This window comes from Ylistrum balloti, unplaced genomic scaffold (assembly GCF_031769215.1).
Source record: "Ylistrum balloti isolate Yb309-2 unplaced genomic scaffold, AGI_CSIRO_Ybal_v1 Utg371012, whole genome shotgun sequence".
In the NCBI taxonomy this organism is placed as follows: domain Eukaryota; kingdom Metazoa; phylum Mollusca; class Bivalvia; order Pectinida; family Pectinidae; genus Ylistrum; species Ylistrum balloti.
The window spans coordinates 340,963-413,051 of record NW_026782563.1 but is presented as its reverse complement, the minus strand read 5'-3'; the positions used below and the strand labels follow the sequence as shown (position 1 = coordinate 413,051).

General features: G+C 33.8%; 3 protein-coding genes across 4 annotated transcripts in view; 1 reads left to right on the top strand and 2 right to left on the bottom strand.

The window, feature by feature from the left end:
- Positions 1–13, bottom strand: part of LOC132560077 (doublesex- and mab-3-related transcription factor A2-like) — a 5,361-nt gene extending 5,348 nt beyond the window's left edge. Inside the window, exon 1 of the mRNA XM_060224732.1 lies at positions 1–13. This exon is cut by the window's left edge and continues 342 nt beyond it. Coding sequence (XP_060080715.1) covers positions 1–13 — 13 coding nt within the window.
- A 35,387-nt stretch (positions 14–35,400) lies between these two features.
- LOC132560066 (glucosidase 2 subunit beta-like) lies at positions 35,401–49,577 on the bottom strand. Of its 2 annotated transcripts, XM_060224720.1 has the most exons (16): positions 49,464–49,577; positions 47,861–47,983; positions 47,270–47,365; positions 46,698–46,755; positions 46,323–46,440; positions 46,080–46,143; positions 45,669–45,734; positions 45,159–45,243; positions 44,626–44,704; positions 43,997–44,173; positions 40,971–41,093; positions 38,699–38,762; positions 37,945–38,014; positions 37,284–37,448; positions 36,209–36,308; positions 35,401–35,866 (listed from the first exon to the last, which is right to left on the bottom strand). In XM_060224720.1, the coding sequence occupies exons 1-16, from the start codon at positions 49,546–49,548 to the stop codon at positions 35,723–35,725; spliced, it is 1,617 nt and encodes a 538-aa protein (XP_060080703.1). In that variant the 5' UTR covers positions 49,549–49,577; the 3' UTR covers positions 35,401–35,722. The 2 variants fall into 2 exon arrangements, with proteins under 2 accessions (XP_060080703.1, XP_060080704.1); XM_060224721.1 differs by lacking the exon at positions 40,971–41,093.
- Positions 49,578–50,786: 1,209 nt separating this feature from the next.
- Positions 50,787–70,971, top strand: LOC132560069 (cyclin-G-associated kinase-like). The gene is made up of 22 exons (XM_060224722.1): positions 50,787–50,919; positions 55,826–55,887; positions 56,875–56,934; positions 57,231–57,345; positions 57,618–57,757; positions 58,492–58,617; positions 59,521–59,746; positions 60,367–60,507; positions 61,251–61,437; positions 62,187–62,239; positions 62,611–62,759; positions 63,019–63,141; positions 63,475–63,608; positions 63,880–63,993; positions 65,009–65,207; positions 65,817–65,896; positions 66,066–66,262; positions 66,947–68,170; positions 68,524–68,790; positions 69,046–69,191; positions 69,348–69,524; positions 70,055–70,971. Exons 1-22 carry the CDS (start codon positions 50,787–50,789, stop codon positions 70,154–70,156), a joined length of 4,155 nt encoding a protein of 1,384 aa, XP_060080705.1. The 3' UTR covers positions 70,157–70,971.
- The last annotated feature ends 1,118 nt before the right edge of the window (positions 70,972–72,089 follow it).

The window sequence follows — 72,089 nt, the reverse complement described above, 5'->3', positions numbered from 1 at the left end:
TGACTGGGTTCATTGTTAAATTGTCTTTTATATTTCACCACTTTAAAATGTAGCAGTCTTCGTAAACTTAATAGCAATCCAGATTAAATGATACGTCCAAGTTTAAATTGTTACATCAATCCAAATGTAACAACGTTTTGTCTGTAAAAATGTCTCATTCAGTTTTTGTCCGAGTTTCGTCTATACCCGTTTCAACTTCCTAATAGTTATTGCGACCTCTTCTTGTCTGATTGTCTCCGCTCAAGTGATTTATTCGTCCATGTCATACCCCTATTTGTAAATTGACGGAACATCTTGAAAGCCCCGCCCTCATTCGGCCAGAACAGTAGAACTTACCAGTGGCGCAACTTCCGATAGGTATTGGCTAAACGGTGTTAGATAAATATTGGCTTAGAATCGGCTTTCTCATTGGTCGCTTTGTTTACTTTCGGTTTATCGACAAACCCTACAAACGAGGTCGTTACCATAAGGCGAAGTTGATGGACAGACCGTCAAAGAAGTGGAAAGTATTAATCTTTTTAAGTTACATTAACGTTCACCTTTTTAAATTTACCATCGAGAATATTCACATTTCATCTGGTACTCAGTACTTAAATTGATGACAACTTAGCCATTTTGATAGAAAGGCCATAATACGTATTCAATAAAAATGTAACAAGGTTTATTGACAATTAGGTTTGACAACCTTTTATAGTTTTAATTCATTTCATTTTTATTAAATGATAATTATACGTTACTCGCTAGCCTAAAGAGTACATGTCAATGGGGGAGAGGAAGGTATTCAGGAGGGGGCGTGACAGTTCTGACTGGGCAAATTAGAAAAGGTATTGAAACGTTGAACTTGTTACTTTTGTCGTTGTGTAACTGAATTTACGACTGTAGAATTGTATTATTCTCGTCAATAAAGCGATGAATTGCACATTTTAAATACATTCTTTTTATGGGGTATTACCTATAATTTCCCTTAAACTTTTTTTAAATCCTTGTTTTGTATCGAATATTTATCTTATTTGCTTAAGTGCGTGTGAAAAGACCATATCGTGTTTACTGGACATAAAATATAAATTTATCCCACGAAAAATAACAAAAAATTTAAAATAGCACGAATGCATATCATCATTTTTAAAAGCACATTTTTCAGATAAATAAAAATTAATATGTTTAACCAAACAAATGTAATTACAAAGCATCGTTCACGCGACAGTAGAAAATTGATAGTTTAAATAAAACCTTTCTATTTAACTTGTATTTCATACAGTGCTTTAGTAGTCGAAGTAAGATACACGAACGCACATTGTCCTTGTATTGTGTAAGAGAGAAACCAGAAAATTTGCAATAAATGGAATCCGCATCATAATGTTCTATTCTCTAGTTCCTGTTAAAAACTGACTTTTTTATTTCATTCATTTATGTGCAAAACGTACAGTATACCAAACAGTCTCTGTCTCTCACATACTCTATCTCTCTGTCTCTGTTTCTCTCTCTCTCTCTCTCTCTCTCTCTCTCTCTCTCTCTCTCTCTCTCTCTCTCTCTCTCTCTCTCTCTCTCTCTCTCTCTCTCTCTCTCTCTCTCTCTCTCTCTCTCTCTCTCTCTCTCTCTCTCTCTCTCTCTCTCTCTCTCTCTCTCTCTCTCTCTCTCTCTCTCTCTCTCTCTCTCTCTCTCTCTCTCTCTCTCTCTCTCTCTCTCTCTCTCTCTCTCTCTCTCTCTCTCTCTCCGTGTAATTTTATTTAAACATGTGTCGTTTTGTCTTGTCATTATGTATTTGTCACACTTTATAGGGAAAGAGCTTGATATAAGTTGGAAAATGTGTGCCCAATTCCTTTGAAATTGTTCAATAAAATATGTTTAAATCAAAATGCATTGGACTTGGAATAAACTTTTCATCCTGTATGTATACAACAGGAATCTGTTTCCAGCATAGACACATGAATTGTGTAAGACATGATTTGATTGTATCTATATTTGTAATATAAAAATCAGTCGAAAAGAAAGATGGAAAGACGGAGAGAGTGGATTTTATATTTTTAAAAAATCAGTTTTGATAGATAGATGGGAAAACGAAGAGAGAGGGTTTTTTTTAAATTAGTTAGATAGAAGAAAGAAAAATGGAGAGAGAGGATTAAATATATAAATCAGTCGGATAGAACGATGGAAAGACGGAAAAAGAGGATTATGTATAAAAAAATGAGTTGGATGGAAAGGTGGAAAAACGGAGAGTGAGAGAATGATATAAAAAAAATCAGTCGGATAGAAAGATAGATAGACGGAGAGAGGATTATATATACAAATCGGTTGAATAGAAAGATAGGAAGATGGAGAGTGAGGAATATGATATATATTTATATATATATATATGTAAATAGTTCGACAGAAAGACGGAGAGATGTAATTTCCTGGAATGCCACAGATACGATGAGATATTGATAGTAGTATTGTTGTCAACATTGACGTTTGACATAACGATCTTACTAATTCTCACCAAACATTGACGTTTGACAATACGATCTTACCAATTCTCACCAAACATTGACGTTTGACAATACGATCTTACCAATTCTCACCAAACATTGACGTTTGACAATACGATCTTACCAATTCTCACGAAATATTTACGTTTGACAATACGATCTTACCAATTCTCACGAAACATTGACGTTTGACAATACGATCTTACCAATTCTCACGAAATATTGACGTTTGACAATACGATCTTACCAATTCTCACGAAAATTGACGTTTGACAATACGATCTTTCCAATTCTCACGAAATATTTACGTTTGACAATACGATCTTACCAATTCTCACCAAACATTGACGTTTGACAATACGATCTTTCCAATTCTCACGAAATATTGAGGTTTGACAATACGATCTTTCCAATTCTCACGAAATATTGACGTTTGACAATACGATCTTTCCAATTCTCACGAAATATTTACGTTTGACAATACGATCTTTCCGATTCTCACGAAATATTGACGTTTGACAATACGATCTTACCAATTCTCACGAAATATTTACGTTTGACAATACGATCTTACCAATTCTCACGAAACATCGAACTAGCAATATATTATTCTTAGAATTTGTAATTAAAGGCGCGGTTTCTACCTATCTAATTACACTTTAGTTGTGAATTATGACAAAAACCGGATAGATCAAATCCAATTCTACAACAGGTCAATCTAAATATAGCAGACACGTCAATCAATCATTTCCTTATCGATTATTATAAGACGACTCCTCAGTTCATCCATTCACGTCGATGATGATCATATGTAAGGTAGTATAGAACGTTGTTTCAATCACAGATATTTGTAAAATTTGTAAAAGTTTTGTTATTGATATTAAATCAAAATATAAATAGACAATATGATACAATATAACCTAGGATAAGTATCTTTGTTAACACATATCGAATGTTTAAAAGATTTAAAATAAATGTTAGTTACAAAAATCCCCGACTCGTAGGGAGGTATCGTTCTGTAGAATTGGATTTCGGATGTATTTGATGTAGTGAAGTAAAACAAAAGAAACCCGAAATACAAAATACCTTTATCTAATTCATGTGGCATTGGAAATGGAATATTACCAAAGCTCCAACTTCGGAAAGTTGGATGAAAATCCAGTTTAATGAAAAAGGGGTTGAACTCTTTTCATCATATGTATATGTGTTAATGATTTAATAAAACTATTTGATGCATTTTTCCACAAGTAATTAAAACATCAAGGAACATTTCTTTTTTATCTTGAAATCATGACGTCACTTTTATACGTCACACATAACGTAAAGTATTTATTAAATACGTGTATTAAAGATGTATTAAACTATATGTGAAGACACATATGTAAATGTAAATGAACAAACATTATTAATAGCTAACAACTTCAGTATGAATTTGTCTAATTGAAAATATATATACGATAAAATGAATGTAACTGATTTGTATAATAGCCGGGGTACCACTGTTATAGATATAAGTAAAATATGTATATAGTGTGGTTAGTCTGGATCCTGCCAGTGTTGTAAATTATATACACGAGGTTCCAAGGGGAGGGGGAGAAGGGCAGGATGGTATTCGTGGTATTATTTCAGTAGCTTTGCATGTATACATGGTCAATCTGGAACCAATTTCTAACTTCAGCAAAATTTGACGTCACTATACCTCCCACAGTACTAGTGACGGTGCACGGATTGTCGTTCAAGCTGATGTTAAAAAGTTTTCAGAATCCCGAAATAAAGTTGAATGAACTCAGCTTAAACTTACTTAATTGATTTTAAAAAAAATATCTACTTTAAATTTTTTCAATTTTAGTTTCAATTTGTTTTGTTTTTTTTTACTGAAGAACTTAGTTCTTATCAAATATGAAATTAAGGTCGAAGTAGGAAATCAATGTTTCACGAATATTTTAATGTAAAACTACAAGTCAAATTTTCTTTCTAACATGAAATTTAGCGATTGTTATTCAAATGCACCTCTCAGGTTGTAATTTTATGTGCCTTTTGAATTAATGTACTTTCGGAAAATCACTGACGTTACTGATTTTTTAATTACATAGAGATTTTCCATGCGCATAAACAACCCTGATAAACATTTACATGTATATAATTAACTGGAAATTGCCAGGTACAGGTATATAAATTAGATATCATTTGTTATAGGCAGCTATTTACATACAATAATCATATCTTTTACAAATAAAATATTTTGTTGTGTATTGAAGTAAAGCGTACATGTACTCTCTGCCGCCGATGTACAGCCTTTTCCATTGAAGTAACTTAATAGTTTCCATCCTTAAAATGGATAATATCAAATTATCCAATTGCGTCATATTTTCTCATCAAACATTTTTTTTCAAGATATTTATCAAATCAAATACAAGTATTGCCATACAATAAGTTCAACTCATTTGATTCAAATATAATTTAGTAACGTAGTTTATGATATATTATTAAAACAGGTTAGAAAATTCAAGGTGGGCTAACCTTTTTATTAAACTTTAGATTGAATTTTTAACATCGGTAAAAAAAACTCAAACTTCAAATGCTTTGTAACAATTGATGAAATTTTGCTAATTCTCAATTATGTAATGCGTTAAAACACATTTAAAAGGTAGATCTAGTGTAATGATACCTTATAACGTAAAAGAAAATTGAAATTATCCATTGAGTAGAGATTTTCTAATCTAATTATATAGCTTTCAGAACAAATTAACAATTTGTTAATATTGAACATATTTTGTTATCAAACTGTTCAAATGCCATTCGATCTCGTTAGTGAGCTGGTCATTTGAGTATTTCGTCATTATTCACCAAAAAAAGGTAGGAGTGTCTTTTTTTGCCGATTTGAATATGGATATAGAATACATTATATTTTTGACAGGTAGATAAGAATATGGATTTTTACAGTTACAATATCAACACAAAAGGCTGTCTACTCCTCCCACCTGCAGGGGGAGGAAGGGGGGGGGCTCTAGGGGGAATATATGTCAATATTAACATTTCAAAAGGAAATGAGGTCTTCATTTGAGTGTTCTTTATAATTCGCGATAACACTAACAATTTTATACTTTACATCATTGTGTTTAATTTGTTAATCTAATCTACTTAAGTAAATATTCCACAAAAAATCAATTACATGTGTTTTGAGATGGTTTCTGTAGTTCAATGAGAATAGGGTTTGCATTACAAAGAAACACGAGATGGTCATTCGGAACGCCACTGTTTATATCTTGCTCAATATATCATGTAAGGGCCCGCCATGATGTGCAACGACGATGTGTAACGCATTCGGATATCCCTTTCCGTCATTCTCGGTGTTCTGTTTGCATGCAAAGGTTTCAGAAATAACCACTTTACACTTCCTTCGTTTGCTCAGAAAATAACGTTATGAAGGGTTTTGGCGATATAAAGAGGGAACGGCATTTTAATATTATCAAACTGCAAAGAAACATCGAAAAAGTATAAATCACATGGACAATAGATGGTTAGATGAATGGAAGCAAATTAAGGCATAGGTTTACTATGATATTTGTATCTTTCATACCTTTAACATGAATGCTAAAAATCCACGTCAAAACACATAAAAATGCTTGATTTCATTTCATTTTCACACCAGGACATATATTTATTACAAAGCTTAACACTAAGTGTATTGGAATTTTCACTATAATTGAATCAACTACATAGAAAATCAAAAACTGTATTCGGTTTATCAATTTTAAACTATTTTAGTGCCGACATTGACAAATAAGATGTTATTTCTCAACAACGGTTTTGTGTTATTTTTGTTTGTGAACGTAAGAAAGGGAAAGACTAGGTAATGAACATTAGGGGACATTATTTAATATAGATGACAAAAATCTGTAGTCACCAGACTGTGTAATTATTTAATACAGATGGCAAAAATCTGTAGTCACCAGGCTGTGTCAATATTAAATATAGATGACACAAATCTGTAGTCACCAGGCTGTGTCATTATTTAATATAGATGACACAAATCTATAATCACCAGGATGTGTCATTATTTAATACAGATGACACAAATCTGTAGTCACCAGGCTGTGTCATTATTTTATATAGATGGCACAAATCTGTAGTCACCAGGCTGTGTCATTATTTAATACAGATGACACAAATCTGTAGTCACCAGGCTGTGTCATTATTTAATATAGATGGCAAAAATCTGTAGTCACCAGGCTGTGTCATTATTAAATATAGATGACACAAATCTGTAGTCACCAGGCTGTGTCATTATTTAATACAGATGACACAAATCTGTAGTCACCAGGCTGTGTCATTATTTAATACAGATGACACAAATCTGTAGTCACCAGGCTGTGTCATTATTAAATATAGATGACACAAATCTGTAGTCACCAGGCTGTGTCATTATTTAATATAGATGACACAAATCTGTAGTCACCAGGCTGTGTCATTATTTAATACAGATGACACAAATCTGTAGTCACCAGGCTGTGTCATTATTTAATATGGATGACACAAATCTGTAGTCACCAGGCTGTGTCATTATTTAATATAGATGACAAAAGTCTGTAGTCACCAGGCTGTGCCATTATTTAATATAGATGACACAATTCTGTAGTCACCAGGCTGTGTCATTATTTAATATATGTCATCCAACTGTACTTTAGAAAACACATTATACATGGTATTTGTTTATACACTCTCTAAGTTCAAAGTCATGATTAAAAGATGTCTATCGTTATGGATAACAACTTCGAGTTGATGCAGAATATCAACACCTGTTTAGTAATAATATATATTGGTAAATGTATGTGTACATGTTTATATCTTTACTTATAAGGAATGAAAGCGATATAAATCATTTCACCGTTTCGAAATGCACAGGTGAATATTTCTATCAGAGTAACAGGTGTTTGTTTGTTTAATGTTTGTTGTTTTTTTTTTTTTTTTAGTTTATGTTTTTGTATGGTTTCCTCCTGAGCAGCAATAATAATTAATCATGAATATTTTCTTCCATCTCGGGAAAATCGTCTTTTCGTTACATTCGGTGGAGTAGTCTTTCACCAAACATCGCGGCGTTAACGACATTGAGATAATCGGAATTTCTATTACCGCAGAAAATTGTGCAAATTTATATACCTTGCACGTGTATGCAAATTAAGGAACATCGTATAAAAATTTGGTTTATTTTTTATTAAGATATTTAATGTTGAAAAAACATCAACATGAAATATCATTGTGTATGTATTTAATCTTATTATGTAAACATGTGACATGAAACTCATATATCGGTACGTACTCTGCAAATCCGACAGAGTAGCGATAATCCGACGATTTGTCTCGCCCAGTTAGGTGGTCCAAGAGCCACACCGGCAGTAAGAGGTTTGTTTGGTAATAATTGAACAAAATAGGATAAAATTGACAGTATCACCCATCGTGCTACTATTTGTAAAAACATTTCCAGCCATTTGACGCGAAACACATGTTACAGTAGGGGAAATATTGGCCCGGGGCGAGGAAACACTAATAAACAGTTGGGCTTCGGATACACACCATCGCCATCATCATGGCCGCCATGATACTTTGACATTTCCAGATCCCTTCGCCAGATAGAGTGAAAATCCGACTTTGTTTGGTCTCTAAGCTCAACAAAAGATGTCGGAAATGTGTTTTAGATTTGACTGAAGTCAAGGCTGGGGACCTCCAAGTCGAACACACGTAGTCTTATATTCCGCAGTATACTTCAATACAAATCTCTTTTTCTTTTACATTGTTATCTGGATAGCGTCATTTCAGATATGTCCATTAATTAATCTCCGTAACGTTTTAATACAAGAGTTAATAGAACAAAGTTCTGGTGGATATGGAATATTTGTCGTTTTACTGAAGTAATGTTTTGACCATATTTTCAATAAAACTGCCTTATTAAGGGTTATGTGTTATTTCTTCGTAAGCTGACAAGCCGCTATATTGGCACCAGAACTGTTCTGTGACGATGGCGCAAATATCTGGGATTTGTGTAACATATTGGTTTGAACACATGGAAAGTGGTGAGTTTAAATGGTAGAGGTTGTCTACTTAGAAATGTATATACATCACCAACACTTCTTATAAACTCCAAAGACCACGTATATACACGGACAAATAACTCGAGTAAACGTTTCTATGTAAACTTCATTTCCAGAAATCACAGTTGCATTAATCACATGCCGCTTCACCGCAGAATTTCAAACAACTCGATACTGCACCTAGTTTAGATTCTTAAAATGTTCAATTTTCTTTCCTGTTAATATTATTCTTATTTTTATTTCAGAAATGAAAAAAAAACTTTAATGATACCCCCTGCACTACAACTTGACCATTATATTAATCATTATATTACATGATGGTTTGCTTTAGTTACTGTATAGCTGGTCATTTTCATAGGTCAAATTTTTCCTTTTGAAACGAACGAATTACCCTTCAATGAATTTAAATTTCGCGACCTGGATGTAAAATGTTTCATGGATTATATTTTCGATATAACGTTAATGTATCACTACCTATTATCCACGCGAAAATAACCAGCTATATTGTAGTTTATTTTATCTGTGTATATTTTAATAAACTTTTTACGTTTTTCACTGTTTATAGGAAAATATGTTTATGAATATTTTTGATGTTGCTGTAATGCAAAAAAATGTGCCTGGCCGTTTTGTAAATTTGACAAAATACGATAGAATTAAAATATTTCATATAAATAAAAATAATATGTCACTTGTGGGTTGAATATTTCTCACTTGTGCTAGATATTCACCAAGCACATTTCCCTATATATTCATGAACATTACCAGTTGACGTGTCACTGTTTAGTTGTATAAGGCTCCCTGCTGGTACAAGTTTTGGTAGTTCAGCGGCTTTGCTTGGGTACACAAAATATCTGTCAAAATTAGTTTAATATAACTATTAGAAAATGCTAATAAGGCGATAAGGATAGAAAGCGGATTTTTAAAACTTGTCTTTTAATTGAAATATGGCATTGGCAACAATATTGAGTACGATTTATCTTTTCCGGACAAATAGTCCGTACACGACTTTGCCATTAGTATTGTGTGGTATCGCGGAGGGTAGATACCTGTGTGTTTATTTAGAGGTTGATAGGTGAAGTTTATGACCCCCTGTAAGAACTGTTAAATTAGCGCCCAATATCACCCTGGTGGCAGATATCAGATGGGAAGGGTCGATAATTAGCCTATGTTTTGTAGCGTTTTGTATTAAAGTGTCATAAGCTTATCCATTCTTTTGCTACATTAATGGACATTGCTAGTTGGACACTTTGAAACCCAGTAACTTCAGACATATGTACTGACCGAGCATGGACCAGATACGACCTGAAATCACCTTTCCGTAAAGGGTTGTATTATTTCAACATCGTTCTAGAATGGACCCACGAACGCACGCACGAACGCACGCGCGCGAGCTGATCCGAACTGATTTCGTTACGTCATCACACAGAGGCATACCAATGCCGCCATCAAAATGGACGCATATCATAAACAAAGACAATGAATTTGAAGCATGATTTTGTGAAATTGTAACCGATTGCGTTCGTCTTTCAATATCGAAGTGGTATTCATCATGCATATTGGTGACGAACAACACCGCTAGTCCTTGATGGTGGACATACGAAGATTACGGATTTCCTCACGAGTTTTCCACATTGGTCATAACAAATGTCTATTTCAATACACGATGTATTTTCCGATCCGAGGGGTTATCCTGAATTTGATAAAAAGGAGCAGCAATTCCTGCCGTCTGCATGAAACTAGATTAATTCACTCTTAGGTGATAATTGTAGAACACCAATACGACTTTTGTACTTTATGGTATCATCACAGCAAAGGTTGCAAACAGAGAGCTGATAATCTACTCAAACGGTGGTGTAATTATATAAACCTCACTCAGTCTGTGAAAGAATCATCGTGTTTAATCCATAATACCTTCTCTATGCAATATACGGTGCCGCTTTTTGGTAACATTCAACTTTCAAAGTAATTAGTATAATTTTGTGTCATATTATTTCATTCATTCCATCAGGCAAAATTCTAAAATATCCTGAAAGCCATTCTCGCCAGGAATACCACAATTACAGACTGTTTTAAGAATAAAATTATCTTAATCGAGAGAATTGGACTGGTGTCTAAGCTTTGCTTCCAACATGGCCATCTTATGTTCTCCGAGTTTCACCATCGTCAATAATCACTATGATCATAAAATGCCGTAGGGACATCTAGGGACAGGATATCTGAACTATGATGTTGTGGCAATATCTCATTTAAGACGCGTTGATATTCTAATTAATGTGATATGCTGCAGATTCATAATAAAATCACAATTACCAAATGAATTTTGGAGCGTTGTTGTTTAACCTGATGATATCAAACACGAGCAAACAGTACGATTTAAATTAGAAATATTCAGCAAAACAGTGCGAAATCCAAATAATGTTTAAATGGTCAAGCTAAGTGAAGGCAACCGTAAATTTGACGCGGTTAACAATGTAATGTCAAATGAGTTCAGAATTATAAAGAGCAAGAAAAACAACAAAAAATACATGTCAACAGAATCTTAATTTCACGAAACTTGGGAAAATATTAACATCATACACCATATCATGGAGAATCCAAAAAAAGTGCAAGGACTGAGAATAGTACAAGGCTTTTCGAAAGTTTGTCATTAATACTGGATACTGTATGTAAAATAATACAAACTAAAGATGGATTTTATATAAATATACAACACTTGTTTCCAAATCCAATTCGATTTCTTGTGAATGTTTATTGTATAATGAATATATTGTATATACGAATGAAATAAAGTTTATATTTAAAGAAAAAAGTTACACAGCTGTTTCATCCTTCCACAACGTGTCAGTTACCATTTAGACGTGAATTAAAGAAATACAGAAGATGAGTCGGAGAAATCACTTAAGAAATATTAATCTCAAGAAAAACAACAACGAAAATATTGAAATGTCTGTCTTCATCCAAACACATATTCTATGAAACTAAGCCAAAATACGAGCAAAAGACAAATTTACATGGAGACTCCAGAAAATGAACAAGGAGTAGATTCTGGTCAATGCTAGTAAATAATATCACGTTCCCAAAGGAGAACAAGGTATACAACAACGGGAAAACAAGTGCTAAATAATATCAAACACGTACAGCTTCATATCAACCAAGGAGATTTTTCTTAATGAAGTCACTAAAACGACCGTAAAACTTCCCCATAACCATCATCAGCCTGCATCTTTCGAAACACCCGGTGTCGATAATGTGTTTGTCGGTCAGTTGCCGGTTTCTTGCACGGAGATCGTGATGTCATGATTAAGCTCATGCATACCGAACAACTGCGTCATGTTAACACCACCTGCATTCAAGAATTTCTAGGTGACTTGTAAATTACTCTGGTCATTCACCTCCACAGTTCAGTCTAGGAAGCATTTCATGGTCTTTTAGTACTAGTATATATCCGATGGTCTACCTTCGTGTATACCTAGTTTATTCGATTTTCTATTTCAATAAAGGTGTGTGGTTGGAGGTAAAAGATGGGAGCTAGGGTTTGTTTTTATCTTTTATTAGTTAATTAATCTATCTTTGTAGTCTAGTGGTAGAGTGAGGATGTTTATTGTGCTTAATGGAATAAAATGTACACAAATCCAGTGTTTTTCGATGAGTATGTCCATTTTGATAAACAAGTTGAATTGATGACATTTTCAACAAATCATGAATTTAACCCAACAATTTCTTGATTTGTTTAGGTTCGAAGGGGCGTGTACGCTATAGTGAGGATGGTCTCGTATAGAGCTACACATGAATTGATTAAAAATTTCGGATAGAATATATATAAATCATTATGACACGAAACCAAGAGGATACAGCTAACTTCAATTAAAGTAACGGTTCAAGTCGATAATAGTAAATATATTGTATTCGAAGTAACAGGGTGGTCTCGTAATCAAGAAGTTCCACTTTTCAATTAAAGCTATACAATCTAGCCTACGAGTATCATCTTATACATTTCTCATTCGAATTTATTCAAAATGAAATTTAAAGAATATATCAATTATTTTTAATTGAGTGCAATTTGGGTATCAAATTTTTCGCAGAGCTGGAACAAAATAAATAAAGAAAGGTATTGAGATATATCACTTGAACCTATGATGACATTATTGAAGGAAGGGTGTTTAAATGAAGTATGAAGTAGGCCTATAGATATTACGATATATAAGTAGGTACTGTAATCTGCTTCCTTGTCATGTATAGTTAGTGGATTGTAGCTCTTTCGCGTTGTGGAAACAGGAACTTATCGGATATGTGTGAAGGTCCTGATCATGCATAATTCCAAAGCAATATTTGACCTATAAAGTCTTGAGATTAAACACAATATCCAATACAGATTCATTTCAACAGTTTACAAAGTTGTATATAATTTTCCCAATGGAAAGTTGGAACAAAATACAACTTTAGTTTCGTACAAATAGCAATTTTCTAAAGTAAACTATTTGAAACACCGTGGGAATATCCAAGTCAACAGCCTGTAATTATTTAATTGTTTCCTTCCATCAATCTTGTTTGTCATACCCACCTAGCTATTACCGAAACTATACCGAACGTGAAAGTCCACAAACTAACGAACAAGCTCTAAGTCGGGCACTTAAGTCAAAAGCACGCTCTTGGTGACCGGGGTGTATAAAGAAATAGACAGAACGTCTGGTGGATCTCTTAGAAGCCTCCCGTTCAAATTTACATATGACACAAAAATGGTTGGAACATGAAAACAAACTACAGATCAATTTCAAAAGAAAATGGATTATAACTTGTGATACCAGTAAATTACAATTTGTTTAACTCGACTTCTAAACAAACGTATGTGGTTGAGAGTCCGTGGCCACATGTCGCCGTTCTGAAGATGTCCTGCTGGCGATTCGTGTGACGCCATACTTAGGCAGCTTAATTTGTGCTTAATCAACAACAAGTATAGTGTCTTAACGTTTTCTAAACTATTTAGCATTCTGATGTCTTTTTCCACATTTCATGACTTTTCTTTAACACGCTTTCATATTTTTTGTACTTATGGAGAATATTGCACTAAGAAAGAATTTCATAATCACGACTGACAATTAAGCTGACAATGCGGTCATTATGATGTGTCGGCAAGTTACTGGTCAGAAGTCTTACCGTGTTTAGATACATGGTCGGGTATGATATTTGATACGTCTCTAGAGGATCCTGGCCGAGTTTACCCACCTGATGTGTGGCCAAGCCATTAGTTGTCGGAGCTTTTAGAGTGACACTTGAGCGTGACCAAAGCCTACTGGCTTGTCAATCAAAACAAATTTCGGTAATAATACCACAGGTAAGCTGTTTAAAATAGAACCTCAATGAAATCAACCAAAAAGCCACGTACAGCCAACTTAAAAATTCTTAAAACTTATAACCTGAAAATTGTTACAGGCGTTTTGAACTAACTTAATTTTTTATGGAAATGTACGATGGGAATGATTTTGTCAACAGCAGAAGTTGATAGAATATTCCCATTTAGCAATATCAATAGATATAACGAGCTGAATAGCCAAGAGAAATTAAAAGTAAGCTAACAGGTCTATGAATTATTGAGAAGAGATTAAAAGTTTGTTGTCAGGTACTGAACTCGAGTACTAAACATTGACTTTGCAGCAGTTTGACCATCTCCCTGAATCAAAGTGATGTAACATTGGCGATTATGTTTGAACAAACTGCTGTGTTTCCTATCTCATACACCATTGTAATATTACAGCCATTGTGTACATCCGGCAGCACATCCCTACACCATATTGTTTCGCGATGGGATTGATATTGACATCTGCTAAATAAGCTTAAATAAATCAATGTGGAACTAGAAAGTTTGTCCAATATTGAATGTTTCTCACTGCTTAGATTCTCGAATCTTGCACTCGGTTTTGTTGATAGTAGAATAAAGAATTTTTTATTCACGGTCAATCCTAAATAATTTTAGTTGATGATGTTTGCAAATTATTTCGTCTAAGACACTTGATGTCAATAGAGAATAATCAGGACAGTTACGATACTTAGTATGTTTCAATATTTCTGATTAAGATTTCGACTATGACACTTGATGCCAACATAGACTAATTGATACACGTTTTAATATTTCATTAAAGTCTATTTCGTATCACGAAGAGATAGATATGATCTTCCCTCTTCAGCTCAAGAGTATATCAACAAAGAACGTTTATATTTATGTCACCCATCATTGTTACAGTTTGTTCCTACTGCATGACTAAAGAAAATATTGAGAACCCCAAAGATCAGCTTTCATTTTCAATAACGAAAAATATTTTCAAATGAATCATAAAGATATATACAGTATTGGATCTACAGTCGTATATGTGTATTATTCTTCTCGGCATTCATATTGATTACATTCCTACCATAATATCTCTTTATTAATACACTTCATGCTTATCATCCCAATTATCACACACTCCGTATTTATCACTATGATATATATATTTATATTCGTTCCTAACATAGTATTTTTTATTAATACACTTCACATTTATCATCCTAAAACCATCATACACTCTGTATTTATAGCAATGTGTTATATATATATATATATATATATATTGGTTCCTACCATAGTATTTTTTATCAATACACTTCACATTTATCATCCTAATACCATCACACACTCCGTATTTATCACTATGATATATATATATATATATATTTTTTATCAATACACTTTACATTTATCATCCTAATACCATCACACACTCCGTATTTATCACTATGATATATATATATATTCGTTCCTAACATAGTATTTTTTATCAATACACTTCACATTTATCATCCTAATACCATCACACACTCCGTATTTATCACTATGATATATATATATATATATATATATATATTGGTTCCTACCATAGTATTTTTTATCAATACACTTCACATTTATCATCCTAATACCATCACACACTCCGTATTTATCACTATGATATATATATATATATATATATATATATATATATATGGTTCATAGTATTTTTTATCACACTTCACATTTATCATCCTAATACCATCACACACTCCGTATTTATCACTATGATATATATATTTATATTCGTTCCTAACATAGTATTTTTTATCGATACACTTTACATTTATCATCCTAATACCATCACACACTCCGTATTTACCACTTTGTTTTTATATTTCTGATACATATCACAATCCCTACAAAAATTTGTCACATTTTACTCTGATCATTTCTCGCTCAGATCGTTACTTATTGTTGCCATATCTCTGACCATTCTTTTTATTGCTATATCCATCACATCTACGACCACACTGTATGTGTTAGTTTTGTAACGTAATTCCATATATATTGTTCTCTGTTACAGTTGAATTCATCACATGTAAACCACTAACAAAAGCATTCCTATGTGCCAATGTCGCCAATTGGATGTTAGACTGTCTACTGACGACCTTGCTCTACCGAATTCATTTCTATCAGGAAACAATGTCAATCGATCGTTCTCCAGTCGCATTTCTTCTGAATGTTTGGGCTTTTCATTTACAAACTAATTAAAACAAGTGTAATTGTTATTTTTACCTTTTTACTGTATTTTATACGTTACACTTATGTCTGAACCTTGAATTTATTTTCAAAATCCATTGATCATTTTAGTCATTAAGTGTACTTATCCCTCAAACAACCACATAATGTGGACAGTGAGTTTTGCATGGACGTCAGATCGATTTAAATATAATAATGTTGTAAATTTTATTAGTATTTTAATCTATGTATTATTCTGAGGATTCACTTCCTTTATTTTTACACATTCTGTGTCATTATAAGGCATTCCTTCTGAATCAGCAAAAATATTTTTTTCTAAACGAAAAATTATCGTTAATTTTTTTTATGTTTTTATTAAATTACTCGTTAAATTACTAAAATGATATTTTTGTGTGAAATGTTATGCTAGTTTCTGTTCGTTTGTTTTCATTTTCGAAATTTCGCCTAAACCTGGCGATAATTAAATTTGTATCAAATATCAGGTAGAACGTCATTGTACGATTATCATAATAATTCCACCTTTTTATCTCTTTTTACTTATTTAATGTATACTTGTGCTATATTGTTTGCTATTTATCTGAAATTTAAAGATAAAAAACGCCTAGCTAAAGAAATCTCAACTATGAAATTCTCATTATAATTTGTAGTTTGTTTTTCACCCTGGTATAATGACTTTTTCTATTTTCTTACAGTCTTCAATAAATGAGATTGCTTTTAAATATGCACATTTCCACAATTTTTTGTTGTGTCATGTTCTATGTCGGAAATGTTATTCTTGGTCACTTATTTAAAAATTCGATTGTCATAATAATGAATTATAATACTATAACTTTTGGTCCGGCAGATCCGGAATGATTATAGGTTTTTATCAGAATTGTATTTCTATATAATGCCGAAGAAATGGTGCTGATAGATCCGCACCAAATCATTTTAATTTTGTCATAACTCTAGATCTGATGGATTATATGCAACCTATTCCGGACAGAGTTGTGTGTCACTATGGATTATTCCCTATAAAAACCGAAAACCGTTTGGTGTATGCCATAATTTTCGATAAACCAACAGCAGATATATTTTAATGTTGTTATTAGTAGCTTAGAGGTATAGCAGTATTCAAACACTTATTTTTTTTTACAATAATGACAATGAAGCATATTCACTGAGGAAATACGACAATTCACAGCTTCGTTTGCCTTTTGAACACACGTTGTATCATCATATTTTAATATCATTTCCATGAATTTAAAATAATTTATAGTTAATCCTAAAAGTAAAGATAATTTCACATAAACGTTAATTATTTTGACAGTTTCTGGTTTGTTACAAGAACCGTTCTGGAATACTATAATCAGAAGTGAACTTTGTAAACATTCGGATGACTGTATATGAAGTAATGCTTGATTATTCTCCTACAGATAATCTATTTCGTTTGTCACCTCATCTATATTACTATCCCACAATATAAATAATAATGTAATCAGCTAAATGCTTTCTAACATTTTGAGTTGGGAATGGTGTTTTGTTTTCGTTTCTTGTTGATTCCAATTACCTTAACTGTGGATATCTTTGAGGCGACAGAGGAAAATCCAAATCGGCCGAAAGAAAAGAGGAAATGGTCATTTTTCGATTTCAATGCTTGGCAATGTTCTCCTTCACTAAAATATCTTTGCTCGAAGGTTCCAATACGTGTTTAGGGAGATGGGGGTATTTGTTTCTAGGTTGCAAATATAAAATTTCTTTTCTTTTAATTCTCATTGACTAGTGTACCCGCTTACTGTAACACCTTTTATTTTAGGGGATAATATTTCTTTTGAATATGTCACATTCATAAAAAAATATAATGTTAGATAATTAGATTCCTTTTAATTTGAATAATCTTAACTTGATTCGATCAAAATCTTAAAATTTGGTATCGACGTATCCCCTTTTACGCTTCAAATAATATGATACGTTCTGCATATTTTTTAAAGTAATAGTAGCGATTGTGATGTTCAAGATATATTTCTTACTCCAACCAAGCAACAGCGATTTCAATTGGTTTTCTTAATCTTGATTAATTTTTTTTCTAGAAATTTTTTCTCTTGTGGTTATACTCATTTATGAACGATCTTTTTTATGTTTCTCCTATTACCAGTCGAGCAGAAATACTGAAATTTATGGACAAATTGTGCACATTTTAATGAAAGCATGAAACTTAGAACAAATAGAGTTTATCCAAACAAATGAACATTTTAGAAAGAGCATGTATTTTTGATATTATCGATTTTCACATTTATAAATATAGATTCCAATTGTTAGGATAATAGTTTGTCCATATACTCAATCAATATATTAAAACTTTAACGGAAAACATAAGAGAAAAAATGCGACTTTCCAAAAAGTGTCTCCTAAAGAAAAGAAAAAGAAAGCGATTCTACAGGGGACCATATTATTTGCATTTTTTCTCCTATATTTGTCAAAGAGCATTTCATGTTCGTTTAGTACTGGTGTTATAATTATAAATCGATGGTATATATGGAACAATAGCCAACGCAATTATAGTGTCTCTACTGGGATAACGAGATGAAACAACTCCTGTAAACGACAATGCGAAATAAGATTCGGGAAAAAAGATAGACTTATTTATATACTTTGACGGAAACATATGATAAACATGAACAAACAAATGCGTCACTTAATCCTAAACAAATCAACACATCATCATGTAGTGACGTCGGTGTGTGCGGGGTGAATCCGATAGATTATGATGTGCGATAATTGTCTATAAGTGATTTATCTATATATGTCTCTTTACTTTCCACTCTGATATCTACGATGTTATCCTTTCATCAGACGTTCGAAATATGTGAAATTATTTGTGTTGTAAATCTGAGATATATTGGATAGTCTACATAAACATCGTTATACTTACGATACTGTCACGCTACATTTCTTATTTTAAACATTTTGATTTATATAAGATTTTTATCAAAGGTGTCTAATATCCAATACCACGACCTAACTATGGTTCCGGACGGTAGTCATTGCATTTTTGGCAGGTTGATTGACAGCGAGTCAATAAACATGGGGCACGTGACTAAAACAAATGGAGAACGTGTTTGGAGCCGCTAGCTCTGCTACCCCTCCAGCAATCTAAGTGAGTTTTTCTGTTTCAAAACATTACCTTCACATTTATAAACTTTTCAATTGCTATCGTACGTTTGGAATGACACATGCGAGGTAAGTAGGCTAATAACTGGCGGTCTACCGCCACGATATGGTTAAGTACGGAAACTTATTGGAGTCAGCCATGATTTATTTATATATGGAGAGTTATATGGGCCACACATTATAGATGTGGACGATACCGGTATATGGACAAGTCGGACATCGGACATAGCTAGATTTGGAAACATAATAATAGTAGACCCTCAAACCAAAGTATGCTTATTAACGAAAACTTATCTGAACCAGACATAATATGATTAGTTGAGGAATACGATAAGGCTAGATTGGAATGCATCCCCCGATAAAGGACATCCCTGAAGACCTTGCTATGTGATTAAAGGAGTTACTTCATACATCTCCTGTAAATTAGGAACTTTCTTCCTTTCTCTGATGGATACACGAAAGACGCCAAGATTTGTCTATCAAATAAAATGTTCGGGAACTCAAGATTTTCTCCTTTTATTGGAAATCCTTCCAATGACGCCTCCCTCCTTTAGCATACCATGCCATGGTCTGAAATATCTGGCCAGACACGGTATCATTTACTGGTGTGTTAATGGTTAAAGGTTATCATTTACGACGGGCTTTATGTTCGGCTATTTTCGAGAAATCAATAAAATGGTAAAAAATATATATCTTGAACTTAAAACACTGTGAAGAAAACCACAGAAAATGCATCTTTTCTTTAAACTTGGACCATCGATAATAAGAGAATGGAATCCACGTCAGCAATACCGAACAAGGTGACATGGAATGAGCGCTGATTGCCTGCGAAGGCAGAATGAAGTCAGCCTCGGAGATGACAAGGTAGAGCAAACTAGAAGAAAACACCAAAATATCAATAGAAATTTCAACCAAACTCTATAAAACAATTGCAAAACATGAACAAAAGAAATATTTACAGGCAGACAGAAACATTAAAATTTAAGAGGTAAATGACAAATGATAACAAGATATACAATTTAACAAACAGACAAACTGACGAACACCACACACTTCTAGCTTCATATTGCACAAAGAAATAGAATATCACTTCATGAGATCACTATGACGACTGTAAAAAATCCCCGTAATTTTCATCAACCAGCATCTTGATGTCTTCTACAATTGTAATTTCATTATCAGTAGTGCAAACATCCCAGAAAGCTTTAGAGGTACCACATTATCTCAACCATCTCATAGAGGTTACACAATGGCATTTTTCAACCATAAAAAAAAACATAACACACAGAACTTGTCGAGATTTCTATCAGCATTATATTGTGCTGTTAGGAAGAAGAATAATATGATAAAGAAATAATTTGAAAATTAAATAATGTATTGCAAATTTTAAAACTATGTGATTTTTAATAATTTTTATTAAGTCCCAGTTTAACTGCCTATATTTCCTTAGACCCATCAACTATGGACTTACTTCCCGATGTCCAAGTACTTTTGCTCTTTACATAGTTGGGTGCGTGGATGTCCCTTGTAGATATTTGGTAGCTATGTATATAGATAAGTGATAATTTCTTCGTGATGGCATTGTGGACAACACCACATTCCTATTATAGCTGGCTTTATCAGACCGCATGCTGATACCACAATTAGTGCAGACCTTGTATCAGCTTCAGCTCACGCCGTCACACGAGAACTGGCGCCATAGACTCAACGACGTCTCGTTGTCGAAGCAACTAACACCCAACACAGTCTTTAATATTAAGTATATGATGATTTCAATAATGTTCTTATATCATTAGAAACCGTTTTATCCATCAGCATTAACAGTTTATTGAGGAGCGTTGAGTGTTCAGTGATATTTGATTTAAAGCATAATGTATTTGTAGATGTTGAAGTTGATCGAGTAACGATACTATGGCGAATATGTCACGTGACACGACCTATGACATCTGTCACACAAATTGACTCATCATTTTCAGTAATCCTATTCGACATGAAGCGTTTGTTTTAACCTCCGCGCTGTAGTTTATCAAAAAACACAGCACTTATTAGATAAACATTGTTGTCAATGAGAGCGCTTCTTGACAGTTTGATGACTCGCTAGATCTCGTGAAATCTCGCGTGCGGAATCTGCCTCTCACTTGAGTGTATCTGCGGTCACTCAACATGCCACTTTCTCCGTCATCACGGCCACTAGAGTGCGCTCTTCAAGTTCCGGTTATCAGCCGACAGGCACGACACTTCCCTGCCCGCCCGATACAATAATAGCCAAGGTATTTACAATGACGATATAAAGTGTTACATAGGTGTGCAAATAGAAGAGAATGGCGACCCCAAGGTTGACATGTCAATCACATTGAACGGTTGTATCTATCACGGTAAGTTTGTCACACGGTGTGAAATAAGCCCTAACAGTGAAGTGTATTAAGTTAAGACTGCAAGCAATTTGAAGAAGAAGAAAAATTAATATCACTTAAGACTGCCGATACTTTAGTCATTCTGTAAGCCAAATGTTCTCAGCTAAAACGCGGTAGATTTTTAAATACCAATTTGTCTCTCTAGACCTACTTTTTTTTTTTTTACCGAAATTTAAAATGGAGATAAATTAATCTACTTTGTAATGGCCTGTAACACATGGAGTCGTCAAAGGGCGGACCAATCAGCGTGTTTCGACTTAACTGGTTGTTATTTGGTGGAGTCTATATTATTTGTTTCGATATTTTCGTGAATGGAATAAATTGCTAGAGATAACTAATCTTTTTCATGAGTTTCGCGAAAATATTTCTGTTTTCGTGTTTACCTTTGGTAACACCGGGAGAAATATCATCCTTTAAAAAAATCTACACAACTGTTATATCATCACTCTTTTATATCAAGAATTAATATGTGTTTCGCAGGATTTCAAAAGAAGGTTGATGTAAATCATGGGGAAGTTTTACAATCCTCATGGTTATCTCATTGAGGTATATTGTATTTCTTTGTGGGACATGTAGCTGGACGTATTTGATGCTCGTTAGTTTGCCTGTTGGTTACGTTGCTGTATACCTTGTTCTCATTTGAGAACTTGACATGACTTTACTTGGATTGACCAAGGTTTACAAATCTGGTGTAATCGATGAAGCAGAAGACGCTTACTCTTGCGGAACACCTTATTTTCTTTGTACTTTTACAAGAGTCTCCCTGCAAATCTTTTTTTTGTTCATATTTTACCCTAGCTTTATTGAATATCGTTTTGGATTATGATTATGTTCACATGGTGGTATTTTCTTGCCATTTTTTGGTGGCATGAAACAATTTTGAATAACCTTTCAAATTTTAATAACACTTAAGTTATAATACCTCCTATAGTTTTACTGACAGCAGTTCTATAATATTTAGAATTATAATTTTGTTAATTTGGAATCAAGAAAAAATGAATAGTTTGTTATGCATCTACAACAAGCAGAACAACTTCTCAACTCCGAAGTAACAATTTTCCCCTTCCTCGTAGGTTTTTTGATTTGACAATTTGTTAATAATATTTAAACATCTGACTTTTAAAAAAAAGTGATTATTCTCGGCTCTTAAACGTCGATATGGCAACAATATGCTGTTAACTTAAGAGGACAGACAAAACCCTTCAGCTCTCAAAATCTACCGGATAGAAGAGAAAGGACATACAGAAACCGGAACAGATGCAATTCATGGTACCAAAACAATGGCTTGAATTCTTTGGAGTATTATCATCAAATTATATATTCAACCCAGTGCTTACATGAATACTGCCGACTTAGGGACTATGTAGTGCCATTTCACTGAAATATCAGGTTACGAACACTTTAGAATGACACCCTAATTCTTTTTAGTAACGTTCTTGAAGGTCATATATACAATATCCATTTTATTGTACTGATAATCAATCAAGGCTGTACAAAAGAGATATCAATCAATTGGAGTTTTAATACAAATTTAAGGTTAAATACAATAGAACCAAACAATGAATTAAACTGTACTATACAGCTGTTTTGTCCTTCTAGGACTCATCAGTGATACTAAGAGCCTAAATTTTGGAGCCTAGGAGGCGAATGAGAAAAATTCAAATTGATCGAAAGAAAATAAAACAAAATCAAGACGGGAAGGTTCACTAGACCCATAATTCGTAATTTTCGTATATCTGATGATTTTAGAACAATACCACGTACGTGTGTATATTCTAACCGTGACACTTCTAGTAAAAAGATATTTAAAGGTCGGTACAAATACTACAGTAATAATGATTTTGGTATCTCACGGCCGGGTAACAGAAGCTAAAGCCTAGTTTCTTCTACACAGTTACAATGACTTCGGTATCTCACGACCTGGTAACAGAAGCTGAAGCCTAGTTTCTTCTACACAGTTACAATGACTTCGGTATCTCACGACCTGGTAACAGAATCTAAAGCCTAGTTTCTTCTACACAGTTACAATGACTTCGGTATCTCACGACCTGGTAACAGAATCTAAAGCCTAGTTTCTTCTACACAGTTACAATGACTTCGGTATCTCACGACCTGGTAACAGAATCTAAAGCCTAGTTTCTTCTACACAGTTACAATGACTTCGGTATCTCACGACCTGGTAACAGAATCTAAAGCCTAGTTTCTTCTACACAGTTACAATGACTTCGGTATCTCACGACCTGGTAACAGAAGCTAAAGCCTAGTTTCATTACAAATGTAAATTCTCAACGTTAAGGCAAGAGACAATGACAATAGTAAGAATTAGTGTAAATATCACAAGAAGGTTTAGTCATATTTACCGAAAATGCATCGCGGAAGCAGGCACAATTCTTACACCTACACACCTACCTGCAACGTATAAAATTATATGTATTGAATAGCCATCAAGACTTCACGCAGATATTACCCATTGCCATGTTGATATTTTCTTCATGGTTTTTCCTGAACAGATTATATCATAACCGTAACCCAAATATTATCTAGTCAGCGGTATGGTAGATTCTAGGGCTCGTATTTTTATAACTTATTTTAAAGACTTTTCTTATCATATATTTTCTTTCCATACCATATTTTTAAAACAACCTACAGGTGTAGTATATTTGTTAATGTTGATTACCAAGGAAAAGGTTCTTAAGTTCCGGATTATGATTTGCCCTAATAATTCATTTTTCTAGACATCGTATAGTCGATTATTTTCATGAGTCAAAATTTCCGCGATTTTCATTGAATTAAAGGAATTGAAATTTCGCGATCAGGAAGTCAAAGGACAGACATCACTATAATTCAGAGTGATGGTTTATTCTTTTAAACGTAAGTATTATTTATCCTGTAACAAGTAGCCTGTAATCCGTTCTAAACGACTGTTATTGGAGAAATACCTTCAGACCGTTAGAGAAGGCCCAATCGGTTTGCAACTTTACCAATAACGTGAACATGAGCCCAGTTGTAGATATTATTTACACGTGTCCTATTATTCCATTGATAAAATTTTCGCGATCACTTTGATGCCAATCGGAATTGCGAAAACAGCATCCCCGCAAAAATAACCGGCAATAATGTATCTGTTATTCGCGATTTTATATCTAAGTTCTTGAAGACGGCGAAGAAATAACTCTTTACAGTCACTTTATATAATTTATTTCATTGATTTTTATTGTTAAACGATATTTATTTTTTATTTAGTTATGTCTTTTTGTCTCTTTTTTTATCTCTTGCTTTAGGGTGTTACTTATTTTTGCTTCGTTTTGTTTCGCATGTCCATCAGTCATGTTAAAATTAAATACGAAGTGACTGTGGTGTAATGGGAATGTCAATACAAAAACATATTGTCGTTATTGAGTGTGCTTGTGCTCTATCTAAATCAATTGATCTTGACGCGACATAGCCAATGGTGTACGTGTCATTCCATACATCGTCATATATAACAGGCTTCATAAAAGTATATATAAAAAATAGGATACTTTACTGCATGTTTGTTTCGTTCTTTCGCAGTAATTTATTCCTAAATATGTTTTTGTTTTTATGGTACAATAATGTTTGTTCTTCAGTAAATATGGTTTTTGCCAAGGTTCGATAATCGGACAACCTTTGACCTTGCACAGGACATTGGTCTAAACATCTTCTCACACAATTCTGGTTACAACATATTTACACGAAAAAAAGTTTATAAACGAGTCGTCATTTGACTAAAACAAGACAGTGGTGATACATCAGACTTAAATTTTTTGTGAGAACGTCTATTACTATTTTAGACAGTGTCATCTTTATAAAAACGATAGGAATATCTTAATCACAAGTTGCCCTTCTTTGAGATTGGATACAAACACGTGTAGTCTTTGATCTAGTAACAGAATTTGATTTTTATAGTAATAATTACTGAAGATATATACATGTTTTCATAACAGATTGTGATATTTTGTTCTAGAGCAATAAATATTTAAATAAAAAAATCTATGGGTATGACTTACACTTTGTGTTATAAATAAATGGATGTGTTTCTAGCTATCATTCTCTTCGTAAATAAACTCCATTATTTATATCATGACATAGAGAATGTTACTTAATCATTATAAACTGTGGTTTGAAAAATAACAAATTAATTACACAAATGAAGAAGTAATTTTCAGTGTAGATAAGTCGTATTTCTTTTTTTACGTGATGCTAGGTACAATTTCATGAACGAAGTATGCAATTAATTATGTGTTTGAACAGCGTGTAATGAGTAAGAGGTACATTTTCAACATATAGAGACAAATTGGAAACGTTTTTAACTAATTGATATTGAGTTCTCTAGACCGTCTGGTCCTCCAAAACGAATTATATTACCCAAAACAATTTTATATATGAATATATAATTATCTAACGTTGCCGGACATCCCAGTTGTAAGTATGTAATATATCATTTGTTAATTATCATTCTTCACAGTTGTTAAGACACTGAACTGCCAATTATATCGCTTGGTACATTCATGGTGGATGGTGCCATCACCATCCACCCGCGTGAGTGAAATTTCCCCCACATTGTCGAAGATTAATTATATCATTTTCAGCTTAATCCAGGGATTGCTTCAATACTCAATATGTTTTTTAACACTTCTTGAAATGACATTCGTCAGTCATTACATCACCAAATTATTGAAATGTTACTTAAGAAAAACTACCAAAAAAGAAAGGGGAAAAGTCGAATTATTGATAAAATTCATTTTACTGACAAAGTCGTAATTTGTTTATGTCGTAACACAATTTCACATGCCGACCTTCTTCACAACTTAATGCTAAAATCAGTGTAAATAAGCAGCTTGTATCGTAGTATTGAACTCAAACATAGACGTTACCTCTCTCGCCTCTACACTGCCACTTGTGTGGTTTTGACAGTCGACATAAGTCAACAACTTTGGCTCCAGGTTTCGCCGTACCCACTAGAAGAAACCCTCTGCATATACTTCAGCATACACACGTTTCAATTTCAAACCAAATAATTCGAAATGATTCATACTAACTCAAGGATTGGTCTTTACGTCACTAAATTAAACCCATTTGTGTTTTAACAACTTGAAGATATAAGGTTATTGTGGTTGAAACACACACCTTCCGGACTCCCCACAAAACAGAACCGAGGTCAATATACAGGATATTTCTTAAGTGGTCAATTTAAAAAACATGTCCACGTGTCATGTACGGTATTTAAATTGTATGCTAAAATATGGGTTTTTTTTTTTTTTTTTTTGTTTTTTGCGGTTTTTTTTTGTTTTTTTTTGTTTTGTTTTTTTGTTTGTTTGTTTGTTTGTTTTTTGCTTTTGTTTTTTGGGTTTTTATTTGTTGAACATTCATTGGACCGTGTTGTATTCATGTAAGTTTAGATATTGAATGTTTCCATTCAAACAACTTATACCAGCAACTGTATCAGAATCTCTTCAATATTCCCCTTATCTTACTTTGTCCTGCTTTCCATAAATATAAATGTTAAAACACAAAATATCACCACCTACTAACCACTGTAATTAATGTCCGCCCTAAAAAGATTATCGTTACCAAGAATACGCGAAATTTGGGTCAATAAATAAAATTTACTGATATCCATACCCAAAATATCCAAACTCAAACTATAGTTTGATGTTTTAAATACAGCGAAGTACGCCATAAACCGTATCCCAAACAAGAGGAATTAATTTATGATAATAACTGGTAATGCCAGAAACCATTCAATGTGCGCTGTCATTTCAAGAATCACCTGGTCGTTTTTATAATTTGACAAATTTGGTTTCGAAAATGGTTAAGCAAATTTTTGAACAAGATAGTTTATTTATATCAACAAAATACAAAATGTTGCAATTATTTATAAATTTGACCCTGTGTTATCTCTGTTTTGCTCTTTAAGATGAAATATTACAGTTTAATGAGAGATGATATTGTAAGTAAATATCATATTGACTTATACAAAGTATATAATGTAACAAAAGAAGATAATGTGTAAGTCGACGTCTCGTTTCCTGTTCATGGTGTACATCGTTCGGTACGTTGAACTTCACTACATCATTTTTTCGTATGTTCCATGTTTAAATTTAGCCGTAGTCAGACTTTTCTTCAACTCAGTCTGCAATTAGTGTTTCGAAAATTATGAATGGGGACGATTTATAAAAATAAGACAAAAAATAATACATAAAAAAATAACGACTCACAGTAAAATATTGATAATCCTAGGAGATATTTAACAGAAGTACTATAAAACGATTGAATATAAACTTTCGTCATGGAATCGAATCGATAAGATCTAAATCTCCTTCCTCTTTGTGATAAATCTAGAATTTGTTATTTTGACAAATATACAAAACGTAGATATACTATCTCCTATAATAGACTTTATTTATACAATCATGTCCGCCATCATTAGATTCGGTGGCTGAGATAGCATCTAGGTGTACGCACATCGCTTTCCTCCCCCTCCCTCGGACCTTCCCCTGAGGGGATGAGACTCACATCAAGGTACACGCCCCCTCCCCCTTGTTTATGAATCTGGTCTGAATTAGATGAGTATCGGTGGATTACTAAGGATAAACTAAATTCGTTAAACCGATCTTGGAACTTTGTGATACAAAGCGGTAACATATGTCAGATCGTGATAAATATTTATATATACATTGTATAGGCGATCCACGTTTCAGTTTCACCGTTAGCGTTTCGCTGCCTCTAGCGGTTATTCTGTCGTCAGAGATATTTCACAAATATGTTCATTGATGCCGATTAAAACGTATAGCATTAAAAAACAGGATGATAGTGATGTCATCAAAAATCTTTTTCCCTTTAAATTTGAGAATAAAAGGACTTGATATTTAAAATTCTGTAAATTACTACGAAGTTATCTGTTCCCAAACGTTATCAACATTCATGAATGAGACACTGGTACCATCACACTTCGTTGTCCACATCATCGCAGGTGCCCGTATTTATAAAATGACTGAGGTACGGATTCTAAATCCCGATATCCTACACATGAAAGGAAAACGACAGATTTTATTCATTATAACCAAGCTATTTCGTAACAGTTCATGAAATAAAATTTCCTCGAGCTGATATGCAATCAGTCTCATGGCACAATTTATCACGTGACCTGCCTGTTCCGTGCGACAAATTTGAAAACACTATTCGTCAATCGCACCGTCCTTGTCATTTTTTTTCTTTTTTTAAATACATAACAAGAAAAAAAGTTTGATGGCATTTATGGAGATTTTTTTGCGGAAATAATGACGACAGTTATGTTTTTCTTGGCATTTAAATCTGATCAATAAAGAAAAACGTTGCACGTTTGATTTGACTGATGTTCGTTTACAACAGTTGTTCAACATTGTGACTTATTGGAGTCTCAACGAAATGGACATTCACACATCGGCCATTTTTTAAAATGTGAAATAGCAGCTTCCCAACAACGCCAAAGTCCTCAGCAAAAATGAGTTAATCACGAAGGAGTCAATCATTTCGTAGAAGAGAATATTCGCCCAATTAGAACATATTTTAAGTTTGTACAAGAGATGGACAATTGATCATATCTACTTTATTGATCCCAATATATTGGAGAGTAAAATGGATTAAAGAGGTTTTTGTTGCTCTATCGTACGAAATAAAATTCTAATTCAGCTTTGTAAGCAGATACTAAGGCGTATTAGTGAGAGGCGACTATTAAAATGCCATGGTCCTCCATCCGTCAAGTCCAGAAAAGTACGATGTATAAGCGATTAAAAACTGTTTTTAAGAAATGATAGGATGAAAAGTAACGTGTGTATTAGAGGTCGAACAGGGTGATAGAAATCATGTCGAACTTGAACCATAAGATTTATGGAAACTGTTAGAACTATAATTGTTTACCTTATTAAGGAGAGGTATCTGCTATAGTTTCAGATCCTTGTCAATATCATGAGATCTGGCACGACTCTTAGAAAAGTAAATGAATGATTAGGAAAGAGAAGGGAAAACTTTGTATCCTGAAACCTTTAAAAGAAAAACAATATTAAATGTGGTCTGGAGTACATTAAAACTACAAATTTATACAAAAGAATTACAATAATATATTGTTTCATATCATGTCGAATAATTTGGCTGGAATTAACTTTATTAAAGCACTGTATTGCACTACGGAATACGACAGGCATGAACATGCAGTACACAATTTTTACTCGCTATAATGGTTTTGGTAAACCATACTCATTTAGGGTTGGCTTGGTCTGGTTCATTGTTGCTTTACGTCCTATTGTCTTTAAGGACAAGTCAGCTTCATTGTTGCTTTACGTCCTATTGTCTTTAAGGACAAGTCAGGTTCATTGTTGCTTTACGTCCTATTGTCTTTAAGGACAAGTCAGCTTCAATGTTGCTTTACGTCCTATTGTCTTTAAGGACAAGTCAGCTTCATTGTTGCTTTACGTCCTTTTGTCTTTAAGGACAAGTCAGCTTCAATGTTGCTTTACGTCCTATTGTCTTTAAGGACAAGTCAGCTTCATTGTTGCTTTACGTCCTATTGTCTTTAAGGACAAGTCAGTTTCATTGTTGCTTTACGTCCTATTGTCTTTAAGGACAAGTCAGTTTCATTGTTGCTTTACGTCCTATTGTCTTTAGGGACAAGTCAGGTTCATTGTTGCTTTACGTCCTATTGTCTTTAAGGACAAGTCAGGTTCATTGTTGCTTTACGTCCTATTGTCTTTAAGGACAAGTCAGCTTCATTGTTGCTTTACGTCCTATTGTCTTTAAGGACAAGTCAGGTTCATTGTTGCTTTACGTCCTATTGTCTTTAAGGACAAGTCAGTTTCATTATTGCTTTACGTCCTATTGTCTTTAAGGACAAGTCAGGTTCATTGTTGCTTTACGTCCTATTGTCTTTAAGGACAAGTCAGCTTCTTTGTTGCTTTATCGACATGTTGCCGGTAGCTGGCGACTGTCCCATTTAGGTCTCGTACCCGAGGAGACCCAGAGGTGGAGGGGTAGTGATAAATATTACCCCAATATTCAAAGTCAGGAAGAAATCTCTGATATCCATACCATGCATGATTTAAAGACATATCCACTATCAAACTATTTTAAGGCGTTGGAATATGAGTGTGCGCTCATGGATGAGCAAAACGGTTTTAGACAAAGTCAAGGTTGTACAGAACATAATTGTATGTAATGTTCTTTTATCAATGATAGAACATTTACAACATGAAGTATAAGTTTGTTTTTCAGAGACGAAAGACGGTTATCTACAGTGTGAGCAGTGAGACCCCATCGAGGAAAATGAACTTCTTCACGGTTATCAAAAGCTGTGATGCCCACGCAATTAAAACTCTATATTCAGAGCACTTATCAAGAGCTAAAATTATTCGTATGACATCATCCATGTTTTTTTCAATGTGTATCACCGGTCTTGCAGCATATGATATCGATTAACTCAAATGTGGTGACAAAGGAACTTTTATTTAATCATTACAGCTTTGTAAAGTGACTTTGTATCTGTGGTCTAGATGATATTGATACGGAAATTGTACACTTTACAAATAAATGTTATGTTAACAAATACTATTTTTAATGGTGGAAATGTGTCCTTAATTAAAAAAAACAAGGACAGATACAAAGCTGTTTGGAGCTTTTTAGGACATGGGTTATTTAGTCCATGGACATTATAGATCGGCCAGCAGCACTCTGTCATGATTGTATAACGAGCTGGTGAAATGACTTTTATACTATGGAAGACGAGGTAGAATTACTACAGTCTGTAGACACTTTTGAATGATTCGGGTAGGAAGTTATGTAAACTTAATGGTTGAGATTTTGTTTTATTTGAACAGAAGAGAGCACCTTTTCTTCATCAAAACAACACAGAACAACGACAAAGGGCAAATAAAATCGTGGTAACTGACGACCCTAGTGCCATAATGGTTAATGAAAAACTAGTAAAGTCGTGGTACCTGTTACTTCTAATGTCGCAGTGGTTAATGAAAGGCAAACTAACTCTTGGTATTCGTCGATTCTGGTGGCGAAGTGGTTAATGAAAGGTAAATTATGTCGTGGTATCTGTTGATTCTAGTGTCGCAATGGTTTATTCTAGGCACACGTGATATAGAATAAATCCTGTGAAAGAAAGGTTATTGAGAATAAAAGAAAAAAAAACCCACTTTATAATAAGCAAAAAAAAGTTATAGAACATATATTTTTGTTATAAACTGGTCCTTTTGGTAGACAAGACAAAGTGTTGAACGTAGTTTTATTCGGTTTGTGGTGTAGTTCACCTTAACATGCCACTGAAACAAGCAAATATACCCGACCTCTGTATAGTATATAATTAACTGTATAGTATACAACTAACTGTATAGTATACAATTAACTGTATAGTATACAACTAACTGTATATAGAGGACGGGTACCATTTTGTGATGGTTTAGGGAAAACACGGACACCTAAGAACTGTTACCTTAAATAAGACTACAGAAAAAGTTGTTTTTAGGTTAAGTAATCTACGTTCAAGATGAACTGACATTAGTTACAACCAGTAAAATCACACCAACTGTATTCAAGATAGAGGAGAAGTTTTCTATCCTAATTAGGCTGGCGAATGCTTTTCACTTTTACGCATATTTCATGTGAAATATCAATTATCAGTTCTAAATCAAGTTTGTTTCCGAGCTGGACGTTAATTTACTCTATGTACGTAAGATAATTGTCAGTTCATTCAGATTTGTATTTATAAATGTAAAAAATGAAGAAAAAAAATCACCGGCAAGTGACTCGGGTATGTAAAGTGTATGTAATGTACACAAGAGAAGTTTGGTTCTGCACGAGACGATAAGGTTTAAAAATTAGAAAATTCCTACAATCCAGATCTGGTCCAATTGAGTATCACCTCTTTACACATTCCAAGTCTATTTTTTTATGGAACAAGGTTTCCTCTTTTGTTAAAGCCAGGATATTCAATACTACACATTTCGACATACATTTGTTAATGTTGTATGTAAAGAAGACAATAATTGTCATGGTCTTTGAACGTCATTTTGGTCTTAATTTCCATGCGACAAATCACAAATGATGAAGGAAGACAAACTGTTCGGGTACAAGTTATATATAGGCCAAAAAGACATGTTTTGAAGTTTTATTGATAAGCAAGCAAACACTCGGCGTTGTCATGTAAAGAAATTTCGTGTTTTCTCTTTTTTTCTTTAGAATCCTTATTTAAATAAGAAAACATATCCCGTCTAAAAGATACAGACTTCGGGTGTGGGCGGAACGTAAAATAAGTGAATCATTTCTTGGTGTGGGTTCCATTAAGCAAATACTGGTGCCAAGCAAGGTCGTTTAGATCAGTGCTTGGTATACAATAGAATATATCTATCAGGGAGATCGAGGAGACAGACTGGAGGGTCGGGCGATCTGTTGAAAGGAAACATCTTCCCTATCGAAGTGGTGCATGTCTAAATCCCTATTTACACAAAGATTAACACAGACCATTCAAAACAAATATTTCGTAACATACGTTATTTGACTAAAGATCAGCGGATTCGAGAAAGCACTTCTTACAGTGCATTTGTAATCGATCCGCCATATATTTTCATAGCGACTAAGCTGCTCCTTCAGGGTCTATTGGCTGTGATAGAACTGATGCACAGGCGTATCGGCTATGGTGGGGTTAATAATTAAACTGTGAAGGGTAATACCGATTTATAACTGATTAGACAGTACACCAATGTTCCAGCATCTAAAACATTATTCAGATGAACCGAAGAAAAAGCAGATTATTGAATCATAAACTGTTTAGAAACTCGCTTTTTACAGAGCTGAGTGAATGCAAGTGAAAATCTGATTTTAAAAACGAATTCGACATATTTCATTAAATCTCAATAACAAATAGACGGTATCATCACTAATATCTTTTATTCTTATTTATTTGTTTAAATGATCCTTAGGTAACTCCGTACAGAAACAAACATTTTACTACACCATGAAAATAAGTGCAGTATACAACCCCTTGCAAGCATTCCAGAGTTATTTCCCTTCCATTCATGAACTGCAAGGAAACATTGGGTCACTTATCTATTTTCTAATTACTGTATGAAATTAATCCAATTCATAAGTTATGGAAGAGAAAAATGTATATAAAATTCAGCATCATCAACATCCGTTAATAGACCAATGAATCGGTGATATCAACTGCCCAGACACAGATATAGCCTGATGTGACATAACTGTAACAGCATCAGCAGCAACAATCACGTTACAAAATGACCGTCAAAGCTGCAACTTTTTATCTGGCAAAACCCAAAAAAAAAAAAAAAAAACAACACCAATTTTCACCTTAAATGACAAAAGTGATTCTTGAGAAGTTTACAATGTGTTTTTTGAGATGACGGTCACAATTACCGACTGACTTGAAAAGTATCAAAACTTGGTCAGGATTATCTCAGGAGGATTTTTTAGTTTCTACCGAATCCCACAGGTAAAAATTGAAAACAAGTGAAAAGTAGGTATTGTTCAGCGAATCATGATTAAGCAAACATGTTTCAAACTGGCTGCCATATTGACCCTTTGATGAAGCCGAAAAATAGCATTTGGCGGCTTCCCTTCCTTAACATCACTAATTTTAAGCTTAATGGCATCAGTGGAACTTGAGAAGTTTAAAACGTTTTTCAAGATGGCGGCCATACAAGATTTCGGACCATTCCGAAATATAATACTTTTTCAGGACCTCCATCAAGATTTCAGATATGGTTCAGCTCTAGACGAAGCCATTTCGTTTCTTCGGATCAGTCCCGAAATCAAACCGGCACAAGCAGAAACAAAAGGAAATACACCTATGAAATTTGAGAGAGATCCATTCAGTACTTTTTAATAGGGATAACAATCTTTATTTGTCGAAATCAGATGACCACCTGTCGGCCACTTTGTTGTTCTAATCAGTCCCAAACTAAACAGGCACAACTAGTGACCAAGAGGAAGCTATGCATGAAATCTGACAGAGATATATGCAGTATTTCTCAAGAAATAAAGATTAAAAGCTTTCAAATTCAAAATCCCAAATTAGCCGCCTGTAAGCCATTTCCTTTTTCTGATTAGACCCAAAATCAAATTAACACAACTAGGGACAAAGAGGAACCTCCATCGGAAATTTCAGCGAGATCCATCTGCACTTCTCAAGAAATAGCCATAACTTGCAAAGTCAAAATCCAGGGTGGCCATTTTGTTTTTGATCAGTCCCAATATCAAACAGGCACAACTAACGGGAACCTATATATGAAATTTGAGAAAGATCCATCCAGTACTTCTTAGGAAATAGCAGTAACAAGAAATGTGTACGGACCACAGATGTAGGGCTTGATGGAGGCCTAAAATTCAACTTACAATTATATTACATTCATTTTCACAACCATAACTGCATTGATAATGATGGTTAAGTACTTGTAGTACAAACAGTTACACTGACAGAGACAGAATCTTCCTGCTTTTTTCAGGGGTATGAAATGATTTGCTGCCTATTACTGCTGGTAAGATAAAAGTTTTATTTACAATTAACTAAAGACATAACTTTCAATATATGTAAACCTTGTGCATGATTATTGTTTTACTCCAACCTGCAATATCAGTAACAACAAATATTTTATAATACATTCCCAGTAGAAAAAAAATCACACACAGAAAATGTCAGACAGAATTTATTACACATAAGATGAACATAAGATGAGATATTTGATTGAAAAAAACTTTTCCCTGAACAGCACTTCAACTGATGTCAATTATAAACAAAAGCAATTAATGTCAAAGACACCTTCTTGTTTTCCATTTTCCTACAATCTTAACATTTCCTAATTGGCAATGAACAAATATGGATTTGACATCTTCAAAAGTACAAAAAAAGTTGAGTGCATAATGTGTACAGTTGATAATGGTTATAATTTAACAAAAGAAAAAGTTACATAAAAATTAGGTTGATAGAAATGTTTTAAATACAAATTCATAGTGAATTTTAGGTCAGAGTTCATCGTGAGAATGTGGATCCATCGGTGATATTTTCCCTGAACAGCTAACAGGTGAAATAAAGTCGAATGCATATTCACAACGGCTAGGTTCATAGGCATTGGTCAATTGATTTTCTGGGCCACATTTAAAATGGACCTGAAATAAAGGTTGAAAGTCCTTTTTTTAGTTCTGTTTACAATAAAAGCAAGTTAATGATAGTCTTATTTCAGAGTTTGAAAACATGCTAAAACATTCAAACACAAAAATATTTATATTTTTATATTATTGAGTTTTAGCTATATACTGACATCAAATCTGAAGAAAAATTCAATGTCAAAATCACTGGATTTAATCTATCAATCCTTGAATAAACTTTGGAATTCAATTAATTTATACCCAAGAGATGCTACTCAAACATCTATGAAATTATTCAATAAGCCTTTTTTATTATTTAGATATTCCTCTAACAGAAGCTTTCTCACTATATAGGGAACTCACTTTAACAGATCTGTCTGGGCCATTCCAGCAATTCTGTCCACGCTCATACAGCTGAGAAGAGTAACGGTCATTCTCCGGACCACTCCATTTCCCCCAGGTTCTGAAAGAAAAAAAAACTTAGTCAAAGAATCTATGAGCAAGGATCAGAAATGTTAACAAGAGCCAGAGGGCCCTTAACGGTGACCTCAGTGTAACATCAAAAACAATTGAAAAAGATGTGTAGCAGGAAGAAGAGAAATATTGACATGGACGTACGGACAGACGGACGGACAGACGGAGAAGATGAAATAGAAAATGAGCAAACTATGCTCACAAATGTAATTTTCCTGTATAAGCAATAGTAAACCTAATCCTCTCCCCAACGGGGAAATGTGAGACCTGAGAGTCATGAAATTTACAATTTTAGTAAAGCACCTTAAAGCCCTGCTATCCATCAAATGTATTTGATTCTACTGTATTTGGGTAGTGAGAAGATTTTTTTTTTAAATTTCAGTCTATTTGACCCTTTTTGACCATGCCCTTCAGGACCCTGTGGGGATGGGGACCATATCATTAACAATTTTGGTTTATCTTTGGTCATGGAAGATTTCTGTTTCACTTAAAATAATTAAGGGATTTTCCAGCAGTGATAAAAGGAAAAAGTTAACAGACAAAAGGGAATTGCAATGTGTCACAACGAGACTTTGTCTCAGGTGACATAAAAGGAAAAGTATCAAGTTGTATACAAGAGTTTCAACTGACACCTTTATGAATATGGACTGAAGAAGGACTGATGAAATTGGACAACTGTCACTTAGAAATTTCAATGAAGTTGTATGAGCTTTTACAAGATAACTCCTTGAATCTAGCGAAACTGTATAAATCTTATGAGATTCTGTTTATATTGTTTATTTTTGTCTTACAATGCTCTATATCAATTTGAAAATTACTGACACCAATAAACCTTACAACCATCTACAAATGTGAACATAAGGACATAAATGTATCTGCTTTTTTATTAAGGAATTTCAATAGAGGGTGATTTAGAAATGAGATTAAGTCTCTTACACTATCTTTACAATATGCATGGACCTACCCAAGACTTGTCTCTGAGCCCCCAGACTTTGGTCTTTGTGAGGCGCGGTCAAAAGCACATAACTTGTAGGTGTACTCCCGATCAGTGTACTCAAAGCATTGATCCTTCAGGACCGAAAATTCCTCATCATTACCAAAGTCCAGGTTCATGTAGCTCTGCAGCGATCTAGAAATGGTTAAAAGTGTTGTTTAGAGATAATATTTGCAGGTGATTTTCTATGTAAATCTATGATACATGTATTTATACTAGCAACAGAATAAAGTGCAATGTAACGTTGTCAAGATTATTGTCGTCAACTTCAAATACTATTCTTATCAAGACAAAACATTCCATTGAGTACTAGCCCACAGCCAGATTATTATTATCTTTTTTATTATTTTTTTGCTTTTAAAATGTTCTTTTCTAAAATTTGAATGTAAAATATAAATAAATGGCATAACAAAATCATCTTAATCCTGCTTGTCTTGCTATTGAATAAGTACAATATTTTTGTCATATCTGATTATCACTTCTCAGGAGGTTTCTTCTTGAGACTAAATGCAAGCTTAAAATATGATGGATCTCACTCTCTTCATAATAAACTGAATACATGTCAACATTACCATGATTATGATAGTTGTCTACAATAACACAGATTGGATGCATGCAAGCCTTTACTTACGATATTTCTCTGTCGATGGATTTAACTTTCTCATCAGCAGCAATGAAAGCATTCCTAGCAATATCAGCAGCTGTAAAATAAAATTAGCAGTCAGACTATGATGACCGTTGTTTTTCTAAAATGCAATGCAAATCCTCATGGATCCAGACAATGGAAACCAATGTATGTAGAAGTAGCCAGTTCCATATACTGGTACACATTGTCTTACTCACGATATCTAATGTTACTCTACATCTATCCATTCATATGTATATGTGTTGTCAAAATGTAACACCATTTGGTCAAAGGACCATTTTTGAAATTGTGTCAATCTCCAAGAATTTTGCAAGCTGCCATTAAGGGAGTGGTTAACTCAACAATATTAGTATTAGAATGTGAATACAAGTAACCAAAACTTTAGTTTGTTTTGTTATGGGCCTAAAATACACATTGCTCAATAGTATTATAGGACTGTACGATCATTTGCTAAAGCATTCATTGCTTAATCATTCCTTAATTAATATTTAAAGCTTCATTCATACCGATACTTCTAACACAATGGCTTTACTTATGAACTTAAATCCTATTGGTAACACAATCTAATTCGATCTGAATATTATTTGTTTCAATTGTCATTGTATTTCATGAACAGGTTTTTCTAGATCTGTATCACTCTAAACATACCATCACAGTTTTCCAATTTGTAGAATGACTGGGTTCATAAAATAATAAACTTTGATGGCCAATATGTCACCTTAAGATCCTACATACACACCTTCTATTAGAACCTGAGTCTCCTCATCATAATCAGGCATTTTATCCTCTGTGTCTTCTGCAGTCTGAAACATAAAACCCACCCTCTGAAATTCCTTTTGATTAGTATGTGATAATGTTCATTAGTCACCGACCATACTTTTTCCTGAAAGACAATATGTCATCAGCAAAGAATATCCAAAAACCAGAAAAGTTTTGATTGGTTGTCAGTTATTATATGTAGTATCTTATTCAGTGTTAAATGTTACATTTGTAAGAGTTTATGTTTAATGTTACATTCTGAAATGAGATGATTTATAAATTTTCCTTACTATCATAATCAACTTTGAATGACTAAATAGGTTGATTTAAAGTATTTATAGAGATGTTTGAGAGTGGCACAAATATTTTTGTGGATATTATAGACAGCTCTGCGATCTTAGGTGTGGACAACAAACACACCTGACCATCACCACAAACCATCAGGTCATTATGTAATTATCTTACCCATTAAGATCAAGGTCATTTTGCAAATTGTTACCAAAGCCACAAAGGTCAAGGACAAGGGAAGACAATTTCATAATCCCCCCCCCCCCTCCAATTCTCAACTTCTTGTTGTCATGTTTTATATAATTATTCTGCAAATTTATCTCTTCATTTTAATGGTATGTGAAAACGTGCAGCAGTACATGACAATTTCATCTTAAAATTTCAAAGTGGATTTTGCTTAACAAAACCTTGATTTCAAGATAGATTCAAAAGAATCCTAAATGAGTTTACTAAATGGGCAAAATGTGATGTCAACACATTTATTTGCTTTCAGAGCTTTACCCAAATCTGATGAGGGAGGTTACTCTCTAGCTATCTTACCCCATTGTCTATCAGTTAAATAGTTAACCACATAATGACATAACTTATTCAAAGGAAATAGAACTGGAAATTTATATATGCATAGAAAGTTGTTAGATGTGAAGTAAAAATAAAATAGGATAATTCCAACCACCAATTATTTAGCCCTTACTCGCTGAGGAACACAAACACCAAGCAATTCTTCAATTTGTACAGGTTTCAACATAAACATTTGATACGATACACTTGTTCTCTGGAAACACATACATCATGAACAGACACAAGGATCATAAGATTTAAAACCAATACCTCATTCTCCAATATTTTATTTTGCACAATAGCTGCCTTTGCTCTGTCAATGGCTTCTTGCACTAAAGGGTCCTAAATTACACCAGCGATAAATAAATGTGAAAAATGGAAATCAAGCTGTGTCAAGATTTATCATTAGAAAAATTGAAGAAAAAATCACTGATTCAGTTGTATTTCTCTCTATAAAAGTATAAAACTGGGAAATTAGCATCTAATTACATGCAAGTTCTAATGAAAGTACCAATACATGAGTTTAGAAAATAAAACTCAGGTCAGGAAACTGTATTAAGAGAGGAATTTATGCCAACACCTGTTAAGATGGATTACCTGTATGTTGTTAGTAGGGGAGTCAGTTGTTACCAAAGTACCTTCCTCTGAGATGAATGGTAATGGTGTGACAGTACTAGGAACAGACTAATGATAAAATGGAAGGCCAGATAATGTTATATATAGAGGCAACGTTACATGTATTGACAGGCAACTTTCTCCTATGCTTATTGTAAACCTTATTTTACAAGAAACTGAACAATTTGTTTACACTACTGACTACTTTAGACACCCCTCTACAGTGATTTTTTGTGTAAAGTATATATGTTTTGTTTATCATTACCTGGGAATAATTTTACCTGATGTGATTATACTGAAATTATTGGACCATAATTCACTTAACAACGTAACAGTATGAATGCAATAGACACATCACTCAATATTAGGGCAAACTCATACTAACTAAGTAGTCTGTTCCACACAAAACAAACAGAATTGAGGGGTAAGCCTCAAACATAAAAAGCAGAAACGAAGCAACAGAGTAATCAGAACAGTATCATGTCGGAATATCCTATATCAACTTGACGGAGGTTTTCAGAATTAGACATCAAACTATTTTTGATGTAATTTAGATTTAGATTTCTGGACTTGATCTGTGAAAAAGTCATTAGATCTTTAAAATGTCTGTCCATTCAAGTGAAAAAAGACCTCTGTGCCAGTGGGAAATAATGTGTTATGTTGAGTGGAGAAAACTACAAATCATTCCAAACAAACAGTAACATCCATTTTTGTAAAAAGTAAGACATGCAGCCAGCTTAGACATCGGACATGTTTATGAGCACAAACAGGAATGTGGCATTTATACTCACATCATGATAATCATCCCTATCATCCATGTCATCCTCATCCTCCTCATCCTCTTCCTCCTCCTCCTCTTCATCATATTCATCCTCAGGGTCCAGAGGAGGGGGAGGAAGGGAGTTGGGAGAGTCCTACAAGGGAGGTAACTCAACATCAGACCCACCCATCTATACTTAGGTTTATAGTATTGTGTTAAATTCACAATATCTAATGTACAAACATATTCAATTCAAACAGGTCAATGATTTCCAAGACATATCACTGCACTTGCTCTAATAGAAATTCAGTTTTCAAGCACACTAAGTCTACTCTAAAGCCGGAGCTAAGTGCAACGCCCACCAAAAGAAGCAAAGAAAAATAAAAGGAGGGTCATATGGATCAATACAGATCATATTGGCACCATACTCCCCAATATGTTTCCACAAATTTAGATTGATGACTGTACAGATACCATAATTAGAATAAAACAGCTAAAATTAGTATCTTATAAATAACTTAATATGTTCAGATGAAAATGATCGCTACTATTCTGCTGAGGTGAAGTTGGAATTCCCAGACAAACAGTTTTCTAAGGGAGGGTATCTCAGATAGTTTTTGTATTCTGATATTCAAAGGAATATTGGGATATATCATGAGATATTGTACTTCAGTACACTTAAATGATTTTTGCAAAATAAAAGTGTACACAAGAGAGCACTAGCTGAATTTAACACAGTTATGTATTGAAATCTGCATCATTTTGAATTTGAGGTTCAACAAAATTTCTCTGCAAACTTATCCAAAGTTCTGTGGTTAATTCTGTCAAACAGTTGTCGAAAGTTGCTGCAATATATTGTGATACTGAAAATTATATTGCAATATGATGTCACTTGACAAATGCTGCAATATAATGTCATTAGACAAATACTGCAATATAATGTCACTAGACAAATACTGCAATATAATGTCACTAGACAAATACTGCAATATAATGACTAATAAACAGTTAAATTGGGAGGGATTATTAAATCTTTCTATTTTTTTAATTGGTGCTGTTCTACTTAACATGACACTAGTTTAGGAGAAATCAGAGTAAGTGTAGAGATGAAAATGTTATGAGTTACATGATGTATATATTTTTGTCAAGATGCATACAATGAAAGGATAAACATTGACCAATAATAAAAAATAAACTCATCAATTAAAACCAAATAAAAGTTACACCGCAACAAAAAGGCAGACAAAAAATGGTAAACTTTTAAAAATGAACTGTAATTGTATGATTCATTGTTGGTAAACAATCTCATCAGTGACTACATAGGCCTGACCTATCAAAGTTCACAAGCATTCAAAAACATTTCTCTATCAAAACTTTTGGTGACAATGACATACCAAAGGTTGATCTTACATAGGGCTGTACTCAGATATTTAGAATAAATATTGAGGCAGTTTCAAAAGCAAATATGTGCACAATGATGAATCCACCTTGTTAACTGCAGAAATTCTGAGAATCTGTGATAGCCAATTTGACCCCTCAATTTGCTTGGCTGAGTATCCCAAGAGGTTACCCTTGGTCTAGATATGTGTTGGTCATTTTCTCTAAGGTTCAATTGATTCAACAACTTCCAGGAAAACAGCCACTGACATTTTATCAAAGCTTATTACATTATTATTAACACATTCTTCTACACTATACATAAAATAAAAGATAATGTTTGTGGACAAAGCTTTCACAAAATTTATGTTGATAAGTCATTATGTTTAGAAACATTTAATGATTAGCCAATACAAGATGTTTATTTATTCATTAAACAATTTCCCATAATATACAGAAACAGTACATGTATATAAAACAAATTTGTGTCTATTTGATAGTCTTGTATTTATATTTTACACTATATAATGGGGTGTACAATTATGAGAATTTTCCACCAGCCCAAGGGCTAGTAAGCCACTTTTTCTCACTAGCCCTGATCAAAACCACTAGCCCAACTTTAGCAATTTTTCTATTATTGCTAAATGCTAATTATTGCTTTTCTATCATTTACTGTTTCCCCAATAGAATTAGTCATATCTGTGTTGTTGAATAAAGTATTAAACAGGTATAGATGTCTGGTTTCTGTGCAATAAGTTGATAATTAACATGAAATAAATCAATATAAATGTTTACCATTGGAACACATGAATTTTATTGAACTGGTACATACTGCATTGTAAATTTAAATTTTCTAACAGTTAAATACCAAGACTCAATCATATCAAAGTTCAGCAAACTGAAATATACTTTAATTGTAAAGTAAACTCATAAATCTAAGTCAAGATGTGCAGAATTTTAATACAACCAATTTTATTGACTAGCCTCTGTTTTCAGCAAGTTGAAATTTACCTAGTCACTGTGAACTACTACTCTCAAGATATGTGTACTTTATTCTCCCATTTCATTTCCACTGGGAAACACTTATGGCAATAAAGTACACATTGGAGCTGAACTATTGTGCTAATATTAATGAAATGAACATTACTTTATTTCTTACAGGAAATTGTGTGATGTTTTTATATATAAATTTCCAATCTTTCAAGTGTAAAGCTGACAAAAAGTATGGAGAAATGTAAACATCTTTAAGGCATACATATCTTCATGTATCTGAAATATTTTATTTAGAAAACCAACAGTGATGTTTGAAAAACTTAGTGAACTGATGGAACTGATGGTTGTAATATTTTACAACACTGACCAATTATCACATGTACAGCTATCAGAAATATGTACAGAAATAGGTTGGCTTTTAATGCTGGTTTAGCCCACAAGCTAGTCCTGGGCGTTGGGCTAGCGGAATTGTACACCCCTGATATAAACAACCTCAATCTCTAAAGAAAAATGAAAATAAAAAACTACTCTGACTTTATGAATATTGCTCAAACAGTTACAAATTCTAAAAGGAAAAGTATTACCAGGATTGAACAATACTTTAGCCAAAAAAGTAAAAAAGACAAACTGAATAGTGAAGGAAGGGTGAGAAATGCTGTATAAAATGCCATTTGATGACACACTCACTTTAGCTTCCTCGTCTGGGGGAGTGGCTGTCTCTCCCTGTGAGTCTGCTGGGGGTGAGGCCTCCCCATCAGCTTGACTTTCTTCAGGAACCAAGGGTTTGTAGATTTGTTTGACGTTTGGCCAGATTTTGGAAACAAATGTGTCCATGTCTACTTTATCTGCCTCTTCCAGATGTTCCTTTAAGAAAACAAAAGGCAAAAAAAGACATAAATTTTGGTAGTTAATTTACCTATTTAAGATACTGGTGTACTTTTTTCTGTCTTCTCTGCCTTATAAACATTTTCCTTTTAGAAAACAATAAGAAAATAATTTCTGAAGTTTTCAAGGTTGATTTCCAACAGCCAATGAACCACTGGCAGTTTTGAAGATTTGTTTTAGTTTCATCATTATTAACGCCCAGATTTTTGACATCAGGTTAATGGCAAATGCTATAACACCAGCAACAAATTAACAAAGAAGAATGACTAAGTTCAAACAATACAATATCACTTACATATTCTAAAATGATCACAATGCATAGAAATTATTCATTTCTGGAGACCTCCTGTGTGATCACTATTTTGCTGTTAGATCTACATAAATTAAGTCCTTGTGTTAATAATGCTGTGATCTACTGATATCATAATTACCTTTGCTTCCTCTTCACTGACCACACCATTGGAGTCAATATCAAACTCATTGTGAATGACCATCTCTAAGACATCAACACTGTGGCAACATATGTACAGGTATTAAGTCTAGTAAAAAGCATTCCTTCATATCAACAGTAAACAACCCAGGTTGTAATTATTTCATTAACCTATTTTCAATTTTGTTAAAACACAAAAGAAACTATGTAAAGACCTGATACTCCATATCAAAAGATTCTTTGACCATGATTAAAAGATCAGTGTTCTTCTATATGTCAAAAAGATTATGTATCCGTTCAGAGCATCATATGTACCAAAACTATCATGGATTCATCACCATGAAAGCTGGGATCATTTCATATCCAAACAAAATTGTCTTGAACATGGATTATCAGTTATACATATAACACAGACTTGTTTTTTTTCTTGTTTTATATCATGTTCAACATTACTTAGAAACTTAATGCAGTGTAATTAGAGTACTCATGAATTTTATTGGTATATGAATGTTTTGTCCCCCATGTGGTACTTACAAGTTATCATTGTTGGAGTCCAGTTCCTGGAAGGCTGTTGAGGCAGCAGCTGCCTCTTTTTCTGCTGATCTACGAGCTTTCTCTTCTGCATGTAAATATACAATATACTGTATTAACTCATCTACTATAAAAAACTAGTTCAAAGAGGAAATAACATTACAAATATAAATATTATAAAATCTGATAATGACAAAAGAAAATTGTCAAGTAAGTTGTGCAGTTTTCAGAAATTAATGAGTATGTAAAAAAACATGCACAAGAACAGCTCTTTTTTTACCCCAAGTTATAATATGAGATATATAATCAGAATTCATTGCAGGGCTCTCACACCCCATTTTGGGACTGGGGCCCCGGGCCCCGGGCCCTTAGAATTGGGAAAAATAGCTGCATTTTCCTTAGAATTGGGAAAACTTGGGAGTCTAAATTGGGAAAAAAGATACTATTTTGCATTGGGAATGGGGCCAAATATCGGCCCCAAATCTGGTAGATCGAGAGCCCTGCATTGCTTACCATCCCAGGCCTGTTGATGTTTATCTTTTGCTTCCTTCTCAGGAGCTTCAGCTTCTTCTTTCTTGGCTGTAACAGAGGTAGAAATTTTACTTCTCTTCAAAAAGAAATTTGCATAGCATTCAGCAGATAAAACATTTTCCTTTTTCGACCAATATGTATTATTATCAATTTCTGATTGTTCTGTACTATTCTCATGGAGATCAGGCAATTTCCCCTTTTTTGAGTAAGGGGAAGTAACTCTCCATTATCTATGTATATTACAGTAGAACTGGACAAACTTCAGCAAGTAGAACGCTAATTTGTACAAAATTGTAATCAATAATTGGTTTATGATCAATGAATTTTTAGATGCCAATGAATAAGCATGGTTTTTTAAAACAAATTCTCAGCAGTTCTAAACACTAGACATACTTTCCAATTCCTGGCGTTCTGCCTCAGCTGATTCTCTGTCTGTTTGTAATTGCTCAAGTCTGGCCTAGAAAAAGGAAAACAAAAAACTATGATCCTTTGGTTAAAGTTACTCTACGCAGCTTTACACAACCAAACAATACAAAGAACAACAAGGATGGCCATTACTTATGCAGCTTACAGACAACATTTATACAGCTATGCAGGCTAAAATAGAAAATCAACTATCTTGATCAAGAAAGTGACCTTTTTTTCTTCTTTCATCTTCTTGCCAGTTTCAGCAAATTCTTTCTTCTTTTTTATGCCTTCTTCTTGTAGTTTCATGATACGCTCCACCTCCTCTTTGTGTTTCTTCCCAAGTTCTCTATAAATATAAAATTATAACATTCTTGATGTTGTTCCCAACATCTAAACTGCAGTACAAACCTGTCCCTATAACATTTCAATTATTTTATGGCAAATCAAACCGATATGCATTTGTAAAGATGTGGTATGCCAATTTTTAGATTGTCAAATAAACTTTTACTTTCTTTTCAATATAAGTTAAGACATCAATTCTGAACAGAGTAGGAATAAACTCTTCAATACCCTTGAAATCTGCAAAGGTCACTACAAACTTACTGACAAGTGTTGACACAGGCTATGTTTCCTGAATATTCGTCGGTTCCATCACAACAGTCTACAATATCAAAATAATTATGTATTAATTCCGGTGCTACAAAGAATATACTGATATAGATCACAGAATTGAATTTAAATATTGTTTATAAACAAAAATCACATGTATGAAGCTAGTAGTATCAGGGTTTTCCATAAAAGCCTTGATCATTTGGCCGTCTATACCAATCCAGTTCCGTAAGAATGTTCCGTACACGACTACATGTACACGGCAGGCCAGCCTCCTACTTTCACTACACAGCCTACTACTAACAAAATTATGGAAAACCCTGAGTATCGTGATTTTTAACCAAGAAAATTCAATTCAGAGTAACCTTTTTCAATTTGAGATGAACTGATCACATTTTTTACTTAATTCTTTTGTACTGAATGTTTAACTTGACTTTGTTGAAACTTCCTTAATTACAATGATTACCATCGAACAGTTTAACAGATGAAATAAATCACTATAAAAATGCTAATGATAAAAGTTTCATTGAAGATCTTCAACAATTAGAAATGGCAAATCTCCCTACCACAAACACCATCATTGACACGGGAAGCTGGAACTATCAGTGGTCGATGTCCGGCATTGGTGCAAGTGAACTTGCCATTTGGGCAAGCAGATGTACCTAAAAATAATATAATTATTTTAAAAAGTTCACCACGCCTTGAAGATCTGGCACATAACAATGAGAGGCAATCAACCTTTCATGTGTGTTAATGGAAAAGAGCAAATTAATATATAAACTTGATTTATGAGAATATCACAATGTATCAGATGCACTACAATTTGGTATCTGTTATTCTCTTGACAGCAATTCAGCAAAAATTAAGTATAATCTACTTAAAAATTGCAATTTAACACAAATATCCTAGTACATCTTAACAATCATACCTGCTCAAAAGAGCAGATAACTCTGTATTGTAAAAAGATGGAATCAGCAACCATTGGTTGAAATCCTGGTCAGAGCATCAGATTGCAAAAGGACACCAAATGCCCAAGTTAAACCAGGGTTTAAATGACAGCAGAAATCTTAAATTGTAAATAATGCCCCACAATCTGATTAATCCAATCACAAATGTCTGACTTAACTAGTGCAGTTTACACAAAAGAATTAATTTACCTGGTTCATCAGATCCATCAGCACAGTCACAATAGTCATCGTTCACATAGGAATACGGGAAAGTCTGAGAGCCATCAATACAAACAAACACACCTTCATTGTTAGGCTGATAGTGGGATGCATCTAAAAAAATGAAAAAGTGTTTCAGTCAATTAAAAAACAATTTAAAAATAGGAATTAATAGATCTCCAATACTAAACCGTTTTTATTATTATTTTTTCTTTTCTTTCTCAATAATGATGTGTGCTGATGAAATTGTCACTTACTAGTCCATCTGAACAATAGAATCAGCTAATTTACGGAGGTTATACACATATTGACATCCATCATACAAACATCCATAGGTTTAAGAAAATTTGAAATCCTTGATTACCAATAATAAATCTCCACATTGTACATCATCTGCTGTAATGCCCAAAGAAACATTTTTTTCTTTCTCACATGAAGTCATGAGGTGGCATTGAGTATGACATACATCATTTTATTCTGTCTCTCTCTGGCTCTGATGTCTCATAAATGTCTTTTGAAGACATAAAATGATAACACAGTCTACAAGTGACCTTATTAGAGAGTGGGCTAATAGAAATTTTGTTTTAGTGTAGTGGTAGGGTATATGCCTTGAGATTGAAAGGCCCTTGGGCAGCCAGGATAGTTTTTGTTCACTCCAATTCCTAGTAAATAGACTTTGTGTCACTGACCATTCTCCCAATATAACTATTGTGTTAATTAATTGGCTTAGCATCAGTACAGTAGGTTATGGGCTGATAATCAAAACTAATTGAAAATTCATTAAGAAATGAAACCAATTAATCAATGGTGAAATTGTAAAGGGGATTAATGGTTAGTTCTGGAATGACTCAAAGTCCCCCTTGGAAATGCATAGATCTAGTATAACTACATATTTACAATAAGCAGTGTTGTTAGATTTCATCAGTGGTAGAAAATCCAACTAATGGTACAGAAATAGATTCTGTAGCTGGTATCTACCTCACTGAACATTATATGAGTCCTGGCACATGTCATCCAGAGCAGTATTGGGGAAGTGCCTGTGGACATAACCACTTCATAACAATATGCCTAGTTTATTTCTTACTCTTATACATATAAGTGGTCTTAGTCTACCAGCTGCATTGGCAAATCTTCAACATGATGCCTGTTAAAACTTTCACACCATACTAAACCTCCAATATTGTTGGAGTATCCGTTTCTCAGCTTCATTTTAAACACAAACCAAACTTAGGTCATTGCATTGATCATTTATCAAAACCTAATTTTTGCTACTTAGAAAATATCAGGGTATATTAAAAAAAAGTCCACAAATACACTTCAATCAAGGTAATGTGGTCAATGCATTGTGTTCGAAAGATTAACGAGTATATTCGTCTGCGATATTTTAAGACCTGTTGGTCCCAACTGTCCGTTCCTGCTATTGTATTAGTATGGTATCTATAGTCCACATATTATAGAACGTCCGATTACTGTGTGTTTAGCGAGGATTTTTTTTGTAGGGATGACATGAGTGGGTGGGGGGGGTACCCCCAACGAATAAACCATGGCTATTTTCAATTTGTCATGACTGAGACAGTCAGGGCGAAAGCATTACTTGAATCGGCTACTCCTCTTGGTCTCGGGATGGTAGCAGACGTAATAACTATGAAACAGTTTATCAGCAATGCCTTCATGATCATGTTGAACCTTTTCGTTGATAAAGAGTGACGTGCACCGGCAGCTTTCCGTCTGTGATATATGGCCGATTCTCATTGGTTGGTAATTGTGATAAAGGGAGACAATCTAAAATATTCTGTGGCTCTAAGAGTAAGGTATTATATTCTATAATACAAGTGGTTCTAGAGGCAATATTTTCGGAAATCTCAGTTGTACTGAGGATGATATCATAGCATATCTACCAAAGTGGGTAAATCTCCTTTGCAATTCACTTTTGCAATAAGGAAGCTGTTTTGTGGTGATGCAGAGGTCTTGGAAAACTTTGGATGTAGCAAGGGTGGTCTAGGGATCACGTTGAAGTATAACAATCACATCTCAACCATTTAAGCTTAAATGAGACATATATGATTTGATTAAAACTTGGAGGAAATCATAGCCATTATATTTCTTAAATTATCCATTGCACCAAAACCAGAAAAAAATACATTTAAAACATAGCATTTATTGTAATATGAATAAAAAAATATTGAACAAATATAAATAGAGACAGAGATTTCCAATTTTATGCAAATGTATTAAAAAAAACAGCAATTGATTACAGCGCAGTAAAATATTCATTACACATACCTGTCTATAAGGTCCCAACGAAATATCAGATACAAGGTTTTTGATGTTATAGAACTTAATACCTTGAACCAGTTAGGTTTAACGTTTTCTGCTTCACATCTTTCCTCGCCTCCTTTTTGAGTGTGTCAAGTGAAACTTTTGATCAGCGTAACCAGACATATATAACACATATATACGTCTCCGGCGTAACTTCACAATTGTTTACATTTGAAATACAAACGATTTATGTTTAACGTGTTTATGGCGCAGCCGTTTATTTATTTTAACAATTCTGCATTATACGTAAGTTACAATTGGAAAATAATAGGAGGCATGTTCACTAATGAGTGCAGTGTTAATCGTCATTTTGGTTTCAATACTGGAATTTTCGAATTTCCCGCGCTCTTAATCATATGTCGTAAAAACACTATGTATTACAGTAATCTTTGTTTTAACCTTTATATAACCAATATGGTACATATTTCACATACATCGAAACTGTGTACATATGATAAGCATAATTAGGATGTTTGTAACGTGATAATACATTTAAACATTTAGACATGCCGTAAACCAGATTGAATTTGACGTCATCGTCGAGAAAAATACATAACGGAGGATGGTCATGAAAACATAGAAGCGTGATTTCATCGAAATGGCAGATTTTTTTAAGTCTGCACTGGGTTATATTAGTGGCAGTGGTACTGGGGGAACTGACAATGATTTTGTTGGTCAACAAGTGGAACTAGGGGACCAGAAACTACGAGTAAGGCGTGTGATCGCAGAAGGTATGCCCTTGGTTCCTCCTCCCCCACCTGTCAGATGATAGTAGATCGTTTCACTAAAACCATTTCATTGATTGATATAATTTCGCCTGAAGCTAACTTTTCATGCTCGACCTGTTCTTCAAATAACACATGTTAATTCTGACGTCTTACATTGATACGGGCATTTGATTGTGAACGGTTAACAACCAGGTATAAAATTAGTTCAATGAAATTCATTTATACCGGTTATGCATGGAGAAAGTTCGGGATTGTGTTCATGAATCGTAGCAAATACACATGTATCCGTCAAACAGAGACGTCACTTGAAGATGTAGGGTATGCTTTACCATTCATTAAATATAATGTGTTGTTAGTATTTTTTAAAATGGACCTGTTGTTCAATTTTGTTTTCTATTTAGCTGTCGAAATAGGTCAAAGGGCAATCATTTACCCAGCGGCTGTTCTTGTAGCCAAGTAGATAGACTACAAGCTTAATATCTATCTGGCTACTCAGGTTTGACATTGAGTTTTATAGATGTGTTAAAAGAATACAGTTTTTGTTCAAACCATTTATTCTTCATAAAAATGACAGCGAGATGTGTTGCCCCTTTTTTTCAGATTTATATTGATAATACACTTACCATTAAATTAATTTAGGATTAAATTTATTAGAATTATACAAATTAATTCCATATGTCAAACAATTCCTTATACATTGTTATTACTTTTGTAACTTTTACTAGTGAAGGTCAGTCATGAAATTTCAGTAGTAGTTGTCACACTATTCTCGGATAAACAGAATATTATGTTACTTGGGGGTTGAGAATTGTGGTGACATTTTCTTGGAGAAATGAACTGTTGACATATGCTATCATTTATCAAAACTATTAAACCTTCAAGGTTACAATCCCTTTGATTTAATTCTAGAAAAGCCAAAGTTAGTCTTTGGTTAATAATTGCCATTTGTGTTTTATCCAAAACTTAAGGTTTCTAGTCAGGATCTATAGATTGAGTGAGGGAATTTCAAGTGTTGATGTATCATTCTGCTTTTGATGCTGCAATGATGAAAAGTTTAATTATTTGTTAATTATTCCATATCAGACGTGAATAATCCAAGAGCTAAAAAACTGGCTCAGACTTTTTTGGCAGTGTTACTGTGTAGTCCATCACTTCAAAGTATCATCCTGTCTAGATTCTGTTAAAAACTTTTTGAGATGCTCTGAATTCAAATTATTTTAGGAAAGCCATATAAACTGAAACAATGATTGGTATGTTGTATAACATTTATAATAATGAAATAATCAAGTTATATTAATTATTAAACACATGTTTACTGAAACTAACTAGGACTAACGAAATACCTGAAGGTAAAAAGAAATCATGAAACTGACTCCAGATAGGGCTTACTTGAAAGACTGGTATTAATAAGCTGCTCTTACGAGTCATAGTCTTGTAATGAAACCAGTCAGTTGATTTTGTGGAATATTTAGTTACCGACCATTGTGGAATATCATGCAGTGTTCTCACTTCAGTCGTTCTCATTATAATTCACAAAATGATTTTAGATTTTACTTATTCTTATGATATATAATGCAGAAGATAGCTTTTATTTAGTTCCCATTTGTTGAGAATCCTTCAATAGATGCAAGATAATCTTATCAAAAATGATTGTGAAAAAAAAACATATTATGGAGTTGGTTTGGTTGCAGTCAGAAATCCAAGGATTCTTAGTTGTGCCAAGAGCTAAAAGTAATATCTTATTTCCTCACACTGTCTTGTTTTCTTAAAAGATTTTCTCTGACACAGAAATCTAAATGTAGCATGACACTTTTAAAGTGAAGAAGAATATTTCTAAAACTAGATCAGGGTTATAATTATCAGAACATCAATTTTCTTAACAGATAATGGAATAAATTGGTCAACTGTATTTTGTACTTTAAATAATTGTTTCAGCCCAGTCAAAATGGAATAAATTGGTCAACTGTATTTTGTACTTTAAATAATTGTTTCAGCCCAGTCAAAGTATACATCAGTATATATACTAAAATTGTTAAATATATATTTTCACATATTCAGACAGTATTTGGTTAATATCATTTTCGCCATATACAAGTTAAATATTTAAAAAATGGTATAAGCATGATTGCCGATGCTATTAATTTTCACCTATTCTCATGAATTGCATATATATATGTATATATTGATTTGCACTTACTGGGAATGATTTTTCACCTTTTCTTTTGACTTCATTGAATAAGATTTGATCCCATTTGTTTACAGGCGAGGCAGGTTTTAAGGACATTGTATACTATTATATACAATGGATGTATCACAATGTACCACATTGCTGTATGATTATATTATTATAATTCTAGTATTTTCACTCAAAATTGCTACACAGTATTGGGATATGTATTACATTGTTGAATATGCATTCAGACTGGTATGGATATTATGCAATAGTGATATATTATACATACCTATTTTGGATACCTGGTACTCATAATTTTCAATCCTGTGAAATACTGGCTTGACTATAAATATGTTTATTTTGTTTTATTTTTATGAATCATTTTATTAAGAACATTTTTGTATCTCCTAGTAAGATGTCTCCTATTATCATGTCACCTATTATCATGTCACCTATTAACGTCATGTCATCTGCCAGTGCTTAATTTTGTATGGGATTACCCTGGTAGTGGGATAAACATCACCTTCTTACGTAATAGATAAAAGTTCTTTGTTCCCATGTTTAAGTTGCATTTCATCTACATGATAATGATATATGTATAAAACTTAGAGATGTTAACTGCCTATTTTTGATGCTGAATGCAAATTGCTGCTATCTAGCTATGGTAAAGTTTCAAGATAACAATTAATTACCATCACTGTTCAAATCCCTCCTTCATACAGTTTCTGAATGTGGGCTCCTTCTTTGTCCTAAGTAGTGTTTATTTTTGAGACTGACCAGAAACATAAATGACTGAGAGACAATCGCCTTGTACATTTTTGACCATGAAACTTTGTTTTCACTGCTCCTTGAGAAGTACTCAAATTTTCTATAAATGTTTCTCTTAGTCCCTGAAGGCACTCTTTCATGTGTGATGGAGGGGAGATGGCTAAGACAGATTTGTGGTTGTTGAATGGAATTCAAGAGGTGCTTCCAATTTTAATTTCCTATAGGCAATACTTTAATGTACCCTAATTGATGTTCTTACTGTTATATGCACTAAGAGGTATACCATATATGCCTCTGTAAACTTCTGTGCAACCTTAATTTCTACAATGCATAACTAGTTGACCAAAATTTAAACACTATCATACAGTAATATTGTGTTGTGATGGTCTTGCTCTTAATTTTCAATATGGTTACTATCTGGTTAGACATTTCCATTCCTCAGTTTATCAAAAAGCAAATTAACGTAGTCTGGCATTTCTTTATGAAACATTGATGTCAGTAGAGTAGAAGTATTGGATGTGTCCAGCACCTGGTGTAGACCAGTCCCAGAAGTTGTTTTCTAGGATAAATCTTATTATGTCTCTCTCTAGTTAGCTAGATTAGGCTGAAGTTTTCACGCACTTGACAAAAATCAATGTGAACAGTCAGGAGCACATAGAGCAGTCCCAGTCTGGTAAATCAATATTCACGTTGTCACAAAATCTAGGTGCATACAATGTAGTAATATAGGTAGAGTTTTAAGGTTTGTATTGGTTAGAGAGACATATGTATTACTGCAGGATCAATATTCTATCCTTGTGTATTTGCAATCATGATTCATTATGCATGCTTTATGTACATATCTAATCAGGGCCAGCATCTGTTTGAGCCAAGAGACTTGATCATGAGATGTAGTATACATATCATATGAACTTTTCAGATAACTTTATCAGGTGTTTCATTTTAAGGAAAGGGTCATTATTGTTGTTCTCTCCATTTGCAAATCTCCAAATAGATGTTTGATTTCATTAAAAAATATTATGTGGAATGTACACATGTTATGTTGTTTAACACCAGGCTAGGCAGATTCTGAAAAAAAAACATGATTATACACCTGTAATGTACATGTTTTGTGTATATACAGTTTGTTTTGGCTGGTATCAGATTTTACAAATGATAACACTGTTGTACAATTATTGACCTGTTTGCAGGTGAATACAAGGATTTATTAACCAAAGGTTTATTTCCTAAGGCCAGAGGTAGAGGGAACTATCATTTTTTAAGGTTAATCAATTCTCATAATCACCTGCTTACAGGTCAATAATTATTTTACTATATGATGACAATCCATGCTTTTGATTGGACAAGAGTTGTAGCACAGGTTACTTGATTATTATATTCACTTGTGAGATGCCCGACATAGTTTGGGACAGTTATTTTCACCTTGCCTGCACACATTCTGCCTGTTTTGTGTAACATCCCAATGTACATGTATTCAGACCTATGAGACATATATCAGGTGAAAATAACCAGGTGAAAATACTGGTCGTGACAAACTAGAATATAATGCAGTCTTTATATTTGATCTCAGGTTTTGCTGAGTAGGTATCTGCATACTAATGTCAGAGGTATTTTGATGTGGAGCAAATCTAAAAGTGGTTGAATGAAAATTTTCAAATGAAAATTTCATCATGTATGAACTCATTTAAACAACTTTTATAAGCATTATAAACATTAAGTTTAAACAATATCTTAACTAATGTGACTGATTTTCCTTCTGATTACCCTCAATCTTGATAATTGTTTGAATTTTAAGTGATTCTTGTACCTTCTTTGAAAATCCTTAAATGAACTCAAAAGTAATGATCACATACAGTTGTTTACAGAAATATAACTATTAACTGCCGTGAAGATGTTGAAGTCTTTTTAACTAACTTTATTATGTTGTATTTAAATATAATGATTAAAACAAAGCACCATTGCTTACAGGTGGTTTTGCCTTTGTGTTTGTGGCACAAGATATAGCAACTGGAAAGGACTATGCTCTCAAGGTAAATATCCTTTAAGATAGTAAGCTCTTATTTCACAACCCACCACACTCCTGACTGGATTGGCAGTAACAGGTGTAGAGCATAAACCAGTTCAAAGAACTGACCCATTTAGTATGGTCAGATGGAACATGGGTAGTGTATTTGGCTATAGGTGTGTGAGGTTCACTTCCAGGAACAGACTTGAAAAGGTATGGGATCACCTGCCTGATGGGTTTTCCCGGTCCTGGAAGTTCCAGTTTCCTCTCACAGTATGACATTATATGGGTTTCCATCCAGGGCAACAAAAGAGTAATTTAGTAACATGTTTTGCGATTGTTGTAACATAAAACTGAAACTTGTTTTAACAACCTCCACATGTCAGCTTTCCGCTCAAAAATATTGAAGAAAAACATGGACTAGGTCATTATTGTGGTGAAGAAAAAACAATTAAAGCACTCTACAGGTCAGGTAGGCAGCAAGTTCTTTGCCATAGAACCTACTTGAACACTACTTAAACCAGTTTACATATTGGGCATTGTTAAAGAAAATTGTGACAAAATTTATTCTGGAGTAAATAGCAAAGTTTGATTCGTTTTATTAGATATGAAACAAATTCAATTGGGAATGATGCCCTTTATCAACCTCAAAAACCCCTTAAATGCTCTAACATTGAATCAGCACTTGATTTATGTTTATTTAATTCATAAACATGCACAGCAATGTTTTGTTTGAACAATAGAATGTACATTTGTACATGTATTAAACCTTAAGATAATATCATGGATTTAGTCATTACTTATAGTTAGTGAAAATCCATATATACAAATATACATGTAGTTGGTGACCAAGCTGACTCTCATTCCTTTTCTCATATGATAATGAGATATACAATATTGCTACAATCAAAGTAAAAAAAAGGGGAGGTTACTGTACAAGACGTACATCTCTGAACAATTTTTACATATGTATATATATTTATTCCCAAATCCTTACCTGTTTGTTTTACAGAGACTTCTGGCCAATGATGAAGAGAAGAACAAAGCGGTTATGCAGGAGATCCGATTCCTTGTATCCTTGGTTACATTGCCTATAGTCTTTGACTTATCTGATACTGATAATGTCATATGTGTTCTCATATTCACTGGCTTTACTTTGTACATTAGCACTAACTGAAGACTAATAGTTATTTTCAAAGCATTTCTAAACCAGTTTTGTTCTCAGTTTATATCTAAGTGCACTAGTATCTTATCTCAATTAGTTTTGGTTAAGGAAAGTTCTTATGCTTCATTTATCTTGATATAACTTAATGCTCCATGAACGTATTTCATCTTTTTTTTTGCTATTATTCCTTATATCAAAAACAGAAAAAATTATCAGGACACCCAAACATCATTCAATTCATTGCTGCAGCTTCCATTGACAAATCAACCTCAGGTCATGGACAGGCTGAATATCTTCTCCTGACTGAACTGTGTAGTGGTAAGATCACGGGGTTGTAGGGGTCAAAGGCTTAAGGTCACACTAAAGTTTAGTGTTTACACCTTCACATGATGTAGGTGAATGATTAATGGAAAGTGTTATATATACATTCATTATGATTTGTTTTGTGATTTCAGAATTTTACAAATTAAATACATGTTATTAGAATTGTTCAGTACATGTTGTGAATATTTGCTGGTTTCTTTTGGGAAGAACTTGTTGATGATATGGTCTTTTCTGATGAGTTCCTAAAGAACAGCTTACATTTACAGGGGGACAACTTGTAGACATTATGAATCGACGGTCCACTCCCCTCGGATGTGATGAAGTATTGCAGGCTTTCTACCAGACATGTCGTGCCACTCAACATATGCACCGTCAGAGCCCACCCATTATACACAGAGACCTCAAGGCAAGTGCTGTCCCTGTTTCTTGTGTGACATCTATATCCGCCTTTTGACCTGAAATCTCAGTTGATATCAGCATTATTGTATTCATCTTTAGCTTTGGGAGACAGATATTTTTGTATTTTGCCCATCTAGCTTTACTTGATGAAGGTTACATGTTATGGTTGTATATTTTTATCACTTACAAGAATGGCATTGATACTGTCGCAAAACTACTTTAAGTTGGTTGTGCGTTTAATTTGTTTGTCCAGCAATATTTATAGAAGTCATTGTCTTGTAATTAACGGACATTGTTCTACTTTCACTGGCAATATCCCTATAACAATAACCTTATGGTTATGTGTTTTTCCCATCCACGAGACTTATCATAGGATAGATAGAGTATTACTTTAAAAGGAAAATCTATTATTATAGTACATTCAAGGAATTATTTGGGAGAGACTATTAACACACAAGTGACTTTGACTTAGCTTGATGAAGTACTATAGATTGCAGAAGATTTAGTGTCTCTGTATTAAATACCAAGCTAACTTTTTATATAGTGAATTAGAGTAAAAAAAATATGTTACATGTATATATACATGCAAAAAATTTTAATCCCTGTGAAATAGAAAACACAGGGATGAAATGCAAAATATTTTCCTCTGTGAAATAAACCACAATACAATAATGCGGTACCTGTTGTATTCTTGTTTGTAATCAGAGAATTAAAGACATTATTTCTTCATTATTTACATAGGTTGAAAACTTACTATTGAGTTCCCAGGGCAGTATTAAATTGTGTGACTTTGGAAGTGCTACCACTGCAACACACGCTCCTGATAACTCCTGGTCAGCCATAAAACGAAGTCTAGTGGAAGATGAGGTGAGTGTGTACTTTGAATTTCTACAAAAAAGGATATACTATATCATGTATTGGCATTAAGAGCAGGAACTAAAATGCATGATGCAATTCTTTCTCAATTAGATATTTACAGCTAAGTATTTGCCATGAAAGCTTATGAGATGGAAACAGCAAACAAAATGGCTCATTAACAATGCTTAACAGTACTGTGAACGTATTTCAGAAATAGCCAAACCATTTTAGTTGTCACTATTTGACCATACTTAACCATATTGCTAACAGTTCTTCCATATTACTGCGGTCAACTATGGTAAACGCTGAAGTCAAGCAGGGTCTATTATAGTCAGTTTTGTTACAGTCACAGTAATATTTTGGACTAACCACTGTCAAGCAATAGATTTCTTGAAGTTCAGACTACGTGAAGCACGATGTAGAACTGTGGTTGTACTACATCTATCTACCGGTATATTTGATAGGCAGATAAGTTCAACTACTGTCAACTATGGCAATCCTACACTACAGTCTATTACACACATAACCACAACATGTATCCACCATCTTGAGTCTGTACTTCGTTGTCCTGTTTGTTTATAGTAATTTCGTATGATGTTAGAATTGGGAGTGTATATGTCTAAAATAATCAGTTGTTTACTAAATTTTGTTTGATACGATTCATTACATGTAAAAGATACATATTCAGTTGAGCTTAAATAGTTCAAATCAGAATGTATAATTGTCTTCATTGTCTAAGAAAAATTTTGTCAGATATTTAACTGAACTGAATTAAAAAAAATTTTATTTATTACCGTGGTGCTGTACTGGACTTTTAGTCCTTCAAAAGTATATATTTGGAGATCATGTCTGTGAACGATTAGATATCACCAGATAACATACACATACATTTTTGTATATTGAATATTTCAGATTACAAAGAACACGACTCCAATGTACAGGGCACCTGAGATGCTGGACTTGTACCAAAACTTCCGTATCGGAGAGCCTGGAGATATCTGGGCTCTAGGATGTGTGCTCTACATGCTGTGTTATAATGTCCATCCCTTTGAGGACTCTGCTAAACTCAGAATCATAAATGCAAACTACACCATTCCTGAATCTGATACAACTTATACTGTCTTCCATGACCTCCTCAGTAAGTGTTGATATTAGGATAAAATACATTAGCATTTGCTTTCATTATGTTTTGTTGAAATGTTTCAAAATAAGAATACACCCTTCCAATATGGCATGAAAAAAAAGGAAGGCTCACAGATCGACAAGCTTCATTTAAGGTCACCAGAACAAAACTTAAGACTTAGTTGTCAGAACTATTGTTAAGGGTATATTTTTAGAATATCAAAACATCTCATTTGCACATACATTTTAACATGTGCCCTATTTATTGTAAAAACAGATACCTAATGTATAGATAGTATAATAATATAAAGTTGTGTTTTAGGTGATAAAAAATTGGATGCAGAATATGATGAAAATTGTTAGAATCAACAATGACATTTCATCAAGCAAATCAGATACTGGCTCTATTGCTATGTATTTCGACCAATATGATTTTCCTAGCCAACTGTATGATGCAGTTTACATGATTATTTAGCTATGCTATCTAATTGTAAATTTGTATTTGAAAGTGCTACCAGTATTCACTGATCTGTCTTGTACAATCTTTAATATGATACTCTATATTAAGAAATCAGTTTGACTTGCCAAGTTTAATTAATTAAAGATCAACCTGTTCTTTATTGTTTTCTTTTTCAGAATCTTTACTGAAGGTTGATCCAGATGAACGCCCAGATATTAACACAGTAGTGGACCAGTTACAACAGATAGCAGCGGCCAGAAATGTCAACCTCAAGGGAAAGCTGAAACTTGCTTGTGAAATGGAGCTTAATGTAATGGGTATGTGGTTTAAGGAATGGTTTGATAAATCCTGCACAAGGAAACATATGTTTATGTTAATTTCAAATAGAAATATAAGAAAGACCACATCAAAACACAGTATAGGTATTTGAGATGTGTGAAAATCAGGACTGAATATTTGCTTTTCCTGTCCATTACTTTAGGCTTTGTCTGTGTGACACCTTATCAGGGCATAACTATAATCTTTCACCTACAGCTTTCAGATTGAATCTGTGATGAATATAAAACAGGGATTGGTGTAATTTTTATAGTATAAACTTTTCCCATTGTTCATTCATTGGTCCATCCATTCTATTATACTGTGTTCTGAAAATTGAAGTCTTACCTTCAGAATCTCTGGCCAGATTTGGTTCATATTTTTCCCATAGTATATACATGTAGTATCATCACATCAAGTTCTACACCTGATCAGATCCTGCTTTGCATAGGAGTTGGGGCATGCATGTCTTAGAGACATTCTGTAGTTGTACAATGTGTCATTTGTCACTGCATGTTGTGTCATACTGGACTATAGATATTGTTTAAGTCTCAAATGAGTCTAAAAATCAACTTGCTTAATACAATATCCATAATCTGAATTCTTCATAACTATAGACAATGAATAAATGTCGGAACATTTTGAAGGTAAAAACAATGAAATTGTTTCATTTTGAAATAGTTCAAGTTCCTTAGCTATTTGTAAGGTTGAGAGAAAACTTAGTGAAAGTTCTTTTGTTTGGCAGAGGATAATGAAGTTCATATGCAACGTGAACGTGGTGGAGCTCAGCAACCAAGCAATGTTCCAGATTCTGGCGGCTCTGGTCAACAGTCAACTGCTAATATGCTCTTCAGCTCCATCAAGGGTGGAGCAGGAAACCTGATGAAGAATATCAAAGATGCCTCATCTAAAGTCATGGAAACCGTATCAGCGTAAGTTGATAGTCAAAAAATCTGTTTGATTTTGACATTAAACTATTCTTCAGTGAAAAGATAGATATTTGATTTTAGTTTGCTGTCAGCTGACTGTGCAAAGCACATTTAAAATTCTTAGTCTGTATTTCAATTTACTGGAGAAACATTTAACTAGTATATCATACTTAAATATATATTTTTATTTTGAAATCAGCAAATTTTACATAAATTACATACAGTTTTTAGCTTGCCTGTTTGTAAAAGAGGGAGAACTAATGTTGTTTCTCAGGCATTGGCGTTGTCATTGGAAATATTAAGATTTTGGTACAAGTGTTGAAGACATAAGTACATCACTTCATACTGATATTTTGTATCAGGATTATTAAATTAGCCCTTAATTCCCCTAATCTGTATAAACATGAAAGATAAATCTTAACAAGAAGAACTATGGGTGATTGAGGAGTTAATGCCATTTGTTATTTCTCCTACTTAAATTTTGTCTGGAGCATCACACCAAAACTATAAGAGATATCAACATGAAACTTTATAGGTTGATAGATTTCAATGAGAATGAGGGCATTGCTCAAGAAACATATCTCTCTTATGACCCTTTGTTATTTTTCATATTTAAATTTTGTCCCATTTAGGAAGCATAACACTTCTCTGATGGCCCTTGTTTAGATGAGCTATGCTGTTCTGCAACAACTCTTGTTCACTATTGAAACATTGAAACAATAATTTAGAAAGAAATGTTTTTGTTTTTCCAGGACAATGAACAAATCTGACCTTGATGTCAGTAGTATTACATCTCGAATATTAGGTGAGGAATCAGTTTTTTTAATATTCTAGAACATTAAGTAAAAATATTCTAGAATACTAGGTAAAAAGTCTGTTTATTTGTTAAAATGTAATGTTCTTGAATAATAGATCAGAAATGGGTTTAATTGTGAAATTATTTCATTAGTTTTAGATAAGGACTCAGTTTATTCATGAAAATATTCATAATATTTGGTAAGGAATCTGTTGTTAAGATAAGGTTTGATTTGAAAGACAGTTGCATATTACTTAACCTATAATCCTCCACAAGGGAATAAGGTCCTGTCTGAAAATACAGGGTACTGTCATATCTACGCTGTGAATTTAAATGAAAAATTCATTTATATAGAAGTTTTTTGATGAATTCTCTTTCAGTGATGTCATTCCCTGCAGAAGGTGTAGAATCTGCATTTAAGAACCATATAGATGATGTGAAGAGTTTCCTGGAATACAAATATAGAAATGGCTATGCTGTCTACAATTTATCTCAACGAACATATAGAGTTGCAAAATTTGAAAATAGGGTAAGAATTTTCACATTGCCTGTAACATCGAGACTTCAGTTATCATGCTTTAATGTAAAAATAATATAAAATTCATTTGAATTTGTGCGATTAAGATTGATCATTTCATGTTTATCAAATGTATAGGAAATAACGTAAAAGCATTTAATATTTATAATTTGATAGTTATTTTGGTTTGTTAACATGATGCCATTATGTGTCATTTTGACTTAGTCATGTTCAATGTGATATCAAATGATGTTTTAACAACTTACTGTAGGTATCAGAATGCGGCTGGGCAGCTAGGAAGGCTCCTACACTAGCCAGTTTGTTTGCCATATGCAAAAATATGCATCTTTGGCTACGACAGAATCCCAAAAATGTCTGTGTTCTCCACTGCCTGGTAAGTGAGATAAGAGATCTGGGTTGGGTTGTTATCCTGGGATGGAGAGTTATGTCAGTTGAGCAAATAAGTAAAAGAAGAAGGTTGTCTAGGGTTATCTTCGGTGGATCTTCTGGAAATAGGAGGGGCTTTGGGGCTTTAACAACTCAGAAAGGATGGGAGGAGAGGATGTGGGTTGGGGTTGGGGAATCAAGGATGGATAAGCATTGGAGAGATCTAGGGCATATAGTTATGTTGGGAACTATAAAATGTTGTAGAATCCTTAGGTTGTATTCATATGCTGTTTACTGAAAAAAGACAAGTGCCATGTTTTGATATTTATTTTATTAATAGGATGGTAAAGCATCATCAGCCACAGTGGTTGGGGCTTTCCTTGTGTTTACACGGCTGTTTGAGTCTAGTCAACAGGCTATGCACATGTTTACATCACGAAGGTCTGCACCAGGAGCTTCACCAGCACAGAGAAGGTAACTATATCATAGAACAATACACAACACAAATTCATCAATAATGGAAGCCTTTTAAAATACACAAGATAGCAATTGTTTGCCATAATATTATCATATGGTAATATGTTAGCAAGAGTATTTCGTAGAAATTTTCTTAATTTATATGAAACAAAGGAGTTAATAATTAGTTAATTCATGATTAATAAAATTTTAAATAATATTTAATTTCAGCTTAATTCTAGTACATGTAGATTTGTGGATATTAGATTGAGATATATATCTGTTGCAGGTACATCGAGTATATATCTGAGATTGTTGGAGACCCTCCCACTCTTCCACACAACAAGGCTGTTATGTTTAAGTCTCTGTCAATGTCACCAATACCACTGTTTAGCAAAATGAGGTAAGACTTCTGGCGTTTGTGTCAGAACTGGAATCCTTTCTTCTGTAATAAGAGTGCAATACAAGTCTGTATATTGACAACTAATTTCAAGTTACTATATATAGTATAGCATACATTTTCAGTGGTCACTTTAAATTGTGTTTGAACTTGTTATTCCTATATCTGTTTGTGATACCTTGAGTATGTTGTTTAAAGTGAGATTAGTGGTCTGTATATGTAGCACATACACTCAAAACACCCACACCAGTAAACAAGAACGGCTTTCCATGTGAATCGGTTGTGGCTGAAAAAAAAAAAATTCATTGTCAGCTACTTAGTAAAGAATGGCTATAAAGGCAGAAGAAAACACCAAATTTTTTTCTGGGAAACTTTACCACAGCAGATGGAAACTTATCAGACAAGAAAGCAATTAGGACAGTGCATGTATTCTGCTGGATTGACTGATGGACTGACCAAATGGAACTAGATTAAAGCTTTGCATGCTGTATACAATAAGAGAACAGCTGGAGTGAGACATTTCAGAAATACTGGCTTATAATGTCACTTTTTTCATAATTCTGAATTTTGTTTTGTATCAAAAAATGTGTGCTTGTCCATAACAAATTCAAGCGTTGAAAAAAGGTGTTCAGATACATTGTCACTTCATTTCTCTCGGCTTTCACATGTGTTCAATAAACAAATGAACTGCCTCATTTTCAAAACTATCTTGTCATGTTATCAGCTCTAAATTTTACTGAAAGTGAATAAAACACAATCAATAATAAGACTAATGATGTTTTTCCCTTTAAATCATTTATTATTTACAATGTATATGCCTTTACAATATTGAATATGACAGCTTTTTAAATCTTTTTTTTTTTTTTTGTGTGGTAGCAATGACATTAATATAAGGAAGCAAAATATGATATTTGATAAGCTCTTACATTTATGCCATGTCTTACTTGATACAGTTAAGAGCAGTCTTCAATAATCATGTGAATATCAGAATTCATGATATCATTACATTATTTTTCAGAAATGGTTGTCGACCATTTGTTGAGATCTATGTGGGTGAAGACAGAATCTTGACAACATCCCAGGAGTATGAAAAGATGCGAGGGTTTGTGATCGAAGATGGCAAGGCCACTATTCCTCTCAACATCTCGGCAGTTGGGGATGTCACTATAGTGGCATATCATGCAAGGTCAACCTTTGGGGGCAAAGTTCAGGGCAAGGTCAGTGTTTGTTAGGTCAACTTTCAGCAGCTCTTACTCAAAGAATAAAAGAAAAATAAAATAGTGAGAACCAACCCTCTAGATGTCTAGGAAAGTGGCATAATCCTGAATGGACACCGTGTGGTATTCAGGAGAGATCCTTGCAATGAAATTAACACATGAGTATGATAAAGGATTCTCAACATCACAGAAGCTGTTCTTCTTTTATTCCTGTCAAAATACTGTATTCATGGCATAATAAATCCTCTAAATAATTTTACTTCCATTTCAGATAATTTTCACTAATTTATGTTGACCATTAAGATGTCATGTTTTGTGAACTGCAACTTGCTACATGAGTTTGGTGGGTTTTTTTCGTTACAATCATCCTGATGACAGTCGCATAGCGGTTAAAACATGTGGACGATACATTTATAGGAATTAAAAGAGAACAGCTTCCTGGAGAATCCTTAATTATACTCATATGTCAAAGCAGAAAAATATTTGATTTAATAGAGGTATTTTTGAAGTACACAGGTTCTAATTTCAAGATTGGTTCTGAATAAGATAAGTGCAATATTTTTTCTTTAATATTGTTATGTATTTAATTTCAATTTCTGTCTGTTGCAGATCACATCGATGAAAATGTTTCAAATACAGTTACATACAGGAATGGTGAAACCAGGGACAACAAACCTTAAATTCACACAGTAAGTGAAAGTGCACATTTCATATCAAAAGAGCAAGTAAATAAAAACTAAGCAAGATATAATTCACTTCCCTCATATTTCCTTCTTAATCAAAATGGAGCTTGTCGATACATGTCAGGCCAGAGCAAAATCTACTTGCAATTAGTTCTATGACTTTTACCTGTTGTAGATTTGACCTTGATCAGCTTGACACAGCAGACAAATACCCAGAGATGTTCTGTGTGATGATGGATGTTGCCGTGGCAACCAATGAAAGACCACGTACCGATCCAAGTTATCCGTGGGAAAAATTTGATTCCTCAAAACTTAGCCCAAAGATTTTATTTTCATCGAAAGAGGAGCTACATCAGACATGCTCAGATTTTGGTAAAAGACCTGAATTTCCGTAGAAAAAGTGTACAACCGTTTTGGTAGTTTTTATATTATCTAATATATTATCTAATGTTTTCTAAACGTGGCCAAATGAAATTCTTCTAATTAGAGATTGTTAATGATAAGAAATGGCTTCTGAAAAAGCTCTTATTTGATATCTTTTAGGTGTTTTCCAAATGATAGAACCTTACTACTTTAATCCTGAATAATTTTGTGATCTTCATGAAGTCTTAACATATATCCAATTGTGACCTGAGGTCAGTTTATTTTCATCGTTTCTAATTTATCCTTGTCATATTCAAACTAAACAAACTTTTGTTATTACAACATTGGATTTATGACAACAAAGGGTTAGCAGTCGGTGATGTCTCTAATTGACTAATTAATGAGGATTAATACAAACAAACAGATCACACAAGCTGAGTCACTCTTCCACTGGGTAGTCTATTCATGATCAGTCAGCTGTAAATCTGACCTTGTTAATCACTCAAGCCATTTAACACGTCTCTGAAGAGTAGGACCAGCAGAGAACTATTAAGGGTTTTGTCTTTGTGGTTTAACTTTGGTTTTCTTAGGTGGACACCTGTCACTTGTAACATACAAGTCGTTGTCAGAATCTGACAAGTACTTGAGGGAAATGATGTATTTTTTATGATCTGTTTTATTATTCTATAACAGGTGTATCAAATCGAGCCAAAATGCGACTGACACGGTCATCTAGCCAGAGTTCCTCCAGTGAGACAGACAGCCCTGTTCACATGCAGAAGACACCAGAGAGACAGGTAAAACAGGAAGACAAGTCAGCAGAAGTGAAGGAAAAACCTGTGGCAATGTCTGGCAAAAATTTCTTTGCTTCACTAAACTGGCAAGGTGATACTAGCCAACAGGGTCTTGAAAATGATGCAAAGCCTAAAAGCTTGTTTGAAATGGAGTCTGAACAGAATCTGCTTGACGGTGAAAGTGATGAGGATGAAGACTTTGCTTCACTGTCACATGGGCGAAAGTCACATGACAAGAATGTAGGTGCACCTAATCAGCCAAGGACCCAACAAAATGGAAACGTAGTACATGCAGATTTGTTGAATATCAACAGTTCCCCAGCACGTGTTGAGCGTGATATAGATTTATTAAACATTAATGAACCAAGTAATTTAGACCTACTTGTGGGAAGTGATACTGAGGGTTCATCGTTTGAACCTTTTAACAATGCAGGTACAGTGGATAATAGTGACACTTTTGACCCATTCCAAAATCTAGGCTCATCCCAACCCCCGCAAAGTAATAACCAGACCAAGGGCAAAGCAGAGACATTTGATCCCTTTGCAGATTTGTCATCAAGAGCTCCAAGTCAATCACAGAACCAAACAGCCAATACATTTGACCCATTCCAAAATTTTGCTTCATCTCAAAGTAAAAAAGAGGAAAGTAAACCACAGTCTTCAACCAATCAAAATGGAGGATTTGATGCATTTGATATTTTGGGGAAAACAGACTCTAGTAGTAGTAACACATTTGATCCTTTTAGCCAAGTGCAATCAGAACCAGCCACCAAACATAAAGAAAAGGATGAATTCTTAGAGTTTATGGAGAGTAAAGTGGACAATACAAAGGATGATGAGCCAAACTTGATGGGTAACTGGTCAACACCAATAATCAACATTCCAGGAGGCACCGCCTCCAACTCCTCTGCAAATTTGACAAAGAGCAATTCAGCATCAAATTTTCAGCAACAGTTCCCAGGATCCAACATTCCGCGGAATAACAGTGGTACATTCATGGGTGGACAGTCTGCTATGGGTGGAGGAGGACAAACTGCCATGGGAGGGGGACGACCATCCCCATCATTTGGTAGCACAGGTAACCTTGGTCCACAACAGAAAGCAGATCCTTTTGCAGATTTCGGTAAGTATGGTATATAGTGCTCTGATTTATAGCATAACTAACATTGTACATGTATATGATATTTAACAATTTTGTCACACTTTCACAGTATAATTAAAATTCTTAAACATACAGTAATAGTGAAATCAGGTCAATTTGTCACAATTTTTTTTTTCAAGGGATCTTTTTTTCTTTTAAGATTTTATTCAGGTTGTGCATGTAAGTATGTAAGATGAATATGAGAGAATAAAAGCCCGGACCTATATCAGTCTCTTTCTATTGTGATAGTTATATGAATCATGGAATGTAATTTTAACCCATTTAGATGTCTGTTAGACTTTGAAACATAGTCAGTTTGTGTTGTTTGTTTGTAGGGAGTTTTGGGAACAAACCCAAGGGTCCCACACTGACAGGAGCCAAGCCTACTACAGTCCCACAGTCCTCCCAGCCTCAGCGTCCAGCTTTCAGTGGTAGTGGAGGATGGCAACAACAACAGCAACCTCGCAGTTCTCCCCAGGGATCGCCCAAACCTCAGCGCCCTGCCGCCCCGCCTTCTCAGCCAACCAAACCTAACTATAACGTGGGCTACACTAGTGTACTTGGCAGTCGGGATGAGAGGGGCACTAGGAAACCATATTTAGGTAACAATGAAGCAACGAAGAGCAACAAGTAGTTATGTTCCCTCAACAAAATAAGTGTCCCTATTGAGTGCAACAAGTAGTTATGTTCCTTCAACAAAATAAGTGTTCCTGTTGAGTGCAACAAGTAGTTATGTTCCCTCAACAAAATAAGTGTCCCTGTTGAGTGCTAGAAGCATGTTTACAATTGCTGTACTGTTGAAAGACTTCAATGTTAACTAATATAATTTCTAACGAAAAAAATCTTTCATCTTACAGGTACCAAGCCCAAGTTAGGCGCCGACACATTTGGGGACTTACTCGGAGATCATCAGTTCACGAGCACCAAGACGGGCGAGCCTAAGTCCCTAGCAGACATGAAGAGAAAGGATTTAGAGGAAGAGATGGACCCAGACAAACTCAGGGTAATACATCAGTTGAATAGTGCTATGGAATAGTGTATGGAATCATGTTTCTTCATTGGAGTTGCTTTCCCACAAATGTATGTTATACGCATTCTTAAGATTGAAGTTTCTATTGTAATCTAAATGTTATAATACAGATGAAATAATTTTTTCCAGATCCTGGACTGGATCCAAGGCAAAGAAAGAAATATCCGAGCACTACTTTGTTCCCTAGACAAGGTCCTGTGGGAAGAGGAAAAACGCTGGAAGGGTGTTGGTATGTCTGAATTGGTCAGTGCTGACCAGGTGAAAAGAGTTTACAAGAAAGCAGTGTTGTGTGTCCACCCTGACAAGGTAAGAATTGATAATATTTACTGCGTAAATTCCTTCTTTTCATTTCTCAAATGTTGAGAATGTTTGTCTCTAAATTTCAAAAGCATAAAGTGATTTAGATTTGGTCTAAACTCTTAAAGGCATAATGTGACTTGCATTTTGTCTCTTAATTTCAAAAGGCTGGATGTGTATAAGTTTTCTCTCTTCTTTTAAAAAAAGAGTAAATAAAGCTAAGACGTTGATTTTTTTTTTTAAGTCCAGGGTAAATAACCCTTAATATTTTTGAAGTTTTAAGCTCCATATTGAAGGTTAGTGAGTGATCTAGACCTGAAATTGAAATTTTATTTGAAATCATTCTGACTTGTAAGGTCCAATAATTGAAAGCCAAATTCCAGCCAGTGATGAAAGAATGTAATTGATTTTGTAATTCCTCATCCACTCTCAGGACACATGCTGAATTGTTAGCTTGTCATAGTCCTCTTTAACTTAATCTCTAGTTTTATTTGCGACCTGCTTTTTCAAACAATTTAACAGTCATCATTCCCTTGCAGCTGACTGGGACGCCATATGAAGATATAGCCAGATTGATATTTATTGAATTAAATGATGCATGGGCACAATTTGAAGAGGAAGGCATGAAATCACTTTACTAGGACCTACAAACTTGTGAATGTTCTTGTACTGTTATATCCAGCATACATGTAACACCTTAGTGAAACTGATTTCTCTGTTGTGTTGTGATAGGAGGTATATGCAAGATTTGTATTGATGTAAGCATTTCTGTACAGTATACAAACAACTTAATGGGACAGCTGACCTCAAGTGTCCTGTAAGACCTTGAGACAGGGTGTTCCATATATATGATTAAATACCTGGAATTTGGTTGATAAAATATTTCCTGTGCATTTGAGATTTTGACAAACTATTACTAGGGAATACTCTGGAAAAATTTAAAATAAAAAGAAATTGCCTTTTTCAGATAGCAGTTGCTTGAAAGACAGAGTTGCATATATCTCAAAAGGACAAAATCTAAAATGTTGCTAATATGTATAGATAGGGATTCCTGTCAGAACATAATTATTCATTTGTAAAATTATTATTTATCATGGAATGTTTCATTGATATTGTTGATCAATTTAATTCTTTTCTGTTAAAAGAATAAATAAATGAAAAAATAAAAAATGACAGAAGTAAATGAGAAATTATTTCTTATTTAATTTTCTGTGTTTGATTACTGCTACTATAGCTAAACACCAGTGTTCAGTTCCCAGTGGTTGATTAGTAATCTGCGAAAGAAGAGGACATATCAAACTGATACATACTGTTAACACTGTGTTCATGATACTTCTATAATGTATGCTCATGTTCCATATGCTTTATATTATTAACCACATAATATCTTTTCTTAATTATTAACATTGCCATAGGAATCTTTTTCATCTTCATTTTCTTTCATTATTATTTTACCAAAAACATGATTTTTGATGTTGTTTGTTGACATTGTTTTTAAATTTGTCATGTTTATTGTTTTATCGAATGCTGTAATTGAAAAGTGGAAACAAGGATTGTCACTTTACAAATATGTAACGATCATTTCATTACCAAGTATAAAGCATACTTCATGCACACCTGTTAATCTCCATGTTTTTGTTTTGATATATAACATAAAAGTTTTTGCTGTGATGTTAAACACTCCATCATGCCATACATATTTATTTCCAAAGATTTTGCCATTCTCAAATCCATTTCTTTTGTTGAATCAGTTAAACTATTTTTCCCCTGTTTTCAAATTCATTCATGATGCCATACAAAAAGTGTACTCATATGAACTAAGATATCTTTCATTGCATAGAAAATAGTCATGTTTTCCTATAACAAATTGATACCTGTAATGTCCTCTGTAGTGGACAGAAATGAGCATGACATTAATGACACCCTTTGTCAAATCTTGCTTTACATTGGCTGTTTGGGATTTATTTTCATGGCTGAATGCAGCTCTAGGTTTGTAAATTAGCACCTACACAAAGAAGATACATGAAACAAATGAGCTAGTTTTGACTTAAAAACAAATACCACAGTACTTCAAAAAATAGCCAAATCTAATCAGAATTGAAATGCTATTTTAATATTGTCAAGGTGTTTAGTTCAGGTTTAACAAAATATTAAGCCAATGTTTTTTTAATGTTTTTAATGTAATGATATGCTGTAAAGCCCAGCCCCATTGTTAAAACTTTTAAAAAAATCTCTGTTGCTCACATGCTTGTTAAGATTAAATCTTGTTACTTTGATACAGTTATTTGGTTCTGAAAACAGAGCTGTGAACCTGGCTATTTGTTATTTTTATTGAAGAAAAGTGATATTTCAGTTTTTGATAAGTGTTGTTACATTGGAGTATTAGAGTTTTACAAATGTATATTGTATGTGCAGACTTTTTCTTCAAAGCATGATTTGAACCTGATCTCATGTTACGGCTGGGACGTCTTATCAACCTTGTGTTAGTGTTGTGTCTGTTTGGTTAGTTGATATACATGTAAGGGGTCTGCAGAGGTTAAAGTGATATACAACTTCTACTTACTATCCTTATAA

Bases quoted from the DNA above. Each gene is read 5' to 3' on its own strand.
- LOC132560066 (XM_060224720.1), bottom strand. From the start codon at position 49,548: ATGATCATGAAGGCATTGCTGATAAACTGTTTCATAGTTATTACGTCT. The intron at 41,094-43,996 runs GTGAGTGTGTCA...CCTCCCTTGTAG, and splicing joins CCCCAGACGAGGAAGCTAAA to GACTCTCCCAACTCCCTTCC. The intron at 38,763-40,970 runs GTGAGTATAAAT...TTTATGTTTCAG, and splicing joins ATAGGGATGATTATCATGAT to ACTGCAGAAGACACAGAGGA.
- LOC132560069 (XM_060224722.1), top strand. From the start codon at position 50,787: ATGGCAGATTTTTTTAAGTCTGCACTGGGTTATATTAGTGGCAGTGGT. The intron at 68,791-69,045 runs GTAACAATGAAG...TTCATCTTACAG, and splicing joins CACTAGGAAACCATATTTAG to GTACCAAGCCCAAGTTAGGC. The intron at 69,525-70,054 runs GTAAGAATTGAT...ATTCCCTTGCAG, and splicing joins TGTGTGTCCACCCTGACAAG to CTGACTGGGACGCCATATGA.